At 35.7% G+C, this 72,089-nt stretch overlaps 5 protein-coding genes across 6 annotated transcripts; all 5 read left to right on the forward strand.

Annotated features, from left to right (window-relative positions):
* Positions 1–22,948: 22,948 nt before the first annotated feature.
* On the forward strand, positions 22,949–23,386 carry LOC111887380 (uncharacterized). Its single transcript, XM_023883548.1, has one exon. The coding sequence runs from the start codon at positions 22,949–22,951 to the stop codon at positions 23,384–23,386; it is 438 nt and encodes a 145-aa protein (XP_023739316.1).
* Positions 23,387–23,568: 182 nt separating this feature from the next.
* Positions 23,569–24,252, forward strand: LOC111887382 (uncharacterized). Its single transcript, XM_023883549.1, has 2 exons — positions 23,569–23,905; positions 24,017–24,252. Exons 1-2 carry the CDS (start codon positions 23,569–23,571, stop codon positions 24,250–24,252), a joined length of 573 nt encoding a protein of 190 aa, XP_023739317.1.
* A 5,958-nt stretch (positions 24,253–30,210) lies between these two features.
* LOC111887393 (nudix hydrolase 19, chloroplastic) lies at positions 30,211–32,388 on the forward strand. Of its 2 annotated transcripts, XM_023883562.3 has the most exons (7): positions 30,213–30,860; positions 30,966–31,106; positions 31,213–31,317; positions 31,401–31,500; positions 31,671–31,763; positions 31,850–32,082; positions 32,197–32,388. In XM_023883562.3, exons 1-7 carry the CDS (start codon positions 30,291–30,293, stop codon positions 32,200–32,202), a joined length of 1,248 nt encoding a protein of 415 aa, XP_023739330.1. In that variant the 5' UTR covers positions 30,213–30,290; the 3' UTR covers positions 32,203–32,388. The 2 variants fall into 2 exon arrangements, with proteins under 2 accessions (XP_023739329.1, XP_023739330.1); XM_023883561.3 differs by having other exon boundaries at positions 30,211–30,860; positions 31,850–32,254.
* A 1,130-nt stretch (positions 32,389–33,518) lies between these two features.
* On the forward strand, positions 33,519–36,255 carry LOC111887383 (NADH-cytochrome b5 reductase-like protein). The gene is made up of 13 exons (XM_042897554.2): positions 33,519–33,767; positions 34,005–34,047; positions 34,130–34,205; positions 34,286–34,345; positions 34,424–34,474; positions 34,685–34,739; positions 34,822–34,892; positions 34,989–35,040; positions 35,116–35,193; positions 35,282–35,371; positions 35,590–35,703; positions 35,779–35,847; positions 35,939–36,255. Exons 1-13 carry the CDS (start codon positions 33,600–33,602, stop codon positions 35,993–35,995), a joined length of 984 nt encoding a protein of 327 aa, XP_042753488.1. The 5' UTR covers positions 33,519–33,599; the 3' UTR covers positions 35,996–36,255.
* Positions 36,256–51,157: 14,902 nt separating this feature from the next.
* LOC111887396 (uncharacterized protein At1g15400-like) lies at positions 51,158–52,029 on the forward strand. The gene has a single exon (XM_023883565.3). It carries the CDS (start codon positions 51,287–51,289, stop codon positions 51,596–51,598), a length of 312 nt encoding a protein of 103 aa, XP_023739333.1. The 5' UTR covers positions 51,158–51,286; the 3' UTR covers positions 51,599–52,029.
* The last annotated feature ends 20,060 nt before the right edge of the window (positions 52,030–72,089 follow it).

Consider the following 72,089-nt stretch of genomic DNA (forward strand, 5'->3'; position numbering starts at 1 on the left):
TAGAAGAAATAACTACACACTCACTTGATCAGAAGATGATCGGACAGCACTACAGCTTATAGAAGTAGTAATCCACAGCAGATCTGGAAGATCTTCTCGAAAATCGAACTTCTCGCGGGCAGAGCTTCGACTCGGGAACCGCACTTTTCGGGATCTTCAGGATCTCGGGACTTGCCTCGGGGCTAGAGTATGATACCGGGACTTCGGGGTAGCTTCGGGGGTTTTTGCACAGAGCTTCGACACGAAAACGAGAGGGAATTGGCAAAAATACCCGGAACCCTCGCATCCTATTTATAGGGGGCTGGAGCCTCGGAGTACGCGGGGCGTACTGCGTTACGCGGGGCGTACTGCCCAAAACGTCATTGCTTACGTATCCGAAGTGCTCGAGTGCGAGTGTCGACATCCCTCGGAGTACGCGGGGCGTACTCGAGTACGCGGGGCGTACCTCGGATCAGATCGGTGACTCCTTCGGATAATGCTTCCGAATTTTGAATTAAAAATAAATACAAAATGATTAATAAACTTCGGAAATTCATAACTTCATCATACGAACTCCGTTTTCGACGTTCTTTATATCCACGCGAAGGTGAGACCATGCTCTACGACTTTCGTTTAGACTCCGTCGGCTAATTTTGACTTTATTTTTATTAATTATTTTTAATAGGCCGGGACAGAAACTTTCGTTATAAATTCATAACTTCTTCGTTTGACGTCCGTTCTCGCCTAACTTTTTATCGTTTCAATACCAACAATGAGATCTTCGATTCTCATTTAGATTGCTTCGGCTAACAACCGCTCGATCTCAAATCGAGTAAAACAGGCTGTATATCGCTAAGCCGGAACTTCGATAAATCATAACTTCCTCATACGAAGTCAGATTTGGGCGTTCTATATATATTCGGAAACCTCGTTTCAACTACTACAACATTAACCAAATATATTAAGTTTATTTTACACTTAAATTTTGACGCTTATTTTTATTCTTAATTAATCAAACCACATAATTAAGCAATTAAGCACAAAACACATAATACTCAAATAATACAATCTTATTATTTCAAAACGGGTTACAGAGGTTAACCTAGACTATTACATTGCTACAAATGGCAAGCCCGAAACACAGGCGTTACAACAAGTCAGTCTTACCGTTAGTAGGCCTCATTCACGAAGTCGGTCTATAAGGATGTATAAGGTTACTGTCTATAAAATGGCAGTTTAATGAGAGTCCACTCTCACCAACGCTTCCTTGACTGTTGGATGGTCGTTAGCTGAACGGGTGGGATAAGACATTAATTTTCATTAAAATTATAATGATAATTATAAAGTAACTAAACTTTTATTAAATTCCTAATCTTAGTTACTTTAGAGAAAATGTGAATTTGGTGCTAACCCATGAAATTGCACTTTGCACCTTGTTAAGTCGTTAGTGGAGCATGTGTGGTTAACCGGCACACTAATCTAGGACTGACAGTGCGTGGAAAAAGGGTAGCTTGATGTTAATCATAGATCAATGGAACGTGTGTGGTTAACCGGAACATGGATTAGGTGGTTGTAACATTAAGTATACCAAGCTAATTTGCATGGTTATTCACACCTTCTTTGTGATCCTCGGCATCCCACTCACAGACTTGAAGGGCACAACCGAGATTTAAACATGCCGTTGAAAAATTCAATAAATCTCAAAGGGTCTAGAAATTTCAATCCATTTAAAACTTAATAATCGATTTCGTTTTTCATGGTGGAAATTGGTAAATCGTCATTTACCTACCTTCAAATATTTTGCAATTGGATTACGACATCTAGGGGTGTTCATTTGGATAGATCCGTTCGATCCGATTCAATTAAGTAAATCCAAATTAATTTCGGTTTTCAAAATATGGATCCGAATTGTCCAAACTAAATTCAAATCCGATCCAATCCAATCCAATTACAATTCGGTTGGATCGGTTTTTATAATTTGGTTTTTAAAAGGCATAACATTTTAAAACGATGTATAATTATAATATTATCTAATTTTTACAGAAGAAACAAAAATAAGTTATTTAGTTATAATTTAAAATTTATAAACAACTACAAAGGTATATTATAATTTAATATTTAATAGATAAAATACTTTTGAGAGAAGATGAACTTTTTTGAAAAAAAATAAATTATAAAATTAATAGATAATTATAGATTTATTAAAAATAAATAAATGATAAATTGTTATTCGGTTTTTTGGACTATTCGGTTATTATTTTATAAACTAAAACCAATCCAAAATACTAATTCGATATTTGATGAAATCTAATCCAAAAATCTGAATATCCGAACCAAATAGTCCAATCCAAATTGTCCAATTGGACAATTCGCTTTTATCCAAATAGTGAACAGCCTTAACGGCATCCCTCTTCCGAATTGTAAAATGTTATGTTGGGTCCTAGCCTTAATATTTCTTTTGGGTGTTATATTAAGGACTTTAAATCAACTAACTTGAAATTCTCCCTTGTAGATGTCTAGTTCAGACAACTATGGTCTTCCTAAATCTTTTGGAATAAGCTTTCCTCTTGAAGATGATGTTCCACGGTTAGATCGTGGAAGTGGAAAACATACTTCATTTCCTCCACCTCCTCCAATTATTCTCCCTAACCCACAAGCTCGAGGACTTGAAAAATTCAAGGTCACTCAAGCCCTACTTGTAATGAAACATCAAGATGGATGACCTGTGTGTACTCATGTCTTGGAGATGAAGTCACATATTGACAGGCTGAGAGTATTGGGTGTCGTTGTCTCAAGGAAATTGGCTGTTGAATGGGTTCTTCAATCACTTCCCGAGTCATATAGTGAGTTCATTAAGGACTATTATGTGACAGACCACAACATGACCCTTATTCATCTTACCTTTTTTCTTGTTGCTGCTGAATCAGCAATGATTTGGCACACTGGAAAAGCAAATTTGATTGGAATATCTACTTCTCAAACTTCCATAGACATTGAAAATGGTAACATTGGAAGTCCAAAAAAGATTTCTCTTCCTAATGGAAAGGATCGTCCATAGTCAACCCGGTTAACCAAATGGTAAAGAGAAAGGCTAAGTCTGTGATTCTCTTGTGCCAATGCAAAAGAAGCCATTTGTTTCTACTGCCATTTGAAGGGACATTGGAAGCGAAGCTGTCCTGACTACCTGAAAGATCTGAAAGAATATAGAATCAAAAAGTTTGACTCTGCTTCAGGTAAATCTACTGTCTAACTCTATTAAGTTCCTAATTATTGACTCATAATACATGATGTGATAAGGTTTCATTTTGATGTTTTGTAGGATCATGATAAGGAAGGAATCTTAAAGGAAGAGTATGTTAAATCTGGTCGCGAAGATGGATTTCAATCGCATGGTTCGATGATCGGATTTTTGAGCTGCTGCTTAAAGAGTTATGATGGAAATATGTAGTAACATAGTTTTCATTTGTAATTGCATTGTAAGGAAAAGTTTTTTTTCATTTATATATAAATAAAATTTTGTATTTATTTTATTATATCACCTTGCAATGGAATTTATGAAAATTGATGTTTCTATGTTAGCAATATGAATTTGATTCCTTCATTTGTGGTCGTGTCGAGAATTGGTTAAATTACGAAAGATTCTTGTCATCCAAGTTTCAATTGGATAGAAACTTGGAATCATGCAGCTTGTATTGTGTGATGAATGAGAACCTTCATCTTTGGGAAATTAAGACTAATTCCTTGTTCACATGAATATGTGATTCAAGTGAAGGACTAGGAGATCGGGTACACTGGATGTGCGCTGGCCAAGTCCACCACAAAGAACGATAAGACTTTTCATCATGATTTACTAAAGTTTAGTAAATATGGTTATGCTTACAAGCTTAAGTATAATTCTAAATCATTCGAAAGTTCAATGTATGGCAGAACGAATGAGAAGAATCATATTAGGTAGAAAGATAGAAGTTTCTCCAATCTGAAAAGATGGGAGAGTACTTGAGTACCGTGTTTTATGATCATCTTGATGATTATAAAAACCATGTCACGATTGATCCTCTAAGGATATCTTAGTGCATTTGTATTGCTAAGAAGGGGAATCGTGAATTTTTTAAATGGTTAAATCTAGAAGATGAGTCATACTTCGTTCCAAAAACAAGTCTTTGATTCATACTCCAAGTTTGTGCCTTGAGTGAAACTAAATTAAGAAGGTTTATAACACTTATCAAATGTAGAGTAAAATGTTATCTACTCTTGTACATTTGAAATTGGTAAGTTATGATGTTTTAGATAAAATAAAGATCAACTAAGACCAATTTTGTGAAGTGTTTTTCTTGATAAGAAACCGCACTAACTCTTGAATATTTGTTTGTCAAGTGATGTTCATTGACAAAGTGAATTCTATATGTCCGGAGGTCAGTGGGAGTCCTAAAGATCTTAAAAAGGTTCAACAACTAATCAAGAGTAAACTTATTGTTAATCACTAGCACACTAATTGAGGTTGTAACCTATCATACTGACATATTCTTATTTTTGTGCTCATTCCAGTTAAAATTTGACTATGCATATGAGTTCTATGATTTCTCAATTGTTTGCATAAGGCAAAGCACCTAGATCAATTAAAGTTTCATTGATCAGTATGGGTGAGCTACTTAACAACTTGGAAGACATGGTAGGACCTTGTGCTACCAGGTGGCAAGAAATTAAGATTGAACAAGTTCAGTCCATATGAGTTTGGATTTGTCACTAACCTTATCTTGTGATTATGCTTATGACAAATTCACATGGATAGGAACACATACACCATAAAATCTAAGTGTCATAAGGTTTCTCTCCAATTCATGAAAATGATCATGAGGAAACGCTTTCACTAAGTAGATTTTAATAGCTAGCAATTGTGATATTTTCATTTTCAAATCCGATTATGATTACGGAATCCCTCTTCATAGTTCGAATTGTGAGAAATGGCAAAGGTCTAAACATTTGAGACTTATTTTTGTAAGTTCTAAAATTGTTTAGACACACATGTGAGCCATCTAAGGAAAGGTGTATAAGTTTGAGAAGCCTAGATAAAGTCTTTTCGAAGCATCTCATATCAGAAATCTGAACTTTGGAAAGGAAGTCAATAAGTATTAATTTCTAGAAGTCCATCTGATTTCTGAGTACATGTCAAAGCTATTGGGAGTATAAGTGTTATGCTAATAAAGATAATAATTATTATGCTAGTTGGAGCATAATTATTATGGTAAGTGTTGCAAGTTTGCAATGTTAATTATAGAAAACAAAAGTTTCAATTTGCAAAGTTGTGGATTGAAAAGTTGTTTTGCTATAATTAAGGGAGATGAATTTATACTTCATTTTAATTCTAAAAGCTTAGATTGAGTTTTAATCAAATTTAGTCAAGGACATATATGAATGTTGTGTTGAAAAGATTTGACATAAGGAAATTCTATATGGAAATGTTGATTGCATCCTTAAAATTCGATTATGATTATGGAATCCCTCTTCATAATTCGAATTGTGAGAACATGACAAATAGAAATATTATAGCAAAAGGCTGATCAAGTATCATGTCTTTATGTTAGACATTATGAATTGCATCCCATATGTTTCGCGTATAAGATCGATTGCATATGATATAATATTCCCATGTTCTAATTTTCCAAATGCCTAGGGCATTTAGAGGGAAAAGGAATAGAACTGTATATGACTAAATTGGTTTAACAACTGTTAAAGACAATCTAAGGTTCGCCAAAGATTGGTCGCTTAAGGACAAATGGAAGTATAGTAATGGATGGACCATACTGACTTTTTTATGAATAGACATGATTTTATTGATAATGAGTTGTCGTGTGGCAAATATGGAATGTTTCCATATTGGGAGTTGGATGTTAAGAATAGATGAGAAAGTTATAAACTTTTATGCAAGAAGGATATTGAAAGAAATGTACTTTGAATCTGAGACTTCATTTCCATGTAATTATCTTGTAACAATCTCCAAAGGAATATTTTGTAATATTGTTGGTCAAGTCTCTGTGAGTTTTGGTACCTAGACATTATAGAAGAATCATTACATAATAGTTTTGAATCTAACACTTCTTAATAGTGACAAGAATTTGAAATTCTTACACTTGCAATAAAGATTTGGAATTGTGAAATGAGCATCATTGAAATGTTTTCCAAATGATCTATTTCACAAAGTCAAGACCATAGACAAACATAGTGTGAATGCTTGGATCATGGCATAACTATTGTTTTAATTCAAGTATTAAGTTGATTATACGAAACATTATAGAATGAATAATGAGTAATCAAATATGGCACTCAAAAGTTTTGGGGCCATATAGGATTAGTATTATTCTTGTGTTTCACTTTGAATGTTTTGAATTCCCGAATAACTAGGTTATTCAAATCATCCATGGTCGATCATACTTTGGAAGTAGGTATTAAGGCAAGACTGTCATGAATGGGTCTGTAGTTTGTTTAGGTGTTTTAGACATAGTTGAAGTGTTCATGAGTACTCCTGGAATAAGATTCGAGTATTGGATTCAACCTACGCTCATATGAATCACTTCATGGATTTTATCATGAGTAATTATGAGACGATAATATCTTATATTCTTGAAACCAAGACGTGTGAGTTGTAATTTATAAGTTGGTTGCACATTGACATATGTAAACGCACCAATAACTTGGTGATATAAAACATATTGTTGTGTGTAATTTGATGAGTAAGTGCAAGCAAGCATTTGAGTCGAAGTTTATCCGTTCCTTTTACCCCATGTGCATAAAATCAACATCTATGGCCCCCTCGATGATTTAGTGATGACAAACCCTAAGTTCTTGCCCAAGCTTGGACTAATTTGATTTGTTCAATTAGTCAGTCATCATAAATCGGAAATCAGGAAACAACAGATGGACAGAGAGAATGATTATAATCCATGTATCAGTCCATATGATATCTAGAATAGAGGAATATATGATCCCTTATCTAATGGACGCGTCATTGACTATATCAGAGTTCAACAACGGCTTTTAAGAGCTACGATTGCTAGTCGGGTTGTGGAGTCGTACTTGCAATAATAGATATTAGACTTATCCAAGTGGGAGACTGTTGTATTAGGTGTCTAAGCCCATAACTATAATTGGTATGTACTTTGTTGGATAAGTTGTCTAAGTCCATAACTATATTTGGTATGTACTTGACCCGATTTAGCATGGTCCATTTGGGTTGCATAGCATTGGAACAATTTGGATAGACTTTTGTGAGAAGAGGATACTATGATTTATTAATATATTATAAGCTCTAATATATTAATATGAAATCATATTATTTAATTAGTATTGATCAAGAATTAGTTTGGAATTAATTTTGTGATTAGAAGAGACTAATTAAATAAATGAGGATTGATTTGGTAAATCATTCATTCTTATATAGTGGGCTTATGATCCATAGTTCTTCATGTTGGGCTAAACACATGTGGTGACCCATGGATGCATGGAGGTTAAAACACATGGATCATGAGGAATGTAGAAAGTCATGAGTTACATGGTGTAACTCTAATGTACACACAATATAAAGAGGCCTCATACTAGAAAAAATGGCACTTAAGGATACACAAGTGAGGGCTAGCCGATTTTAGTGTAATATAATCTTCTCTCAAGTTATTCCAATTGTTGGTGGTGTTGTGTGAAGCATTTGAGACATCACATTGGGGGTGCTAGGCTCACAAAGTCTTAAGGAATCAAAGCTTCAAGAAAGGTATTTCATTCTACTAGAATTTTGTATTACATATACCCCATGATATGCTAGTTAGGATGAAACCTTGAAAAAAAATGAAAGTTTGCATGTATAATTGAGAAAACATAGATACAATGTTTCTAGGGTTGCATGTACACCATAGGAGTGTTATAATGCTCAAAACCCAACATACTTGACCCAAGAGAAGCATGGTCCATTTGGGTTGCATATCACCAGGACAATTTGATAGGATGGACTTTTGAGAAGAGGTTATTTATGATTTGTCAATATATTATAAGTTCTAATATATTAATATGAAATCATATGATTTAATTAGTATTGATCAAGAATTAATTTGGAATTAATTTTGTGATCAAAATAGACTAATTAAATATATGGGGATTGATTTGGTAAATCAATGATTTTTATAGTGTGGGCCAATTGTTATTTAGGATGGGCTAAACCAATATGGTAGTCTATGGATAGTCCATGGAGGTTTAACCCATGGATCATAGGTAATATGAAAGGTCATGGGCATTAGGGTTTACATGGATGTAACCCTAATCTTGCCACACTATATAAGAAGTCCCTTAGCATCCAAAATGGCACACTAGTGATCCTTGGAGTCCCATGAGCCGATTTTAAGTACAAGAATATTCTCTCAAAAGTCATCCTTTGTCCAAAGGTGTGTTGTGATTCCATTTGAGGTGCAAAACTTGGGGCACTAAGTTCTTAAAGGCCAAACACAACAAGTTCTACAAGCCACAACCAAGAGGTAACTCTATAACTCAATTTTATGTTGTTTATATCATTTTGTATGCTAGTTGTAGGCTTAATGCTTTGGAAACAATATTGCATGTATAATTAGAGAAAACATAGATCCAAAGCATTTAAGGTTGTATGTGCACCATAGGATGTTGTAGTATACTAAAACCCATCAGAATCTTGGTATTGTTACAGGGCACTAAGTTTAATTTGAACCAACCTCAGAAGGACCTATCTCATAGTCTTAAACTAGCTGAAATGATTAATATTCAATTTACTTGGAAAATGAATCCATCATTTACGCCATATTATGCATAAGACTTGATATATGATCATGCTATGAGCATATCATAATATACCAACTAAATACATGGTTAAGTCACCGGATGCCTATAAAAACATTCTAAGACTACTTTGGAATAACTAAGAGAATGTATATGAGACATATAGTTTAGAATAAAATCTTCATGTAAAGAGCTACATAAAATTATGTTTCTAAACAAATGTATATAATTATGAATTATAATTAGATGATGCCTTCATTGAGGGATAAAGAGTAAGTTTAGTTGGAATGAGGTCCAAGCAAAACAAAATGACACCATATACTACAAAATAAGAATAAATTACTTTAGAAGTTGAAATCTAATATGATTGGATGAATGAGTTCATTGTAAAACTATGTTGATCTCTACCATTCAAGGATCACATAGAAATCTTTGTGGCTTCGAGAGTATACTTAATCAAGCTAAGAGACTCTATATCACGAAAGAACACCAATCATATACTCCAAGATATTTAACTATACCTAGAGTAAAGTCAAATATAGAGATGAGAGTATTCGCAGAATTCACACAAATTATGTTTAGTTGTACCCATTAATAAAGTGCTTCTTTTAAGTTATGCATGAATTTTCACACTTCAGCTATAAGACTTTATTATTCTAGAAATGGGATTTTGATTTGGATTTAGTATTTGGATATTGGAACATTGTAACAACAACTATTCTATAATGTTTTGATATATTGGGTGTAATGACCAAAAATTTCAACCAATTTAAAACATTCTAATTCATTAAAAAATCGTTACGATCATATACGTTGTTCTCAAAATAGTTTAAACATCAAAGTATTTTCCCCATAATCATATTACATAAAGCATAATCATGAGGAGCGGTACAATCACGCCTTCTCCTTGCCACGATCTCCTGAAGCACCTGAAACAATAAACCACAACTGTAAGCCCGAAAGCTTAGTGAGTTCCCCCAAAGTACTCATACACACATAAACATACATGTAACAACTCAAATTTTCAAATAAAATTTTCATTTAAAACAAAACATCATTATTCGACAAAAGAGTTTATTCCAAGTTTATTGCAAAAGTATAAATAATAAATCTCCAAGATCTTCAACAATGGCAGTGTGTACGTGTCACGCCGGCGCCTTTCCACGGTCATCACTAGTACCTGAAAAACATAAACACAACTAGTAAGCATAAATGCTTAGTGAGTTCCCCAGTATACGACTTACCCACATACGCCTTCCGGCCCGGACCTTTCGGTCCACATACATTGCCTTCCGGCCCGTAACATAATCGCCTTCCGGCCCATAACATATCGCCTTCCGGCCCGTATTAAATTGCCTTCCGGCCCATAGTATTTTGCCTTCCGGCCCATAATAGTATAAAACATAACACATGTAACATAACACACATAACACATAAGTCATACATCATACCGTTCTTTCTATCACATAAAGTCTCGCCTTCCGGCCCGTATAAGCATACATCACATATAAGCATACATCACATATAAAGCATCTACCTCTCTAGACATAGCATAAATATAACACATACGACCTTCCGGTCTCACAGTCAAACCCTTCCGGTAAAGTATAGTGAGAAGACTCACCTCGTAGTATGCAAGCTATAAACCCTTTGAGCTACTCGCACTCGATCCGCTAATCCGCAGGTTCCCTATAATACCACATACCTTTATTAATGATCTTATCAAACAAGACAATTGACCCTACTAAGTTACATCCAGGTCAACGGTCAATCTTGATCAGACTCGTCGAGTGAAAAGGGCAACTCGGCGAGTATAGACACCCCGACTCCACTCGCCGAGTCTAAAGGACGACTCGACGAGTTCTAGTAGATCTTCAAGCTACTCGCCGAGTCTGAAGAACAACTCGGCGAGTCCTAGTGAATCTTCAAGCTACTCGCCGAGTCTGAAGAACAACTCGGCGAGTCCTCGCCATGTAGTCAATCCGCTGCCTCCTGTATTTCGCATGATTTCGAAGTATATAGATATGGGGCTTCCTGGACTTTCACATATACTATTACAGGGGTTTTTAAACACTTGTAACAACACTATAATCTAACAATTCCTTAAATGGGTTTCCTAAACCCTAAATTCGCATACAACGTAAAAGCTACAGATTATGATCCGAAGATTACCTGGAAACGTGTTCCCTGTGTCCCCAACCTCCAGTACTCGACTCCTTGGACTTCCTTTGATCACCACCTTGCCTCTCCTTGTCTAACAATCTCTTCAACCTTCCTCTAGCCCTCACTCTTGCTCCAGATGCCCACAAACTCCCAAGGTATCTTCAATCGGCCAAAAGACGCGACATGACGGCCATAAGATCATTATATACGATTCAGAATCGAAACGGCTAGGGTTCAGCTGAACAACGTCGACTCGCCGAGTCCCTTATTGGACTCGTCGAGTCCAGTCGCGTATCTGCGACCAAGACCATGGCCCTACTCGGCGAGTCGTGCACCAACTCGCCGAGTCCCCTCCTAAATGTGCCCCAAAAATAATTTAAAGAAATACCTGAAATTTCGGGCTGTTACAACTCTCCCCCACTAGAACTAGACTTCGCCCTCGAAGTCTCATTCTGCGAATAACTCCGGATGTTGCTCCCGCATTTCTCTTTCCGGCTCCCACGTCATCTCCGATCCCTTCCGATGTTGCCACTGAACCAACACCAGAGGTATCTCCTTGTTCCGTAGAACCTTGATCTTCCGATCCCTGATAGCTACTGGTCTCTCGGCGTAATTCAGACTCGCATCTACCTGAATATCTTCTAACGGAACCACTGCTGCCTCATCGGCTATACACTTCCTCAGCTGTGATACGTGGAAGGTATTGTGAATCTGACTCAGCTCCGCTGGCAACTCCAACCGATAAGCTACCTGACCTACCCTTGCAATTACCCGAAATGGGCCTATGAACCGGGGCCCCAATTTGCCCCTCTTCCTGAACCGGATCACCCCTTTCCAAGGAGAAACCTTTAGGAGAACGAAGTCGCCGACCTGGAATTCGAGCTCGGACCGGCGTCTGTCCGCATAACTCTTCTGTCGGCTCTGGGCGGTCAATAACCTCTGCCTCACTCGTTGGATCTGTTCGGTCGTTTGAAGTACGATCTCTGTACTGCCCATCACTCTCTGTCCCACTTCTCCCCAGCAAATGGGAGTCCGACACCTCCTACCATACAACAACTCAAAAGGTGGCATACCAATGCTCGAATGATGGCTGTTGTTGTAGGAAAACTCAGCCAGCGGCAGATGCGCATCCCAGCTACCCCCGAAGTCTAACACACATGCTCTAAGCATATCTTCCAATGTCTGGATCGTCTGCTCGCTCTAACCGTCGGTCTGGGGATGGTATGCGGTACTAAAATGCAGTTTAGTACCCAACTCCTCATGGAATTTCTTCCAGAACCTGGAAGTGAAACGTACATCGCGGTCCGAAACAATCGAGGTCGGCACTCCATGCCGAGATACTATCTCTCTCACGTATAACTCTACCAACTTCTCTGCTGATGAACTTTCGCTAATGGCAAGGAAGTGTGCACTCTTTGTTAGCCTATCCACAATCACCCAAATTGCATCGACTCCCCTGGCGGTTTTCGGCAATTTGGTGATGAAATCCATCGTGATCTGATCCCACTTCCACTCAGGAACCTCCAAGGGTTGCAACTTACCGTGCGGTCTCTGGTGCTCGGCCTTAACCCTACGGCAGGTCAAACACCTCTCAACGAACCAGGCAACGTCCCTCTTCATGCAAGGCCACCAGTACTCCTTTTTCAAATCCAAATACATTTTCGTAGCACCGGGATGGATCGAGAATTTCGATCTGTGTGCCTCCTCCATCAAAGTAACACGCGTACCGCCCACGAATGGTACCCAGATCCGACCCCGAAATGTCAGAAGTCCCCGCCCAACCATAACGAACTCTGAAATCAACCCGACGACCCGCTCCTGTTTCTGCATCCCAGACTTCACGACCTCGGCCTGTGCCCCACGAATAGCATCTAATACCGGAGTCATCACCGTCAATCTCAAACACACGTCCCGCAATGGAGTACTCTCCGCCCTACGACTCAATGCATCAGCTACCACATTAGCCTTGCCTGGGTGGTATAGGATCTCACAGTCATAATCCTTAACCACGTCTAACCATCTCCTCTGACGCATGTTTAGGTTGGGTTGATCCATCAAGTACTTCAAACTCTTATGGTCCGTGTATATGGTACAACGAACCCCGTACAGGTAGTGACGCCAAATTTTGAGGGCGAACACTACTGCCCCCAACTCTAAGTCATGCGTGGGATATCTCGCTTCGTGAGGCTTCAGCTGCCTCGATGCATAGGCTATCACATGGCCCCTCTGCATCAACACTGCACCCAGTCCTGAAATCGATGCGTCGCAATATACGACAAAGTCCTCCATCCCCTCTGGGAGAGCTAATACTGGTGCTTCGCACAGTCTCTGACGAAGTGTCTCGAAGGAAGTCTGCTGCTCGGGTCCCCATGAGAATGTAACACCCTTTCGGGTCAATTTGGTAAGTGGCACCGCGATCTTGGAGAAGTCCCTAATGAACCTTCGATAGTACCCCGCCAACCCAAGGAAACTCCTGATCTCCGAAGGTGACTTCGGTGCCTCCCAACTCATCACCGCTTCCACCTTGGCCGGATCGACCAATATCCCTGCCTGATTTACAATGTGCCCCAGAAATTGAACTTCCCGCAACCAGAAGTCACATTTGGAGAATTTTGCATATAGCTTCTCCGACCTCAGTACCTCAAGGACCTCCCTCAAATGTCCCTCATGCTGCTCCCTAGACCGCGAATACACCAGAATGTCGTCGATGAATACAATCACAGACCGATCCAGCATCGGCCTGCATACCCTGTTCATGAGATCCATAAACACTGCTGGGGCATTGGTGAGCCCAAAAGGCATCACCACGAACTCGTAATGCCCATACCGCGTCCTAAAGGCTGTCTTCTGGACGTCCTCATCCCGCACTCTTACCTGATGGTACCCTGATCTCAAATCAATCTTGGAAAACCAAGATGCCCCTTGCAACTAATCGAATAGATCATCGATCCTCGGTAACGGATAGCGGTTCTTGACTGTCACCTTGTTCAGCTCCCGGTAATCGATACACATCCGGTGTGAACCATCCTTCTTCTTGACGAACAGAATCGGTGCTCCCCACGGCGAGCTACTCGGCCGAATAAATCCCTTCCCCAACAACTCTTGAAGTTGCGAGGACAATTCTTGCATCTCTGGAGGTGCAAGACGATAAGGCACCTTCGCAATAGGCGCAGCCCCTGGAACTAGATCGATACCAAACTCCACTTGCCTCACAGGAGGTATTCCTGGCAAATCCTCGGGAAAAACATCTGGAAACTCGCGCACCACTGGAACCTCCTTCAATGTCTTCGGTCTCTCGGAACTCTCCCGCGTATCCATCACATACGCCACAAAACCGTTACATCCCCGCTGTAGGCATTGCCTCGCCCTAGCGGCCGAACAAAAAGCTGATCCCGAACGGGTACCCTCGCCGTATACCGTAAGAACTCCCCCACTAGGGTCTCGTATAGTCACCAGCTGACGCTCGCAGTCGATAACAGCGCTGAATCGGCTCAACCAGTCCATGCCTACAATGACACAGACATCCCCCATCGCAATAGGAATGAGGTCAATCGGAAACGCAACCCCGAAGATCTCTAGCACACATCCCCGAAGAACCTCCGTAGCACAAATCACCCTCTCAGCCGCAATAGAAACGCTCAAAGGTCGACTTAACGGCTCACGACTAATGCTGATGTGCTGACTAAAAGCTAACGATACAAACGATCTACTCGCACCCGAATCAAATAACACTAGAGCAGGCATAGAGTTCACAAGGAAAGTACCTACACATTCATTAACATAAGCATAACATTTCGACCTTTAATTAAATACGCGAATGATAACATACCTGCCACAACATCGGGCGCAGCGCGGACCTCCTCCGCAGTCAGCTGAAAGGCTCTCCCGCGAGCCCTCGGGGCCTCGACCTTCGCCGGTCGGGTCTCAGTAGTCCGGGTAGTAGGTGTAGCTCCCTGACGAAGTTGCGGACACTCGGCCTTCCGATGGCCTATCTGGTTGCAGTGAAAGCAAACCATAAACCCCTTAGGGCAATCCCTGGCAATATGTCCCTCCTTGCCACACTTGTAGCAACCACCAGCTCGACACGCCCCCTCGTGACTCTTGCCGCACTTCGCGCAAGTGCGACCCTTCGAACCTCCCATCCTCGAATCAGCGAACTTAGTCCGCTTGGCTGCCGGCTGAGACTGGGCCGGCCGTCGATCCACCTGCCGAGACTCAGCCTCCTCCCTCGCTTGAGTCTCCAACCCGATCTCGCGCTTCCTGGCGTTCGCCTGAAGCTCAGTGAAAGTACGATAGGTGGAGTTTGACACAAACTCCCGGATCTCCCTCTTCAAAACACCCAAATAGCGGCTCATCCGCGACTGCTCCGTAGATACCAACTCGGGGCAGAACATTGCCCTCTCATGAAACTTCCGTGTGATCACTGCCACGGAATCAGTACCCTGCTTAAGGGTCAAGAACTCCTGAATCAATCGCTCCCTCTCTACCGGGGGAACGTACTCGTCCCTGAACATCTCCGTAAACCTCTCCCATGTCACCGCCGAAATCTCTGCCTGAGCGAAGTTCGCCGTCACGAACTTCCACCAATCCTTCGCTCCCAGACGGAGCTTGTTCAAGGCGAACCGTACCCTCAAGTGCTCCGGGCATGAGCAAGTATAGAAGCACCCCTCGATGTCGGCGATCCACCTCATAGCTGCAATCGGATCCTGCGTCCCATCAAATTCAGGGGGTTTCGTGTTGCTGAATTCCCTGAATAGTAATGAATCACCCCCTTGCGGCCTGGCAGCAGCCACAGCTGCGGTAGCGGCAGCAACTGCAGCTTCAGTAAGTGCGGCGTACCGCTCCTCAAACTCCTCCATCAGCGTGGTCTTAATAGACCCAAACATCTCCGGGATCTTAGCCCGAACCGCCGCAGCTACCTCTTCCTAAATAATCTGACGAATCTCCTCGTCACTCGCACCGCTCGAACTCGCCCCATTGCGTGTGATAACCATGATGTCTCTGAAATACAACATAAAATCATCAGAGACTCCACCAAGTACTATTGTACTCGATACGCGCCCTACCCAGTCTCCGATTTCCAGGGATTCTTACTTGAGTCTTCCACTGATCCGGTGCCTTCGGTAGTACGGGCCCAATACTACCGACCACACCGTATCAGTATTCGTCCCAAATCTTCCTCCCCAAATCCCGAATAATGAGTACTCTACCTCTAGTATGCACTACCTACTTGCATGCTACAAAATATCTCATATAAGCAATCTCTCTAGACTAAGGCATCACAAACAGGCAATTCTGGTCCTATCATGTATACCTAGTCTTCTAGCATGCATAACAATTCATAATTCAGTGCATCACATAACATCGTAAAGTATTCTGGGGATCTTTACCGTTCGGACGCTGGCTGCTCGTACACACTGTTCCATCCTTGTTTTACCGCCTTACCGTTTATAAAATGTTGTGTCCTTATTATTTAAAAAGGTTTTTCCTCAAATCCCCGGTCTGAGTTCAGTTGCACCCAAAAGTACACCCGAATCCCTCAAACCTGGCTCTGATACCAATTGTAACAACTCAAATTTTCAAATAAAATTTTCATTTAAAACAAAACATCATTATTCGACAAAAGAGTTTATTCCAAGTTTATTGCAAAAGTATAAATAATAAATCTCCAAGATCTTCAACAATGGCAGTGTGTACGTGTCACGCCGGCGCCTTTCCACGGTCATCACTAGTACCTGAAAAACATAAACACAACTAGTAAGCATAAATGCTTAGTGAGTTCCCCAGTATACGACTTACCCACATACGCCTTCCGGCCCGGACCTTTCGGTCCACATACATTGCCTTCCGGCCCGTAACATAATCGCCTTCCGGCCCATAACATATCGCCTTCCGGCCCGTATTAAATTGCCTTCCAGCCCATAGTATTTTTCCTTCCGGCCCATAATAGTATAAAACATAACACATGTAACATAACACACATAACACATAAGTCATACATCATACCGTTCTTTCTATCACATAAAGTCTCGCCTTCCGGCCCGTATAAGCATACATCACATATAAGCATACATCACATATAAAGCATCTACCTCTCTAGACATAGCATAAATATAACACATACGACCTTCCGGTCTCACAGTCAAACCCTTCCGGTAAAGTATAGTGAGAAGACTCACCTCGTAGTATGCAAGCTATAAACCCTTTGAGCTACTCGCACTCGATCCGCTAATCCGCAGGTTCCCTATAATACCACATACCTTTATTAATGATCTTATCAAACAAGACAATTGACCCTACTAAGTTACATCCAGGTCAACGGTCAATCTTGATCGGACTCGTCGAGTGAAAAGGGCAACTCGGCGAGTATAGACACCCCGACTCCACTCGCCGAGTCTAAAGGACGACTCGACGAGTTCTAGTAGATCTTCAAGCTACTCGCCGAGTCTGAAGAACAACTCGGCGAGTCCTAGTGAATCTTCAAGCTACTCGCCGAGTCTGAAGAACAACTCGGCGAGTCCTCGCCATGTAGTCAATCCGCTGCCTCCTGTATTTCGCATGATTTCGAAGTATATAGATATGGGGCTTCCTGGACTTTCACATATACTATTATAGGGGTTTTTAAACACTTGTAACAACACTATAATCTAACAATTCCTTAAATGGGTTTCCTAAACCCTAAATTCGCATACAACGTAAAAGCTACAGATTATGATCCGAAGATTACCTGGAAACGTGTTCCCTGTGTCCCCAACCTCCAGTACTCGACTCCTTGGACTTCCTTTGATCACCACCTTGCCTCTCCTTGTCTAACAATCTCTTCAACCTTCCTCTAGCCCTCACTCTTGCTCCAGATGCCCACAAACTCCCAAGGTATCTTCAATCGGCCAAAAGACGCGACATGACGGCCATAAGATCATTATATACGATTCAGAATCGAAACGGCTAGGGTTCAGCTGAACAGCGTCGACTCGCCGAGTCCCTTATTGGACTCGTCGAGTCCAGTCGCGTATCTGCGACCAAGACCATGGCCCTACTCGGCGAGTCGTGCACCAACTCGCCGAGTCCCCTCCTAAATGTGCCCCAAAAATAATTTAAAGAAATACCTGAAATTCCGGGCTGTTACAATACACATACAACAAAGAACAACATACTTCGGGTCCAATCAACCTTTCGGTTGGAATACCCCTGACCCTCAACCATCGGGTTGGAATGCCTACATACACGAGCCCAATCATCCTACCGGGATGGAATACCCTCGGCCCACAACCATCGGGTTGGAATGCCCAAACACCTATACGTACAAAAATAGCTACTATGGGTCCAATCATCCCTTGGGATGGAATACCCCAGGCCCCTCAACCATCGGGTTGGAATGCCAACATACTATGAGTCCAATCATCCTACCGGGATGGAATACTCCTGGCCCACAACCATCAGGTTGGAATGCCCCACTTCCTATACATATAGTAACTACTAATACTACTGTTACTATGGGTCCAATCATCCCTCGGGATGGAATACCCCAGGCCCCTCAACCATCGGGTTGGAATGCCAACATACTATGAGTCCAATCATCCTACCGGGATGGAATACTCCTGGCCCACAAACATCGGGTTGGAATGCCAAACTACTATGAGTCCAATCATCCTACCGGGATGGAATACTCCTGGCCCATAACCATCGAGTTGGAATGACAATCTACACTAGCAGACATGCACACATAACAGGCATACATAAAATACTCTACAGAACCAACACACTAGGGCCCTATCATCCTACCGGGATGGAATACCCTCTGCTAATGCTCAACATACATAACCTGCTCGTACCTCCTACCAGTGCACGTACTGCAAGACCAACTATCGGTCTATAAATAATCACTACCCAACTACCAGGTCGCTGATCCAATGGAACTAGCCATTATACAACTATCCATTTCTCAAGGATACTAAGCTAACAAAGCATATTCTCATATCACTATCTCATCTACCAGGATACTAGCAGACATATCATCACATAACATAACAGGCTCTAACAACAATTCAGAGGGCCGGCCTTGGTGCCTTAGACCCTTGAGTATAGTAAGGAAAACTCACCTTGCAACTACTGGAATCCTGCAACTCTCTGACTGCTGACTCACCGGGAATCCCAACTATCATATGAAAACCATCACATAAGAAACCGACACAACTTTCTAGACCAAGGGCCCACAACACTCATTAAGTCCATCATCCTCTTATAGGGCCAAGACACCAAAGTCAAATCCTCATGCAAAGCCCAATATTGGCCCAATTTATTAAATTGGGCCCACCTCACCAAATGGGCCTAGATCCAAGGTCCATAATAATTATTGTGTCCAGAATATTCCATCCATAATGTTCAGTCACGGCTTAAGCCCCACTAGCCCAATAACAGCCCAATCACTTAAGGCACAAATTCAAAAACCCATAAGAGGGATTACGCTAGGCGTACCCCTCTTGGTACATTGGGCGTACATCGATGCTCGCGGATTGGAATCGGGACACAGACTCACTACGCTGGGCGTACCTCAATTTACGCGGGGCGTAATCTCGCTGAACTAAAATCCCACATAAGTTCTTAATGGCTTAAGCTCTTAAGCCCAAACTTCAGATCCATCGGCCAAATATGCCTAGGATTCATAAAGTCTCAAACTTTATTACTTGGTATGTCCACAAAGCTCTTAATCCAAGGTCTTAATCCATTAAGACCTACCTATGGCACACATGAGACAACCCAAGCCATTGGGACCTCATTTTTCTCACTCAAGACCTCTCCTAAGGTCTGAAAGGACAGCTAATCTCAACCAACTCGCATTATTCATCTCTTTGGGGTTTTTGGGACAAGAATGGTGTCAAAACTTCATAACACATAGATCTACACAATCTAATTGTCAAGCAAGAGACTTTATACCTCAAAAGGGTTCCAGAAGATGATGCCTTTCCAGATCTACGAGCTCCAGCCACCCCACTCCTTCTTAGACAACTTCTTCTTTCCTTTTATAGGCTCTCCTTTGCCAAACCAAGCTCTCCAAGGTCAAATATCCAAAACAATGGAAGAAGAATGGCTACTTAGGGTTTTTGAGGGTAAGAGGGCAGATATGGAGGCTGGGGTTGGAACCATAATGTTCCCTATATAATGGTTGGCCCTAAAATTAGGGTTTCTGGACACTAAACGTACGTTGGGCGTACGTCGAGGGACCTCGCGTTTCATTAGCTCCATTACGTTGGGCGTACCCACGCGTGTCCCATGCATGTATGGCCTTAATTTGTCAACTTTTTCCATCAAGTTCCATAAGTGACAATATCTTCAAAGTATCATAGCTCCTTTATTCTAAGTCCGTTTCCGACGAACTTTATATCCACAAAAAGGTGGCGAGAAGCCCTACGCTTCTAGCACCACATCCCGACCCGAAACCTTCTCGAATAAAACCCATTACCCATAAAAGACCGAAACGTCCTTACTCTTTGATCTTGGGGAACCATAAATAACTACTCTTAGAACGGGGCGTTACATTGGGATATGATCATAACATCAATACTTGTTGTGTTCTATATTAACATGTTTAATCCATGAATAATCTTATTATTCTAAAAGTTAATAGTTAATTATAATTGTGGGAGCAATTATGAAGTAATACTAATATGAATTGGATTGGTTGACTTTCACTGGATGAAGGTAGACAATGGGTTGTAACCAAGGTTCATAGGTACTTGTTAGAGAACTAGTATTGAACTGACCCGCATCAAGATCATCTCATGGATCGCTATCATGAATGATACTTGATTAAAAGGTACTATATTTGTATCCTTAACACCTGAGATACATAGTGGGACTTAAGTGTAGGGAGTATTATGCTTAGTTATGGCCAAACGATGGTCCTTAAGGCGCCTTACCAAAAGTTGAACACCATATGAGATTGATTGTGATCTGTATCTCATGTTTAACATGATGTCTGTGAAAAAGGGATAACTGATAAACTCACCTTATACAACAATTGTAGCTTGGAGCTTTTGGGGAAATGAGCGTTGATAAAATGGCACAAAGTCGTATGTTGATGGGGGGTAGTGAAATGTTGCTAGATGTTCACCATTGTCTATATCAATGTAATATGAATCTTGCACAAGTGAGAGATTGAAATATCTTGAATGCTCAAGAATCATATTAAAGTGATATTACTAATTAACATATGATACTAATGGTTCACACTAACAACAACTTGATATATATGATTAGCAAGTAACATTATATATAATTCATATGATATGAATTAATAAGTTATGCACAATAATTTGGACTAGATAAATTCTTTTGTCGTCTTTTACTAAAAAGTTAAAGTTTATATTTTATAAACTTGGTTTATAAAATATAAAAGGATTTTGTCTTATTTTGCATTTATAATAATCAAAATTTGGCTAGACAAAAGAGAGTATGGGTTTTTCATTTGTTTAATGAAAAGAACACGCATCTAAAAGGAAAAGCATTGACAATATGATTAAAATAAGGAGTTATGGTCTTTTTTATTAATTCATTCAAAAGAAATGAATGACTTGAAGCATGGGGAACACATAGGCTTTACGGGCATAGGTTCTTAAAGTGTTAAGAACTTATGGACCAAAGATTTTTTTATATAAAGTGGGGCTTTCATTCTCTTGTCTTAACCCATACAAATATTCTAAATTTTTTCTCTTCATCTCACTCTCTCTAGTTTTGTTAAGAACACATGAAGATTACTTGCTTCTTGATGTTCTCTTTGTGTTCTTATTTTGATAATAACATAAAGCTTAAGAGTCTTAAGAGTTTTATACAAAAGAACTAGCATTCTACATCAAGTTGAGTCATTGTTAGTTTTTCTTAAGTTTATCGTTCTTCATCAACTTCCAAGCCTCCTAAGAGGACCCAAAGAACTACAAAGGTTGTCTTTTCTTCATCCCTTCTTTGGTGGATCTTGTTTTCTTTCCAAACTTTGCAAGAAGATCCTTAGTGGGTATAAACTTGTTTTAAGTTATTCAAAATATAAAAGTCTTCCGCTATTAAATCTTATGTTTTTGAAACTAATTTTTGAATAAAAACCCAACACTAATACATATGTATGCATAACATTATGCTTTGAATGTCAAAAAAAAATTATTTATATAAAAATGTGTTTTTTAAACGAAAAAAAATTATTTATACAGTTTAAAATGTAATAAAAATATAAATTTATATGGTTTAAAATGGAAAATGGTTAAACTGAACAAAATTAGAAAAATGATGTTCGACTTTAAACAAAAATACAGAGTGTCAAAATTGAAAGAAAAAATCAAATTTAGTGTCAAAATAAAAAAAAATGTGAAAACTTGGCGTCTTTTATGAAAAAAAAATCAATTTTGACACGTTAACATGTCATGTCAGCATGTCACGTCATTAAAACTAACACGTCATCATGCCACGTCAGCAGATAACCGGGTTGACCGATAAAGTTGTCATAATTATAAAAAAAAATTAGAAAAAACAGTGTCAAATTTGAGACAAAAAAAAAGACAGTGTCAAATTAGAATTTTTATGTAAACTTAATGTCTTTTGTGTTATTTACCCATACTTATTCATTTAGTAACATCATTTTAAATCCATCCATTGGAATTGATATATCTCCATTACAATTATTTGAAGTGACATCTACCAATATATGTATAACCAAAAAGGAACCGTAAATGGTTTGCTACTTCGCTTTAATATTTTCTAAGAATCAACTTAGGCCATACAGTGCACAACCTACCGCACACCACGGTAGAGTGTGGTATGCAGGAAACACAACATCGACCCCAAAGAAAAGTGTGGCAGACTTGCTGCACACCACAATTTTTTTGCATTCCAATCTCCTTTTTGTCCGTTGAAATGTAGCCGTTGGCAATTTTTTTTTTTTTAGTTTTCCTATAAATAAACATTCATTTCTCATTTCAATATCATCAACCAACACAAAACTCTCTCTACACTTTATAAAATTTGTTATTTCAAAATGTCTTCTTCTTCGTCCAATACGTTGGCGTTGCGGGAAGCGGGGTTTATTGGAGACGTCATGCGCACATCACTTGATTATTTGCAAGAAAATGAAGGCGAAAGTTCACACCCAAAAACAAGAAATCCTCATTTACGAAGAAATCATGAAGTCGAACACAATCAACTTGTCAACGTTTACATTGTTGATGATGCAGTGTATGCAGAAAAATCCAGGCGTCGGTTCCGGATGAGTAAGGTATTACTTTTACGCATTGTCGACGACATCAACAATCGCTTTCCATATTTTCAGCAGCAGGTTAATGGAAGAGGTCAAACTGGTTTCTCCAGAATTCAAAATTCTACAGCTGCAATTCATCAACTAGCATCCAACATGAGACCGGACTCATGGGATGAGTATTTGAGGATGTCAGAGCAAACAACATGGGATTGTGTTTAGAAGCTTGCTAAAGTTGTCATTATCCTCTATTACGGTCGCTATTTACACAAGTGTACGATTAATGACATCCAACAACTATATACAACACATGAAAACAAGCATTGGTTCCCTGAAATGCTTGGTATTATTAATTGTATGCATTGGGGTGGTTAACGTGTCCTAATACATGGCGCGGTCAGTTTATGCGAGGTGATCAAAAGCAGCCGACCATAATTTTAGAAGCAGTGGCCTCGAATGACCTTTGGATATGGCGTACATTTTTTGGTCTATCGGGTGGCAACAACGACATCAATGTTCTAGACCAATCGTCGATATTCAACGAAATCTACCTTGGGGAATCGTATAATGTGTCGTTTCAAGTAAATGAGACATCATACAAGCGTGGGTATTATCTTACTGATGACATATATCCTGAGTTAGCAGTATCTGTGAAATCATTCACATGTCCAAATGATGAGAAGCAATTAAAGTTTAAGGTGGCACAAGAATCTGTTAGGAAGGATATTGAGTGCACATTTGGTGTCCTAAAGAGACATTGACAGATACTCGTGGTACCGACACAATCTATGGAGCGCATACGAATAAGTAATTTGTTGTACGCATGTATCATATTGCATAATATGATTTTAGAAGACGAGGGGAAAATGATTTTCTGCTACAATGAGAATGAGAATTTACCAAATGTCGAAGGAGTTGGTATTGGTTCTAAGACATACATGGTGAACAGAGGGGAAGTATACGACCGAGTTGTACACCATAACCTTCACGCTGATTTGGTGGAACGCATCTTCAATGCTCAAACGAATCACATTGTCGACAATTTTGTTGAAGACGACTTGTTCGAAGATATAGATGACGAATCATAAATGTTTGAAGGAAATTCAGATGAAGATTTTGATGACGTACCAAGCGACAATGACTAGACGTCACATATTATTCAACTATTTTTCGATTATGTTTTTTTTTTAAATTAGTATGTATTTTGTTTAATTAATGAAGTATTTTCATTTTATTGTTTTTAATTAATTACATTTTATTCAATTAAAAATGGAAAGAAAAAGTATGGTACAATGTGTTATGATAACCACCAGTTTTGTGGGATGAGGGAAAAAAAATGATATGGCATTGCAAAAATATAGTATTTGTGGTATGACACATAAATGAATGATCTATCGGGTTGGGATTGATCTTTGTGATCAGATCACGCTAATGTCAATCCGTTTTCTTTCATTTATTCCAATTCCAAGCCAACGATTCAAGAATCCCTTAATACAAAACAAGGAACTATCTGTACGTTGTTGAATCAAAATAAGGAATCTCAATCTTTATAATTTGTCATCATCCAATTATTTTCAAATAAACTCACTCAAAGATGTAAAATTAACATGGGTAATTGTTGATAGTCGAAGAAATTGTGAACATGAAAGAGGAGAAACCACATATAGTTCTATCACCCCCATTTAAACTCTTCTGAATGTAAGTCGTATTGCTACAATTGGAAAATAACATGGAGATTCCAAATATAATGAACTACTAATTAGTTATTCAAGATTATCAACATTGTTGGGTTCTTCGATTATCAAGAATTCCTCATGTTAGATTTAAATTTTTTTAACAGAAATATATTTTAGTGGCCTTTTATTTGAAGCTTGCCTTTTGTCCATACATAATATAATCTTGAATTTTAAAATTTATTTTAACCATAATCGTTATTACAAGGTTAACTAACTTCTATAAACCTACTCTTGAAGCCTTTCAAAAAGAATTTAATCTTGAATTTATAACGTTCCACTTCACAGCCTCTTTTGATACTACTTTGAGATCACCATTCATATCAGGTTAGCTTTTATTTCTTTCATAAAATTTTTTTGATGGGTTTTTAGATTTAATCCTCAAATAGTAAACGTTAAGTAAATTCATCTTGAATTTGAAAATGTGGATGATTCATAAAACCTGCGTAAGCTTTTTCTTAACATTACTCTGTTTCTTGATTTTTGATTATTCGCATGTTGATCTTACTCCAATTCTTTTTCTTGATCAAAATTCCCAAAAAAAGAAATAGTTTGTATATTTCAAAATCAAATTATTAATCCAATTAACCCAAATTATCTTTGCTTCTTTCTTAATACCACAGTCGTATTGAATTTCAACCAAATTGCTCACAATGAATCAATACCCTGTTTTTGGTATCAACAATGGTGAAAGCAAAACCTTTCTTCAACAAAACGATTCAAACTCCCAATCTGAAAACTCAATCAAGAACTCAAGAAACCCTGAATCAGTCAACGCAAACCTTCCAAGAATCAACCCCTCAACCATCAACAGATTCTACAGAACTGAAATGTGTCGAATATTTCTTCAAGGGAAATGCTTTAATGGGGATCGTTGCACATACGCTCATGACTATAAAGATTTACTACCAAAACCTCAAGAACTTGTAAAGACTCCTTCGGATTTCCGTCAAATCTGCTACCAATGGAAATATAAGGGTCGATGCAATTACACAATAAATGTCGCTTTCTTCATGGGCTTTCAGGTTCTTCTCTCTCTCTTCCTCTCTCTCTCTCTCTCTACAGCTATGGAAACTTATTAACTGTTCATTTGTGGTTCTTGGATCAAATTGCAGCGGTAAAAACGTTGAACGCATGGAAAGAGGGAGGAAAGAACAAGAACAACCTGGTAAATCAGTGATTACTGTTCCTCAACAAGAAGGTGAAGCAAAAGGGTTTGCAAAATTGGCAAATAAGAAGCTGAAAGGCATCTATGGAGATTGGATTGATGAGAAATAAGATGAATTATTATTATTATTCTTTTATCTTTTTGTGGAAAGTGTCCAAATGACAATGAATGATCAATTTCTATCAGATACATGAGAGTTGATAGTTCTTTTTTTGAGATTTTTGGCGGTAATTCAACCATATGCGAATTTTGACGTTTTGTTTTTCTTGAATGTAATGGAACATGTTGTCATGTTTTTTAATGATGTTATGCATTTGTGGGTGTAATCGGATAAAAGATAAGAAGGTTGAACATTTGCTCTACCTTTTGTTGATTTGTATTTTGGAAAGGTAACTTTTTATTCTTGTAAAATCCCTTTTCAAACTAATTATTTTCCTTAAATAAAGTTATCAAGATTCATTAATTGAAAATGACTTAGGAGGGTAACTACCTTTTATTCGTGTTCACATATTGGCAACTTCATCTTTTTTGTACATAATAAAACAACTAACTTGTTTTAACTGTTTAAATTACGCTAATATTATCGACTAATACATTTTTTAACTGGTAACTCAAAGGGGAAAATGACTTAGGAGGGTAAGTACCTCTTATCCGTGTTCACATATTGACAACTTCTTATTTTTTGTACATAAGAAAGCAACTAACTTGTTTTAACTGTGTAACATCCCAAAAATAATGACCAAAAATTTCGTTTTTAATTTAATAATAAAACCATAATTGTCAAACTATTAATTTAATACTCTGACATCGAGCCCCGCTCGGTATACAAATTTGTCTCTCTTAGGCCCCGCCTGTCTCCGGGCCCAGTCCGCTAAGCACATACAATCATATAACATGCTAACACATAAAGAAACATACTCTACTGTATCCATGTCCTAAGAAACATATTCTGCTAATAATAAGATACGGAACTTCGTCCATACTCAGCTAGTTCCAGCCAGGGCTTCAGCAGTGCAAGGTGAGTCTCCTCATTATGTGAATGAGTCTAAGGCCACAATGCCAGCCCATGTAGTCTATGAGTAGGAAGACCCGAGGGTTAGCCCTAGGCATTGTATGCTAGTATGTTATTCCAGACTAAGGTCCGATGTCGGGTGGGTGCCCGAGGAATGTTTGCATGTTAGATTATATTTGTTGTCTGTGTGATACTTTTATGTGCCTAGTAGGGAAGTGAATGTGGGTGAGGTCCCGTATCTCATCACTAGCTGAGACGGACGATGTTTCGTATCTCATTATTAGCAGAGTATGTTTTTTAGGACAGAGATACAGTAGAGTATGTTTCTTTATGTGTTAGCATGTTATATGATTGTATGTGTTTAGCGGGCGGGGCCCGGAGACAGACAGAGCCTAAGAGAGACAGATCTGTATACCGAGTGGGGCTCGATGCCAGGAGGGGCCTGATGTCGGGCGAGGCCCGATGTCGGAGTATTAAATTAATGATTTGACAATTATGGTTTTAGTATTAAATTAAAAACGAAATTTTTGGTCATGATTTTTGGGATGTTACACAATTAAAACAAGTTAGTTGCTTTCTTATGTACAAAAAATAAGAAGTTGTCAATATGTGAACACGAATAAGAGGTAGTTACCCTCTTAAGTCATTTTCCTTTTGAGTTACCGGTTAAAACATGTATTAGCCGATAATATTGATGTAATTTAAACAGTTAAAACAAGTTAGTTGCTTTATTATGTAAAAAAAAAAGTTGTCAATATGTGAACATGTAACACCCAAGATTTTGAAAGCCAAGAAAGTAAAGGAAACCCTAAATTTAGGAGGGACTCGGCGAGTCGGAGCGGGATCCGGGTCGAGGAGTAAGTGACCAACTTGGCGAGTCGGCCAAGTGGACTCGGCGAGTCTGGTCTGTGCGAGGGAAAACCCTAAATCCGGGGCTTGGAGCCTATTTAAACGTCTCAATCTTCTTCCTAGGGCTCCTTTACAGCCTCTCACACCCAGAACGCCGCACCTTAAGCCCCATTGTGTTCATTCAAGCTTTTAGCCATTTTTGAGTGGTTTTAAGGAGGAAGAAGGAGTGGGAATCTTTGAAGCATCAAGGAGTGGTCTTGGATCCGAAGTTTGGGGAGCATTTCAGAGCATTTGAAGGTATTAAGTCGTTCCTCTCCTCCAGATTTTCCTTGGTTATGAGTTTTGGGGCTTTTAAGCCATGTTTAAGATCAATCTTGAGCTTGAGGTCCAGATCTGAGGTTGCTACCTCAGATCCATGTTTGTTTTGGCTTAGAATCCCATAAAGTAACAGCCATTGGGTGGAATTTGGAGCCTCTTGGTCTTAAACCCTAGTTATTAGTGCATTTTGCCTAGATCTCCCTCTCTACACGTAAAGTTTGCAACTTTACGTAGGGAATAGGCTTAGGAAGGGTAGATCTACAGTTTGGAGTTCATGCATGACTCGAAAGTCCTCTGCATGTAAGCAGATCCGAATGGACTTGGCGAGTCCTTCGAGTGGACTCGGCGAGTAGCATGAAGATAGGGAGGAACTTGACGAGTGGGATGAACAGCTCGTCGAGTCGGATGAAGATAGGCATGAACTCGGCGAGTTGGATGAAGATTGCCGTGTGCTCGGCGAGTCTGTTCTTAGACTCGGCGAGTCAGGTCGCGTGGTCCCAAACCCTTCGAGTTAAGTCTCGAGTCAGCGAGTCGAGCCAGGACTCAGTGAGTTGGACAGGACAGGAATCGGAAATCAGTAGACTCAGCGAGTCAGGGGCTGACTCGGCGAGTAGAGTCGCGAGTGGAAGGACTCTGGAATTATGAACTCGGCGAGTCAGTAGGGTGACTCGACGAGTAGGGTTGACCTGGAAGGTTGACTTTGACCAGAGTTGACTTGGTTGACCTTTGAAGGTCAGTTAGACTAAGTGTTATGTTGATATTGGTAGCTCGGGGAGCTAGCGGAGCAGCAGTTCGGAGTCAGTGGTCAGGTAGTGATCAAAGGGGTTAGCAGCAGCAGTTCAGCAGCATCAGGTGAGTTTCCCTTTGTATGAATGGGTCTACGGCCACAATGCCGACCCATGTAGTTATGAGTAGAAGACCCGGGGGTTAGCCCTAGGCACAGTATGCTAGTATGATATCCGGACGAGGTCCAATGATAGAGGGCGGGTGCCCAAGGAGCAGTTTATGTGATAGTTTATACTTGTTGTTTGTATGATACTTGTATGTGCCTGGTAGGGAGGTGAGTGTGGGCGAGGTCCCGTATCTCACCAATAGCAGAGTGTGGATGGTGTTCCACATCTTAGTAGCAGCAGAGCAGGGGCGAGGCCCAAGTTAGGAAAGGAGTGAGGGTGGGTTGGGCCCGTATCTCACTATCAGTAGGAGTATGGACGAGGTTCCATGACTCATCAGTAGCAGGACACAGGCGGGGCCCAGAGATAGGCGAGGCCTTAGAGCAAGAGTTGTTAGTATATGTTTAGTTTATGTAATGTTATGTGATATGTTTATGTGCTATTATATGTTAGTGGGCGAGGCCCTGTGACAGGCGAGGCCTAAGTGAAACAGATCTGTATCCGAGCGGGGCTCGAAGCCAGGCGGGGCCTGGAGCGGCGGGGCCGTTGTATCGGGCGAGGCCCGGGGTAGGGGCGAGGCCCAGGATAGCGGGCGTGGCCCAGTATGTGCAGTATGTGGTTTTGCATGGTATGTGGTAAGGTGGGGAACTCACTAAGCTTCGTGCTTACGGTTTTCAGTTTTGTTTTCAGGTACTTCCGATAGCGGAGGGAGGAGCTCGGGGTGATCGTATGACACACACCATAGATTAGTCAGCCTGAGAATGTTTACTCTGATAATCAAGATGTGTTTTGAAAACTTATACTCAGATTATGTTTTGGAATGATGTCTTTGTTTAAAGTAATGTTTTATTAAAAAGAAATTTTTGGTCTTGAATTTTGGGATGTTACAGAACACCGATAAGAGGCAGTTACCCTCCTAAATCATTTTTTCTATTTATTAAAAATTGATGTTATTTTGCATAAAGATATATGGGTATTTCAGCATAAATAAAAAATTTATGTAACAGCTTTTTTTTATCATCAAGATGAGTCAATTATTTCGTTGATTTAAGTCAACTGTAGTGGCATAAACATTAAACGGACACAATTACTTCAAACACCCTTCAAGATTTTTCGCAAAGAAAAAAGCTTATGGAAAGAGACATATGATAGAAGCATGCGTTATCTCTCTAAATCTATCTTCTCTGTAAAATCTCTGATTTCAAGAAAACCCTACTTCTCCACCATGTCAATAAACCTCAAAGCTCCAGTCTTTGCTGGAAACCCGATAAGATCCAAAACCCCCAAACCAACCGACCCATTTTCACCCACATCAGCCTTTCAAACCCTAAAGACTCTTCTTTCAGGACAAACCCATATCCAAGAACCATCTTCCCCTAAATTCAAAGTCCTCCCTTTCAGAAAGGGTCGACCTTTAGCCGGATCAACCGGCGATTCGATCAAAAAATGGCATCTGGGGTGGTTAAATTTTGTCGATTTCAAGTTTGTTTTAGAAGATAGCGGCCTGAAATTGAGCGATGATTTGTTGGTGTATTTAGGTTACGATAGTAAAGAAGAAAAAGAACACGATAGTGTCGTCTATTGGGCGATTGATGTTTCCGAATCGATTAGTTTGGTGGAGAAATTGGGGAATCGACAGTTTTGCTTCGTGGAATTGAGAACATTAATGGTGGCTACCGATTGGGCAGATGATTCCGCCATGGGCGAGCTTGCTATAGCTGGTCACGTAAGTGTTCTTCATCAAAAACCTAATTTGATTCAAATTCATACACAACTACACACTTTAAACTTACAAATCATTAAATAAATCGAACTACGAACATCTATGTAGGCAAGAGCATTACTGGAATGGCATAATACATCTCGTTTTTGTGGATCTTGTGGAGAAACATTGGTTCCCGCTGAAGCTGGAAGAAGACGACAATGTAAAAAAGATTCTTGCAATAAAAAAATTTACCCTCGAGTTGATCCGGTATACTAATTCACATCAATGTACTTCGGTTTTTACTTTTTACCCATAATAGAAATTACATATATGTAATTTGTGCAATTTACACAATTTTTAACTACAATTTTAGGTTGTAATTATGTTGGTGATCGATAAAGAGAATGATCGAGCATTGCTTAGTAAACAATCAAGATTTGTGCCTAGAATGTGGAGTTGCCTTGCTGGCTTTCTAGAGGTATTACATATTTACATTTTGACCCCAAAAGTCAAAACTTTATTTTTTATTTTTTATTTTTCTTTTTGTTAATTTTTTTTTAGCCAGGAGAAAGCTTGGAAGAAGCTGTGAGAAGAGAAACATGGGAGGAATCGGGTATTAAAGTTGGTGAAGTAATCTATCATAGTTCTCAACCATGGCCAGGTAATCCTAAATGCAAGAAATAACAATATAATTTTATATTTATTTTTCTTATTATGACATTTTTGAAAAAATCAATCAAATTATAGCATTTAAAATTGCGTTTTTTATGTGGTACAATTTTGGTAATTAAAAGATTTATATTCAATCGTTTTATATTTATTTGGTTGTAGTTGGACCTAGTAGCATGCCATGCCAATTAATGATTGGTTTTTTTGCATACGCGACATCACTTGAAATAAACGTGGACAAGAGTGAATTAGAAGGTAACTTTTGATAATGTCAAAAGACAAAAATACCCTTTTCTTCCTATCGCAACAATAATATTGTACGTTGAAAACTTTATATGTAGATGCGAAATGGCATAGTAGAGAAGAAGTGAAGAAAGCTTTAACATTCACTGAATATAAAAAGGCACAAAAAACATCAGCATATAAAGTGGATCAAATGTGTAAAGGGGTTGTAAAAGGTCAAAATGTTGCGTCTGATTTTAATGTAGAAAGTGGTGAACTTGCATCCATGTTTGTTCCTGGACCTTTTGCAATTGCGCATCATTTAATTTCTTCGTGGGCCCACCAGGAACAGGTCAGCATAAATGGAATTGAAACAGAAAAGAAAGGTGTTGTTTCGAGATTGTAAGATGTTTTAAAAAGAATCATTTTGTTTTTGTTTTTGTTTTTGTTTTTTTATTATTTCCAGGTTTGATCTTTGAATTCTTCCAAGTGATGATGCTGAAATGGAGTTTGTTTCAGAAAAAGATCATTACTTTATGTTGATTTCTGTTGTATATTTATGTAAGAATTGGATTCTTGATAAATTATAGAGATGTCTTGATAATCTTGAATTTTTGTCTTGAAAACAAGAAAAGGGGAAATATTTATCATGGGTTAATGAGGTGTAATATGTTTTTAACACATGCATCATTTAAGGATTGTGATATAGTTTAGGTTACATACAACAAATTGTATTGTACTTTTTATCTTTTCTTAATTGTATTTTATTTATTTATTTTTATTTTTTATATACAACATTGTACTTTTAGAATGGTCTTTTATTAGGATAATTGTACTTAGAAAATATATCCATTATAGCAATGAATAATCGCAATGCATAATCTTCAAAATTTGTCCACGTATAATAATGATATGAAGGGGAAAACATTAGAAAATCATGTCATATATTTTTTGTAAATAAGCCAGATTTTTTTTATTACAGTATTGAGTATTTTAAGTTTTAACTAAATGAAATATTTAGAAAAAATGAACGATCACATACTTTTTTATAAGAATTTTGAAAAAAGAATATTTCAGTAAGTTTAAGATTTAATGCTACAAAAAGTTTGTTTTTATACGCGAATTGTGTAGGGGTTTCTTAGAACTTCTCCGATGTAAGTTTTTTGAAAAGAATTTTATCTTTTGAATAAGTCATTTAATAAAATTATGACCTAACAAAAATATTTTTATTCTATAAATCATTTTGTGATATAAGATTTTTAATAATCCTTATTCTAATAAAAGAATAGTTTTAATTTCCTTTTGACATGTGTCATCATATTAAGCCTTATAATTAATGTAAATTTTATTCTTCTTATGCCATATGTCATCCTATTATACCTCCTAATTAATGTATGTCACTTGTCAACTTATTAATTCTTAATTTTAAATTTTAAAATTTAAATTTCCTACTCTAATTACATTAAATTAATAACATTAGAATAAAAATTAAAATAAAATTAATATAAATTATAAGGTGATAGAATTTCATATATTTATTTAAATTAACGATTAAATTTTATATAACTAAAAAAATATCAGTTAATTAATAATTTATTTAAAATAATTGATTAATAATTTTGAGTTTTTCCATGAATTATAAACTAGTAATAAAAATATAGGACAGTAATATAAATATAAATTTACATGCATTAGAAACTGACACGTGTAAGATCCACGAAACTTAAGGTGGACCACACTACCAACAGAAATTGCTGATGTATGCTTCTTCTGCCATGAAAGTTGAAACTCTGAGAAGGAGCTTCACTAAAACGATAAAACCCTGAAAAGAAAATCCCACTTCATATCTCTCGATCGCCATTTTTGAAGATGTCGGTGTTCTTCAAGCGACTAGCAAAAGCTTTTCCAATCTCATTTTCCAATACATTTCAAGGCAAATCGCAATCAAATTCAAACAATTTCCCAATTCCATTTGGAGCAATCGCTGCTATATCTGGTGGAATGTCGTATTTTTATTACTTTTCAGAACCAAATTTGGTAATTTATCTTGCATTCTCTTCCACTTTTCGAATCAGAAATATACCAAATGCGATCCTATTACGTGTTTATATCGTGGTTTGACTGATTAAATAAGGTTATTCAAATAATTAGTGAATTTAGTGAACTGATGATCATCACAATTTGACTTCCGACGTCAAATTAAATGATCAAACTAACTTCAAATCTCAATAACGATTCCAATCTATGATTCTGAAAAGATTACTCGTTTCATAGGTCCATTTAGATCCAATCAACAAGGAAACAGGTCCAAAATCTGGTAAAATTTCTTGTTTTATTTCTCTCATCCCATCATGCTATATCTTTATATTGAATATCCTGATGTATTCTTGTATTCTCAGCTCTTGATCCTAAAAAATGGCAAGCGTTTAAGCTGCAAGATAAGGCAACAGTCAGCCACAATACCCATATATACAGGTCATCCAGAAATTCCCATTTCATTTTATACTGAATTCTAATTCATGCCTTCTTCTCTTTCATGGATTAAATCACTGCAGATTCTCTTTTGATCCTAATCTGAAATTGGGACTCGATGTTGCATCATGCCTCATTACAAGGCAAGTTCACAAACATCAAACGATTCTAATTAGCATATGCTTTCCACCTTAACAATGTGTCATTATCTTGGCTTTTAGGGCTCCATTGGGACAACATGAAGATGGGAAAACAAAATATGTTATTCGCCCGTAAGTTTTATATTAAAACCAGTCAGTCTCAACAGACACAGTGTGAGAGTTCCAGTTCCAATGTAGATTGAGCTCTTTATGGGCCACTGTGTACCTGATTTACATCTCACATGATGCTTTTGGGATACAGCTATGTGGAGCTGTGGGCCCAATCAGGGGTTGCTAGAAGAATAATTTTTTTTGTAGAAATTATATAATAATTATTTTCAGGTATACACCTATATCCGATCCGGATTCTAAAGGTTACTTTGATTTGATGATCAAGGTACGCTTACTACAATTGTTCTTCATTCTTGATGTTAAATATTATAAACTTGTTTGATTATTTATGTCACAATCTTATCTAGGTTTATCCCGAAGGAAAAATGAGCCAATATTTCGCAAAATTAAAGCCGGGGGATATAGTTGAAGTAAAAGGGTAAGCTATTTACTCGATTTTGAATTGTTATATATTTATATCCATTATTAAATCATTTAATCTACTTAAAACTAACAAAAAGTGAATCTTATCCAGACCCGTTGAGAAAGTTAGATACACTCCCAATATGAAGAAACACATTGGCATGGTAAGTGAAAACACACACACACACACATATACTATGTGTTTTGGAGAGATAGTGTAAAATAATATGTTCATCTAGATTGCAGGTGGATCAGGAATCACTCCAATGCTTCAAGTGATTGAGGCTATTCTTAAGAATCCTAATGACAACACCAAAGTAAGCATGTTCATTTTCTTATTTTCTTTTTTAATAATTTGTGACTTCCATATTGAATTTATACACAGGATTTTGTTTTTTTTTAAAGGTATCTTTGGTTTATGCAAATGTATCCCCGGATGATATTCTTCTCAAAAAGAGACTCGACATGCTTGCAGCTACCCACCCCAACTTAAAGGTGTCATCTTTTCTATATTACAAAATTATGTTTGTATGCATGAGGACATTCTTGTCTTTTTCACATTCGATGTCCCACCTTTTTTGGTAGGACAAAAGTTTTCAACATTTTGTCCTATTGACATCACTTGAGTCCCAGTCTAATGCATACCAAACACAATATAAAGTTCATATGTCATGTCATCTCAAGTTCTGAAGCAGTTGTTTTGAAAATTACAGGTGTTTTATACTGTTGATAATCCATCAAAGTATTGGGTCGGAGGTACAGGTTTTATATCAAAGGATATGGCTTTGAAAGGCTTGCCTACCCCGAGTGATGATACCCTTATACTTGTAAGCTCATTAGTACGTTGTAATTTCTTGTAGTTAACCTTAAAATATTCAAATTAATTTTGGTTGCTTTTTTAGGTGTGTGGTCCACCGGGAATGATGCAACATATATCGGGTGACAAGGCAAAAGATCGGTCACAAGGCGAGGTATGGATTTAAACATGTAATATGAAAAAAAAAAAAAAGATAGAATATTAGAACAAATGATGCCCCTAATATGTTTATCGCGTTCTTGCAGATAACCGGATTACTCAAAGAACTTGGATACACAGAAGAAATGGTTTACAAATTTTAATGCATTTCATGAATTCATTAAGCATTTTAATAAGAACAAATTCATTTAAGTTATTTGAAAAACCTAATCATATTGATTTCTCATTAAGAGTTGAAGGGAACTAGACTACAAAAAATGATTACAAAGAGTATATTTTGGTTTGTGTGTAGGAATTAAGTGAACATATTTGTGACATATTTGCTTGTCACAGGCTCTAGCATTTGTGACACATTTGTGACACATAGAAGGTCACCCTTGGAATACAATAAATTCTCCGTCACATAAAAGGCATTCTATGCCTTTTTACATATAGCTTTTCGATAAAGTTGTTATCATAAATTCATATATAGTTTTTCATAAGCTTTTTGATGCATACAAACACACTTGTAGCTTTTAACACAAATAAGCATTTTACACCATTTATTACAAATGGCTTTCAATAAACTCTTAATATAAATACAACATATAAGATTTCTACCACGCAACTTTCCTTTTAAGCTGATAACATTTATACACATATAGGCTATTTTCCCAAACACATCCAATAATCAAATGATGGTTGTAGAGCTTAACCGAAGCTCTCACTGTCCAATCATACATTATACTAGTTATCAAATCCACCAACTATTATCAATGCCCTTATTAAAATCATTTAAACAATTGACATGCTTATTCTTTCCAGAATATTTTTTTTTTAAATCATGGAAACTAAGGATTTATATTTTAAAAATATTTTAACGTCAACACATTATTATATAACCAATCATAATTACACCTAGTGACTTATTCACACATTTTCATATTATTTTGCTATGTACCTAAATGCACACGTACTCACTTGGTTACTTAGTGAAGATTAACTTCTACTATGATCTTTGAATCTATGATGCTTCTTAACCCACTCACTTATCCAAACCTATTTGGATAATAAGCCAAGTTTCTTAGAACTTATACAACTCACTTTTATAATTATAATTACCACAATGATCCATTATTGGTCCACTAACTGAACCGGTAACCATATATTACCAGATTCATCGGGTCCCATACTATAATTACTAAACGGTTTATGCACGTAAACCGTCAGTACTCACTTTAAATCACCCCGCAACTTAAGGTTTATAATTCTCATTAACCAACTAATAATTCCATCGGGGAATTCATGCATCCAATTTTATCCTTAAGTCTATGATAGCATGTTGATGTGTCAGTCTTGGTGACGTGGCGCTGACTTAACATGATGACATGACACTTTTTGGTGACATCACATTTTAGGTGTCAAAACTGAAACAAAAAATAAAATGTAGTGACTTAATTGAAAAAAAAAACATAGTGTCAATACGGAATTTTGGTGAAAACTTAGTGACTTTTACGAAAAAAATGTCAAAGCATTTTCAGTTATTTACAAAAAGAAAAAAAATAATTAATTATTTCCCATAAAATCCATTGACTTTTTTTCACAAGGTTGAAGCATCCTCGTTGAAAACTTCAATGATACCTTGTTTGCAAGTATCTATATAATGGTAGAGTAGATTTTCAATTTGGTTTGATAACTATGTTTCTTTCATGTTTGTGGGTTTTGCAAATTAGGCATGGAAGACAAATCCCTTTTGCAACAATGCTCTAATGTTGATATGTCACTGACTATAATTGTTATTATGAACTTCTCAAATATTGAGTAGCCATTACTTATATGCATTGTAATAAATAATATTATATTAATTCCAAAAACTACAACTTCATGCGAATCCGTAAACCTAAATGCATGGCCATGACCTTACCAAACAACCAACTCTTGAGTATTAACTACATAAACCTCAAATGCATGGTCATGACCTTACTACACAACAAATCTTGATATTTTAGTTTCTTGAAATCACGAGGCTACATAACCAACTATACACAATGGTGTCGCATCTTGGGCTACAAAACTAAGATATCGATGATCCACTAAGATTGATCCTTAGATTGCAATCGACAATGAGATAACCTTTGATGCATTGAAATCCTCTCCATGTTGAAGCTCTCATGCATTTTTTAGGTGGACTTATGGAATTACTATTGGAAAAGTGTCCAATGTCATAACTATTAGTAATATTTATAATAATAAGGTCTTTTTGGGTTGCCATTAAGACTCAATTGAGCAATTAAAACGAAAAAGAATTTAGGAGAAATTAGTTTATTAATTTGTCATGGTTTTGATAAATTAATTAGAAACATCTTTGCAATTAATTGGTAATTAATTAATTAAAGGGGTTGAATGTTAATTAATTAAAATTTAATTATTTGGAATATTGCAAAACCTTAAGGATATGGTTTTAAAGTTGTTTTGGGACTATGCAACTAAATCCTATAAATAGGGAGCTAAGGAGCAAACCCTAAATGCTCATTCATCCCTTGTGAATTTCGTTCTTACCTCTTCCTTTAAGGGGGATCGGAATTTTTAACCCTTCTAAATTTTGTAGAATTTTTTATCTTGCTCATCTCTCTTAATTTTCTTTTGAATTTGCTCTTTTGGTGATCTTGTGTGTGATACCACTAGAGGTATGTACATTCTTTCATTTTCTTTTAGTAGCAACCGTAATATCATGAAACTTATATCACTTAGGTTACATGAACACTAAATTTTATTTTATTTTGTTTCAATTTTAACACCTAGAATGTGATGTCACCAAAAGTGTCACATCATCATAACATGTAAGTGTCATATCTTCAAGACTAACACATTACCATGCTACATCAACGGTGTGGTGGGTTTTGAACCTAATCAGATTTGAACCCATAATACAGGTTTGGATTGTAGTTTGTGATTTATTTGCTTGTTAATGATCGTATACGCTAACCCGTTTATTAAAAGGGTTGGGTATAGATCAACCCCAACTAATCCGTTTATAACCTGTTCTGTATAAATTTTAAAATTATACATTTATATATTTTATTTTTTAACTTCATGCTTACTTTTAATTCTAATCGAAAGTTCAAAGGGTAAAGGCCGAATTGTGACCGGTCAGATTCTTGAATTTTTTGAAGATGTATTTGGATGGCTACATTTTCTTATGCTTGTTTACATTGTAGAAATTTGTTTATATAAGAAATATTATTTTAAATATCAAGCTATAGTATATATTTATATTATTTAAGAAACTGTTTTAAGTATTAAGTAAAATATGATTTGTGTTATATTTTATGGATAGTACTTTGTTAAATACATAGTAAATGTCTAATCTTAATATTATAAATGTGTCAGGGAAAAGGGTTGGATATCGACTAATTGGTGGATAAGGGTATGAATTTTATTATTCAAAACCGTACAGGTTGTGGAACGGGTTTGGATTACATTTTGAAATTTGTTAAAAGGGTTTGGATCAAGTCTAATTCATTCTAAACCCACTCCATTACCATGTCTATGATGGGTTTTACATGTAATAATGTGGAAAAAAAATTATACTCTTAAGGGTACATGTAACCTACTAAATCTATAGCATAACACTATTGAAGCAACATACAATTGAACAACAAAACTTTTAAAACTTAGTAGAAATCGAAATGCATAAAGAGTCACATACCTCTGATTTGTTATTGTAAACAAACCCTTTGATTCCAATAAGATCAATCTAAAAGTCTCTTCGAAAACAAGCTCTAACTGTGTGTCGAGCCTCTAATGGTTCACACCCATAACACAAGAACACTAGAAAGATTAGAAGAGAAGGGAGAGAGGAGAAAATTTTCGGATTTGGTATGATCAAAAGAGTGGCCGAAAATTCCAAGGCATAAGACCTTATTTATAGCTGATTAGGAAATACCCAGAAACCCTAATTTGAACATAAAATAATATTATTTCAAATAAGGCATTTATCTAGTTCCTTCATAATCTAAATGGAGGCTTCCATAAACTATAATAAGTCTCTTATAACGTCCACGAGAAGAAGGTTCTGGAACCTCTCATCTGCTCAACTTTTGAACAATTACAACCTTAGTCCTTCAAATTTTAATAAGCTCTTATTAACCTGGAATTAATTCCAAATTAATTCTAAATTAATTATAACTATTTCTAATTAATATATTAATCATATAATATATTAATAAATCATTTATCTCTCCCTTATAATCAATTTAAGCAATTTCTTGGTTATGAGGGCAACCCAAAAATTACTTTACTTTTATTTATAAACATTATTTCCAATTTAGTTAGGACCTTAGAAACCTTAATCCAACAGTCTCCCACTTGTATAAGTCGATAGTACAACTCCAAATAATTAGTGAAGAGTGTTTTCAAAGAAACTACCAGACTATGTTGGGCATAAGATAAGCGATTAATTATTTCTTCGTTCTTCCCGATATCGTATGAAAATGAGACATGGATTAGAATCAATCTCATTGTCCAAGATTTAGTTTCTCTATAATCTTGTTTTGTGATGATGTCATTAGACTACCAATTGAACACATCAATTTAGTCCTGGATGGGCCCAACATTACAATGTCAACATCAAGACATTGAGGGCCTCAAAGATATCACTTTTCATATTAAGGAAAAAAGTACGAATAAACTTTAACCATGTAATCATACAATTTTTCTTATCGAGTCATACATGGAATTACACTTTATTGTACCTAGTTACGAGATGTGTTGGAGTAAACCAATGCACAACAGACTCATAAAACATAACTTATATATATATATATATATATATATATATATATATATATATATATATATATATGTGTGTGTGTTTTAATAATAGAGGATATTATCGTCCTAGAATTACTTGTGAGTGAATCCATGAAATAATCTTTAAGCGTGGGTTTAACCAATACTCAAAATCTCTATTTGTAAGTACTCATGAATTTTGAAGCAATCACAATGCAATGTCCAGTCTCTATGGACAATTTACAAACAAATCATGATAGTCTTAAAACAATACTTACTCCCAAAGCATGACCGACTGTGGTGTTTCGAATAACTTAATATTCAGGAAGTAAAACGTGCAAAATGAAACATAATGATAGATTAACTGACAAATTGTATCATACATATTGAATATAAATAAATCCCCATTTAATTAATCACCATCCAATTACAATTTATAATTGTTACAATGTTTCAAAAATAATCAACTTCTAAAATCTAAAATCTAAAATCTAAAATCTAATATTGTCTCTCAGCCCAATCCTCTTAGCATGCTTCAAGTGTTCGACCTTGCTCAAACCATTTGCGAAAGGATCAATATGATTCTCCTTTGATGATACATAATTCACCAAGAGTGCACCTTCATCAACTTTATGTCTCATGTAGTGATACTTCCTCTCAATGTGCCTAGATCTACCATGATCTTTAGGTTCTTTTGTCAAAGCCACTACACCCTCGTTGTAGCAGAGAATTTCAATTAGTTCTTAGATTGATGGAAGAAATCCAAGGTCTCCAGTAAAATTCTTTAACCACATATCCTTCTTTTCCGCCTTGCTTGTTGTGGTGTACTTTGATTCACAAGTAGAATCAACCACCGTTTGCTGCTTGGAACTTTTCCAAGTCACCGCTCAACCATTCAAGTAGAAAACCCATCTTGATTGAGAATACCTATTATCTCAATCCATTTGAAAACTAGTTTCACTATACACACTCATCCTAAGTTCACTTTTGCTGCCAAAAACCAAGATTATATCTTTTGTTTTTTGCAAATACTTAAGAATGTTCTTCACTACAGTCCATGAGCTAAACTAGGATTTCTCTAACATTTGCTAACCATGCTTAAAGTATAAGCCACATCAGTTTGAGTACATGTCATAGCATACATGATCGATCCTATAGCAGAAGCATATAGGAGTCAACTCATAGTATCTATTTCCTTATCACTACTGGGGCGTTGAGACTTGCTCAATTTAACATTATGATGCATGGGTAAGTCTCCTTTCTTGGAAATTTCCATCTTGAATAGTTTCAATATTTTATCCAAGTACATACTCTGACTAAGTCCTAGTAAACGTTTCTGCATATCCTAATAAATTCGTATTTCAAGAATATATGTAGCATCTCCTAGATCCTTCATAGCGAAGCATTTCCCCAAGCCAATACTTAACTTCCTTGAAACATTGTTTCCTATTAGGAGTATGTCTTCCACATACAAAACTAGAAAGGTTACTATGCTCCCACTAGCTTGGACATACACGCAAGACTCATCCTCATTTCTAGAACATCCAAAACTCTTTGACCTTTACAAGGAAGCAAAGATTCCAGCTTCGAGATGCTTGTTTTAGTCCATAGATGGACTTCTTAAGATTGAACACCTTATTAGGGAATCTGGCGTGTATAAAACCTTCTGGTTGAGCCATGTAAACATCCTCAACCAGTTTCCTGTTGAGGAGAGTAGTTTTTATAGCCATTTGTCGTACTTCATAGGCATAGTGAAAAGCTATGGAAAGCATTACCCTAATTCACTTAATTTTAGCAACTGATGAAAAGATCTCATCATAGTCAATCCATTAGGTTTGAGTAAAGCCCTTTGCAACCAGCCTAGATTTGTAAGTCTTTACATTACCATCCATGCCAGTCTTCTTCTTGAAGATCCATTTACAACATATTGTCTTTCGACTAGGTGTTTGATCAACCAATATCCATATGTGGTTATCATACATGGATTGGATCTCACTATTCGTTACATCTTTCGACTTAGCAGCCCCAGGGCTTGCCACCGCTTCGTTGTAGTTGGCAGGCTCATCCAAAATTACCAATGTTTAATCACTAATAAATGTATCCCTTTCTGCAATTATATGGGAACATGTTAACCCAACTGGACCGACGAAGGGGCACCAAATTGTTAACAGGATGAACAGTTTCATTCTCAGGTTGAGAGCTAGTGTCTTAAGAAGTTGCTTCATAGGACGACTCTTGAATTTCTTCAAGATCAACCGTACTCCCACTGCCTCTTTGGAAATTATCTCTCTCTCGCTAAAGGCTACTCTTCAAGCTACAAACACCATGTTTTCACTGGGTCTGTAAAACAAGTATTTAAAGAACTTTTATGGATAACCAATGAAAATACACTTCTTGGCTCTCGGTTCAAGTTTGTCTGAGGTTTCTCACCTAATGAGATCCTCACAACCCCAAACCATGATATGTGCGGGCGAGGGAGGTTTCCCTATCCACATTTCATGAGGTTTCCTAGCAACCTTATTAGTGGGAACAAGATTGAGGATGGGCGGTTGTTGCTAAGGCATACCCCAAGAATGATATTGGAAGTGAAGCTCGACTTATCATGGAACGAAACGTATCAAGTAAGGTCTGGTTACGCCTCTAAGATACTCACCACCTCTATCAGATCGTAGCATCTTTATCTTCGTTCCCAATTGGTTCTCTACTTCTTTATTACACTCCTTGAACTTTTCAAAAGTTTCCGATTTATGTTTGATCAAGTAAATATAACCGTATCTACTGTAATCATTAGTAAATGTAACGTAGTAGTGATTTGCAACCTTTGTGGCAGATCTAAATGCACCACATACATCTGTATGCATGAGGGCCAACAAATCTTCACCTTTTTTTACATGTACTAGTGAAAGGTGATTTAGTCATCTTGACCATCAAACAAGACTCGTATTCACCATCTAGTTTTATATCAGAAGACTCCAAGACTCCATCATTTTGGAGTAGGGCGATGAGTTTCTTATTAATGTGCCCAATATGACAATGCCATAGGCATGACTTGTCTAAACTATTAGAAGAACCAATGTTATACACATTGTTGCCTAATTCATTCACACAAACAATAGTCTCATACACATCATCACAAGGATAAGCTTTAAAAATAAATACGCCATTAAAATAAACTGAAATAGTACCATCATCAAAGGAAATAATGTTTCGAGCCATTTCTAGCGAATAGAAACAATTATCCAAATCAACCCTAATACTATAAAACATAAGCTTATAAGTCTCGATCCTGGTAATAACTAATCCTTGCTTGTTCGCCATGATCAGGTTCAGCTTCCCATGCTCGACCTCTTCACTTTCCTTTAGTCTCTGCATATCAGAAGTTCAAAACAAATTTGGAAACCACATCACATATCAAGAACCCAAGAATTTGAAATACAGGTATTATTGACTTGAATAGAATACATACCAGAAGAAGAGTTTGGCATCTTTCACTTTCTGCAAGTACTCGGGGAAGCTTTTTTTTCTAATGACCCTTTTAGCCAAAACGAAAGCACACAACTTCTTTTGGATCAACAATAGGAGGAGTATTAAAGTTGGGCTTCCATTTGGATCCATTAGACTCTTCATGTTGGGTGTAACATCCTGTTTTGAGAAGTTTCTAATTCCATGTGGACAATAAATGGATAAAGTAAAGGCCTTGGGCTTCAAGGAATAGGTTTTAGACCTTATAGGATGCTGATAATATTGGGTATGGGATCTAAGCCCTTGGTTTATGTTTTTGAGCTAAAGGGTAAAATGGGAAAAGTTATATGTTAGTCTTCTTTCAAGAAGGTTCTTTTTGTTGCAAGGAATGATGCTTCAAGTTTAGATCCATCAAAGACACTAAATTTCTTGATTATTGTAAGTATAAAGTTCCAATCTTTCTATCTAGTTCTTTAGATCTTATCATTTGGAGTTTTTGGCACTTTTGGTCTGTTTTGTGGGGGATCTTGGAATTGAGTGGACTCCAACAACTTTTGATCAGTTTACAAAGCTTCATGGACCTCATGGACTAGGAAAGTTGTGATATTTTGTCTTAGCTTATAACCATCAGGGCTGGTCCTAAGGATTCAAATGCCCAGGATGAGTTTGAAAAAAATGCCCTTTGTCATTAACGTATGTCAATCCGACTTAAAACGAATGAAATATGTTTGTTTCTAGAATTTCACTTAATACTATAATATAAATCTAATTATCTTATATAGTGAACTAGTGATAAACTATAAAACTGATAATAATTCATATTATTCCAGTGATTCAACATGAAAATTAACAACATTTAAGATTTAAAGTATTCAAGAAAATCAAGATTTTAAGTAAAACTGATAATGATAAAACATTAAAACTGATGAAACTGAATCTGCAAAATTGAGAATGATAATTGATAAACTCATAAACTGTAAAACTAATTATGTAATTCATAAATTAGAAATCATAATAGGTTATTGATTTGTTTACCTGATTCAAGGCCGATACTAACATGAGTTATTGATTTGTTTACCTAATTCTCGAATTCTTCTTCTGCAAGGTTCATGCTGCCGCCTTATGCCTCTCTTGTATGTGACCCACTATTTTTCATTGACTTTGGTCCAAAACTATTAAAATAAATATAGTATATTAAAAAAATGGGGCCTTAAAAAGAAAAGTCCTTGTGCATGTGAGCAGCTTGCACACCTCCGTCACCGACCTTGATAACCATGTAAGTTATCTTGGTCCTTTAGGTCATTTTTGTGTATTAAAGTTTAGATCTTGAAATATTGTGACATTATTATGGATAAAGTTTGAAACTTTATCCATCTAGACATCTTGTTGATTCAAGACAATGATGGAATAACGACAAGATTGACATAGTACCGCGAGCTTATCTTTTTAGTGGTTAGAAGGTGTCACAATGTATCATGAACCAGTGGTTGTATAATTCACATGGATGGGACTCAGTATTTATTTGATTGGGACTCTTAGGTCTTAGATCGTTAGTCTTGTTAGCATGTTTGGGTGTTAGTGAATCATTGGGAGTTGGGAGACTCAGTGACTAGCCGGTTTGGATCATGTTGACAGTAAAAGTTTGTTAGGACTATTAATTGTGCATTAGAAGTCTCTTGTTAAATGTTGACATTATTAACCCCTGTTTGCTAGCAGACTGTTTATTAGGAGTTTGGTTACCAATGTTGGGTATCGGTTCTGAATTCTCGAGTTATGTAGTTCGTTCTAAATGTCTCGAGTGATTTTTCAGGTAGATGTACACCTAAGCTGATAAGCGATTTAAATGCAACGTGAAATTCTTGGATGAATAATCATTATGCTCGCGGGAGGAATGGGTTGGTGATGACTTGTCAGGAAGTTAAGTGTATATTTAAGGTTTTTGGGCACAATTTCTGGATTTGGGGATTTGTTGGAAATTCATGATCGGTGTCTTTTAAGTATTCTTTCTGCATCATCTGGTGGTGTTCCTAGTCAGGGACTAGGGATAGGTACGACATATGTGATGGGTTTTGAGCATAACAACAATCCTATGGTGTACATGCAAACCCTAAAGCTTTGGATCTAGTTTTTCTAATTGTACATGCAATAATCATCCAAAGCTTGTAAACCCTAATCTAGCATACATAAAATCAAAAAAACATAACTAAAACAAAGTTAGGATGTTACCTTTCAATTGTAGCTTGATCTTTAACCTTTAAGAGCTTTAGTATCACAAGCGTAATACCTCTAATCGATCACAAACACCAAGAAGAAAGTTGGAGAATATGAGAGAGAGAGGAGGAGGAGGCTTAAACGGCTCTAAGATCCTTCTAGGGTTTCTTGTAGCCAAAAATATGATGCCAAGGGGTACCTTATATAACTGAATAATTAGGGTTTCAGTCAAAGACGTAATCTGGTTGCTTAGGCTCTAAGCAGCCCATAAGATCCTTCCATAATCCTTCTCATGGACGAAATCCTTATGGGTTATCCATAAGATTTCGTCCACCCCTATCCATAGGGATCTTCAGCCCATTTTGCAATTATCTTATAATTATAATATCAGTCCCCTTGATTTAATTAACCTCTTTTGACCACAAAATTAATTCTAAATTAATTCTTGACCAATATCAATTAAACAATATGATTTCTATTTTAATATATTATTCACATAATATATTAATAAATCATAATTAACCTCTTTCTCCATAATTCATCCAGTCAAGTTGCCGTGGTGAAGGCAACCCAAAAGGACCATGCTACTATCGGGTCAAGTACATACCAATTATAGTTATGGGCTTAAATACCTAATCCAACAATATGGATGATCATCAGTCTTAGGGTATGGTTTCTGAAGTTTAAACTGATAGGTTCCTGGTTCTGGGAAGTATATTGATGGACTTGATTTGTGGTTGTAGTTTAGAGAGTTCCCGGTATGAGTGGTTATCTTCTCTCTGGAAGTTGGGTCTTATAGTTCTGGTTACGACTGAGTATTTTCAAGTTATTAGGTTATTTGTTGGGAACTGTGGGTTTCCGAGTGATCTCTCGACTTCTCTGTATAGATGTCTTGATTTTGAAAGGGTTAGAGAGAGCTTGTGTAATATGTTGAAATTAACTTCTGAGATTCTAAGCAAGACAGATTCTGAGGACGAAATCTAGTTTAAGTGGGGCAGAGTTGTAACATCTTGTTTCGGGAAGTTTCTTATTTCGGGATTGTGGATAATAAATAGATCAAATAAAGGTCTTGGGCTTCAAGGGAATGGGGTTTAGACCTTACTAGATGATGACAATGTTGGATAAGTGATTAAAGCCTTGGTTTGTGTCTTGGAGTCAAATGGTAATATGGAAAAAGTGATGTTTTAGACTTCTTTCATGAATTATAGTTTTTAGTTCGACATGTGTTAAGCTAAAATTAACTAGATAGAAGTATGGGGCTCGTCAATACCTTTCCGTGGATATAAAGATCGCCGAAAACGGAGTTGAAACGAAGAAGTTATGATTTTTTGAAGTTGGAGTGAAATCGGGTAGAAACTCATTCTCACAAGGTGAGTAGTAATTCTCACGACATGAGTGTGCTCACGAGGTGAGAATATATTCTCACGACATGAGAACTGTGCAGCCCAAATCCCATGAAAAGTAAGGATTCATGTTTTAGGGTATTTTCTTAGCCTTCATCATATCTGGAACTTCTTGGGAGAAACCCTAGCCTCCATTTTCAAGATTTAAGCCTCCCCTCTCCTCTATCATCCATTTTTAGAGTTTTTGGTGGTTTTAGAGCAATGTTTTCATGCAAGATTGATCCTTGAATCTTGGCAATTAGAGATCTCAACTTTAATCTACCTTTTAGACCTCTGTAAGTTATAAAGCTCCAAGCTTTATTGCATATTCATCTTGGATCTAGTTGTATTTGGTGTTTTGGTCCATTTTAATGAGTTTTTAGTGAGAGTTGGGAATAAAGTTTGCAACTTTATTACTCTCCAAGGTCCCAAGATCATTGTATGTTTCAGATCCGGACTCCAACACCCTTTTGATCAGTTTAGAATGTTTTCTTGGACCTCTTGGACTAGGAAAGTTTTGATCCTTTTCCTTCCCTTTCAGCCAAGCAAGTTATCTTGGTCATTTAGGTTATTTTGGGGTATTAGAGTTTAGATCTTGAAAGCTTGAGACATTATTATGGATAAAGTTGGCAACTTTATCCATCTATACATCATGTTGATTCATATCTGAAGGTTGGAGACTTGGACTTAATGGATTAAGTTGAGAAAAATGCCTTTTTTGGTCCCTTCGAGACTTAAATTCTAGATCTTGGTGGTTTGGATATTCCTATTGGATAAATTTAGAAACTTCATCTATTAAGACCTTGGAAAGGATCATATCTGAGCTTTGGATCTCTTGAAATCGGAAGAAAATGGATTAAGCTCATTTGAGTTATTCAGACTAGTCCCCACGACATAGCTAAAGAAGGCCACAACATGGAAGACTGCCGATTGGCAATTTTGACTTTGACTTTGACTGTTGACTTTTGACCAGTTTGACTCTTGGTCACACTTGAGTGCAATTAAGCATTTGGCTAAGGATTGGTTTCAGTTTGGATTTAGGAAGCTTGGGTTAGATCTTATGTTGCTGAGGTAGTTGTTGGGCTTCTGTTGAATAGTTCAAGTGAGTTTTCCTCACTGTACGTGTGGGTTGAAAGCACCAATGCCGGCCCAGTGGATTATGTATCCTGGTATATTGGATGATGTTACAATGGTTATATGATAGACTAGTAGATCTATATGATTACTTTTGTTTACTAGATATGTGATAGATTGGTAGATTTGTATGATTATCTATAATTGTTGGAAATTGATTGTTACTATATATGTTGACATGTTATTGTTATTGTTGAGTTAAGGTCGTCCTGCTTTGTGCTGAAGATCAAGATACCTTGGGCGATACATATAGATTGTAGGCCTTATGAGGCGGTCCAGTCAGGCCGAAGGCCCGGAGAGCGGTCCAGATAGGCTATAGACTCTGCGAGGCAGTCTATTCAGGCCGAAGGCTCGAAGAGCGGTCTAGATAGGCTGTAGGACCGATGAGGCGGTCCAGTCATGCTGAAGGCTCATGTATGCAAGATGTTATATGTATGATTATGTGTAGTACTTGAGGGGAAACTCACTAAACTTTGACTTGCAGTTTGGTTTCATGGTTTCAAGTACATTAGATGATCGGGGCAAGGCGAAGGCATGATAGTGCACGTCCTTCAGATTTTATGAGATTTGTTCTTAGGAAAACTCTAATTTATGATTTCAATAATCGAGAATTATGTTATGTAAACATTTATGGTTTTTGGGTTGGTTTTAAAATTGAAAATTTTACCTTGATTTTTAGGATGTTACAAGAAGCATCTAAACCCCCTCTCCTAGAATCCATTCGAGGGTCCAAATGGATTGTATCCAAGACCGTTAACATATGCTCCAACTGTTTGATCTCCATGCCACACAATGTCTCCTACACTGGAACCTCCACCCACCCTCTGACCCGTGATCACTCACCATGCAATATGGTTGTTGATCAAGGTTGTACACTCTCTAAAATCGGTTCTTAAAAGCTTCACCATCACATGAGACCCCAGACCAAAATCTAGTAAACGCTCCATCACCAACCCCCTTCTTAATATATTGTTAAGTAATGATACCCTTATCTTTTAAACTCACTGCCATCTTAGTGATGCTTGGCCAAACACCACATTAAATACGTCGGTTTACCCCAATACCAAGTGCACCATCCTCATCATTACGAATCTTAATAAGTCTAAACCACATGTTAGACCCATTAAGAAATCTACACCTCCACTTGTACAAGGCTTTATTAAGCACAAAGAGACTTCTTACCGACAACCCACTTTGATCTTTATTGTTGAACACATGGTCTCATTTAACCCAATGCAACTTCTTCTCATTTTCTTCCCGCATCGAGATAAAAAACCAAAATGATGTTAATGGAAAAACTTGCCATTCTTCCCTTCCATAAGCCTTGTTTTTCCATTTATTCTCGACTTCCATATGACACGAGATGCGGAAAACAATATCAAATGCACCGTTTGACAAAAATAAAGTAGCTTGTTGTAATTTAAAGTTTGTTAAAACCGTAACCGTAAAAATAACTTATGAACCAAGTTATTGATAAGTTAATTTGACATAGCGTGTGATAAGATCGGTGATAAGCTAAAAAGTAACTTTTCAATTAGTTTGTAAAACCTAAAGTATCAAAAATAATTCATATCACTTCGCCTCATCACATTAGTGAAACAAAGCGGTAGTTCTTTTATGTAAACTCAAGGAAACCTTTTTGGAATATACTAAAAAAATAATATTTTTTTTGGTTTCTTCCAACTTCCTCCTGTCATGAGGTTATATCAATATTTGTGGATATGTATCTATATGAATAAGGAATGGATATTATAGATCTAATTTGATTCTTAGTACCTATTTATAAGGGATTGTACACTATTATATTTATCCAAAAATAAAATTGATATCTTATAATTAATGGTCACCAGTTGTCTTCTCTCTACTATCAAAATATATTCCTTTAACAAATAAAAATCATTCAAACAAGTCTACTAAAAACACTTTTTTTTTTGTAATCTCATAAATAACAAAACATATAACATTTACCAACTATATGGTCCTTAGAAATTCGACATGAGATAATTCTAGTCATCCTGGTCCCACATATTGATGCATAGAGATCGGTGTCAATAAACAACAGATGGTCCAAATTACCCTTCCCAAGAAGGACCCACATATGAATATGCTAAAAACAGTGTTGAATTTCTTGGCCTATCTCCTTTGACTTCATCTCTTTTTACACCATAGAAGAACATTCAACCGACCTCTTTCGTTAAACAAAGCTCCAAACTTAACACGAAAACCATTAAATACAGCCATTCAAATTGAAAATGACCTCAATAAGTAGGACAATCTTGTAATTTCACAAACACCCCAGTGGATTCCATCTTATAACCTTACCTTCTATATGCTTCATTTCTCATTCCCTCCCCCACCCCACCCCACCCCAATTACTTATACCCATAAAACACCCTCTTATATCACTACCATATATCCCCTAGCCTTAAATCTCTCTCCCAAACCACCATCACAAACATCGAGATACAGAAAGAGATGGAGGCATTACCAAGGTCAGAAGTGTCATTTAGAAGATCAGGATCATCAGGGCTTGTTTGGGATGATAAACTGTTATCAGGGGAGCTTAAGCCAGTGAAGACAAAAGAAGAAGAAGAAAGGGAGAAAACAGAGCAACAACAAAGAGCAGAACCGAAGCCATATAAATCTGTAGAAGTTGAACCTACCATCGACCCTCCATCTCCAAAGGTCTCCGGTTGTTGTGCCATCTTCAGCAAGCCTGCTAAATCCACCGGCGCCGGCGCCGGCGCCGCCCACAAGCACAAAGCTAAAGCCACGCATAAATCATAATCTTGAAATTTTTTCTTGATTTGGTTTTTGGTTGCCTGATAGAGCCTTAATTGCATCTTATTGGTACTTTGATGTTTGTGGGTCAATTTTCTTTTTCCCTTTTCATACTTTTGGAGTTAGTTTATTGGATACATCTCTATATATCTATATTTATATGTCTATATTCTATATATATACATACACTTATATATATATAGAAATTAGGCATATCAAAGTCTTGTTTTGTGTTCATGGGATGGTTTCATATGTGGGTTTATAGTTTCTTGTGTTTTTCTTGATGTAATTGTTTGTGTATACGATTCTTTCTTCTCTCCAATTTCTGGGTGTGTCAAAGATTTCTTGTATAAAGAAACCCTAATTTAAATCTTCATGTATTATGGGTTTGTACCTTGGAATGAATCACAAACATTGATAATATCAATTTGTTTAAAGGTTTTGTATATGAAAGAATCCCTTATTCCTATTCTTTATGCATTCAAGATTGTACCTTAAATGAACCATCAAGATCTTTGCTTTTTTTTTTTTAACTTTTATTTATAGGTATGTTGAAGATTTGATGTACAAAGAATCCTTCATTCCTACCTTTATGCATTAAAAGTTGTACCTTGGATTGAATCATAAGCATCCGCGATATCAATTTCATTGCTTTGTTGTCTTTAGTTTATGGGTGTGTCAAGATTTGATGTTTAAAGAATCTTTAGTTTTTATCTTTATGAGTTAAAGATTGTACCTTGGAATGGAATGAATTATGAAAAATGACAATATCATTATCTTTGCTTTGTTATCTTCAAGTGTTGAGTATGTCCACGATGTAATGCAAGGAGCATCTTCAACTTCTGTCAGCATTGCAAGGTTGTACTTTGATGCATTTGAGTGTTGTACCTTGCAATACAATCTCAAAGCAACGACAAAGTAAAGCATCTTTGCTTCTATTTGTGTTTTTTCAACAAACCAAAGCCAAAGTGCAAACTTTGGTAAACATGGTATAAGTCTTAAATCAAGGTACAACTTTTAATGCTTAGAGTACAAATTGATGCATATAGTACAACTCTTGTTGCATAAGGTGCAAGTAGGTTTTTTTATGTGGCTGTTTCGGCTAAGGGTGGATGATGTGTTGTAATTTGACAAGAAAACAATGAAGGTTTCAAAAAAGATGGCTACTTTCTAAATTTAATTATTATTTTGATAACAAATGCATGTGATGTGATGTGGTGGTGGGGTGTGGGAGTGTTATAGGTGCCACATTTTGCTTTTTTATCATGCCACAATTATATGTGTCTTGATTGCACCAAGTTCATGAGGCTATGATGGCTTCCAAACACTCCTAATGTGTTTTGTGGAAAAAAAATTGAAAGCTAAAAGATAAATTTATATATTTTTTTAGAAATGTTTAAAAAAATATAAAAGTTTTTAAAAGTTGTTTAAATTTTTAATTTTTGTTTAAATAAAAAGTTCAAATTTGTATTTTTGGATTTAGTTTTTGTTCCTTTAATTTGATATTTGTATTAAAAGATAAAAATTGCATCCATAATATACAACTAATGGAAGCACATGGTGCAACACATCATTCTATCTAGTTGGTCATCAGAAATCAATTGGAATGACTATAAAATAGCTAAGTGCTTTCTTGTTACTTGAGTAATATAATGAAATTTGTATATATCTCTTTATATATGTAAGTTGATTTCATACTTTTACCCTCTCAAAAAGGAGAGTAAACGATGAAAAACGATACTATAGAATATTTGTAAAATTATTTTAATGTCTATCTTTTATGCCAATCATTTGATTATTTATTTATTTATTTTATTTTTGGTCACTTTCAATGTTACCTAACGCTTTGACAACTTGTACATTAAAAGAAATATAATAAGAAACAAAGTACAAAATAATGGTAAAAGAGTACAAGAAGACAATGCATGATGGCTTCACGAATAAATTAATCTAAATTGACGTAAATTAGTCGTATATGTTTAACTTGTATGGGTTTAATTTGATCACCTAACACAAGAAGACAAATTTCCCACATCATTTTCTCCTCAAAATAATATTTAATACAAATCAGCAATGTTTATGCATTCCCACATAAATTATAACAAATTGGATAATATGTACATGTAATTGTTAGTTGAAATCGATAGGTTCACATAGTTAATAGTTTAGAGAATATAAAAAGGTAAAGTCGACATAGAATTTTAAATTGTTTGATCTATTTAATTATATTTATATTTTTACTCACAGAGTCATAACATTGTCTATATTGATCACAATAAATTAAAATATGGGCCAATATAAACATGTAATTATTACGTGGTTTTTGACTAATGTTCTAAAAGTCTCTTTAAGACCTTTAGAAGTCTAAAGATATATTTTTATATCAACATCTAATTAAAAGGTAAACGCGATCATAAAATATAGAAATTTTTAGTTATATATTTTTTATTTTTTTATTTATTTTTCTTTTATTCTAATAAATAAAGATCATTTCTATCATTTGTTATTCTTTCATTATTACGAGACATGTCATTTTATGGTAATTTTATACTAAATTATATCTATATGTTATTTTGTGTTTTTATTTTATTTTATTAAATTTCATATAATATTTAAATATAATAAATCTACGTATCTTATACTATATTATAAAACATATTAGTTATATATTGAATTTTAAGAGGTATAAATTACAAAGCTTTTTGTACAAATATATTATGCATAAATAATTTATTAATACTTGCCAAAAGTTTGAATACTTGAATTAATTAAAGTAATTAAGTTTAATTTGGAGCAAAATGAAAATTTTAAAATAGTAAATTCATGTATATAATTCTTTTTTATATTTCTTAAATTAGAAATCAATAATAATTAATTTACATCAATAGTATAAACAAACAATATAAATATAACGTATAAACATAGATATTTTATTTAAAAGTGATAATTTTTTATTACATAATAATTAATAATAAATTCTAATAATTATTTACCCGTAAGAAACTATTCGTCAAAAAATTATTTATCACTGCGGGTAGACATCTATTAAATATATATCAATTTTATTAATACAACTTTTTTTATAATTGAAATCAATTATTTTAATTGTTTATTTATTTAAATTATTTATTTAAAAAAATTAACATTTCAGTTTTAATAGTTAAATATTATTTTTTTCCTCATAAATTCAAACATTCTAGATTTTTATAATTTTTTTAAATAAACATTTCACAACTAAGATTATACTTTCAAAATAAATATATTCTTTCCGATATAAATATGCCACGTATTTACCACAAAAAGCGCCGCATGGAAAATAAAATAAAATGACAAAAGTTATAATATTAAATAGAAACGGGTAACGGTTAACTCGGTTTTTATTTTTTTAACAAAGAAACAATATGAGTCATCTTCATGACGGCTGGCAAAATTAAATTTATTATTAATCAGGTAATTGTCCGATAAACAACTTTTTAGGATAACTTCTTTTTTGCTTTTTTTTTTTTTTTTTTTTTTGGTAAATTACACTAATGGTCCCTGTAGTTTGGGGTAATTTACGTGGTTGGTCCCTAAAAAGTTTTTTAACTCAGAAGGTCTCTATTGTTTGTTTTTGTTGCGTCTTTAATCCCCATTTGATCTAAAATGACTTTTTTACCCTTAGTTCCCTTTTTATTTACTTATCATTTATTTTATAATTAAAAGAAAAAAGGAAAAAAAAACACACCATCATCGTACCCTCCTACCCGTACCCAACCTATCTTTTTCTTCTGAACTCTTTGTTTCTCAGGTCAATCAAGATAGAAAGAACCCACAAATAGATGTCGTTGCCTTGGATAGTTCCGGCGAACCAATCGTTTCTCAACTTCACATCATCAAGCTTCTCTCATCTCATCTCTGGCTCACCTGCTGTAGCGTATCTCTATTTCTCAACTTCGATGTATCTTCGAACTGCAATCGAACGATGGAGTGGTGGTGGTTAGAAACATACACTTACCCCATCTTCTTCCTAATCATCTAAACCTCAAATCTGATGAAATCTTGTTTTCAAATCCTATGCCAATAATCAAATCGAGACTACTACACATCAAACCAGAGCATCAAACGAAAGCAGAGCACCAAATCAAAACCCACAAATGTTTTTCGAAAACAAAAAACTCGAAAGCCACCTGCTTCGAATCCCAAAAACAAACCAAATGTTGCAGATCGATGAGTTCAGAGTGCATATGGTGGTTATTTCGGCATCTCAATATCGATAGGTTCCGGCAACAATCCATATTTTTTATGTCGACGAAGAACCTTCCCTTACTTGCAATATACCATCGTCATCACCAAGGGTAAAATCAATTTCGATTGTGTGTTACTTCTAATTTGGCGTGGGTTGGAGAAATGTTTTTTCTGTTCTTTGGGTATAATATTTAATCAACAGTGGAGTTGCAGGTGGGTAGAGAATAAAGGGGAAGGGAGGAAGGGTATGAGAGAAGAGAGGGAATAACATTTCTTTTGATTATTGAAAAGTTGCTCACTGAAATTTGTTACTCTGTATATCAATTTATATTTGTCAGTTGACTATATTTGAGATTTTTTTGAGCAACACATGAATCTAGTTTTTTGGGGGCAGGACATGTCAGTGATCTTGCCGAAGAAAATAAAGGAGGTGGTAGTGGGTTGCCGGAGGTGAAGGACTCAACGAAAAGGGAAAAGGGCGATGGGGGGGAGGGGGGAGGGGGGAGGAATGGATTAGGTGGAAGGGGTTTCAGGTGGGTGGGACCCAATGGTTGTATTTTTTTAAATTATAAAATAGTAAATGATAAGCAAACAAAAAAAGAAATTAATAAGGGTAAAAAAGTCATTTTAGGTCAAACAGGGACTAAAAACACAAAAAAAAAAAAATAATAGAGACATTCCGAGTTAAAAAAACTTATTAAGGACCAACCACGCAGATTACTCCAAACCACAGGGACTATTCGTGTAATTTACCCCAATATTTTTTTTCTAACTTTAGAGCTATCAAAATATAAGTTTTACGTTTACACCTAAAAGGTTGAGAACGTGAGAACAGTTGTGAACCAATCATTATATAAGGGCATAAAAGGAATTTTACAATATAATTAATTATGGATAATTTATGAGTAATTAATTAATTCCTAAAATCATGGGATTTAATATAATTAATAGATATTTTACCTAAATATTAGGAACTTATATAATCTATTTTTAATTAACAAGATCAATAAAATGATTTTAAAAACGTTTTTAGCATAATTTAAAAAAAAAGCGTTTTTTTTTTTTTTTTTTTTGCTTTAAGTTTTTTTTTACCAACCACCTCAAAAATACTGACACATTAATCATTTTATCCGAATATTAGTAATCATGCATGAATAAATATATATTTGTAGTCATATATGAAGCTGGTAATAATCTTGAATGAATAGATGAATTAATTTATATTCATTAATGAATAAAACACAATTAAAAAAACATCACCTGAAAACATCTAAATATGAATTGCTTCAATCATTAATGAATATACATTTAATCTTATGAATACATTTAAATACACATTTAATCACTGATGAATACACATTTAGTCATAAATGAAAAGAAAACCATGTTAAGAGACAAAGAATTTCTAATATGGTATCGACGTTGGCTTCCTTGGTTAAAGAGATTGATTCGTTGTGGATCTCCGATGGGTCACAAATGCATGGTAGTCTGGCGATGATTTTTCTCAGACTGCCTTAATCTTTTGTGTCACCCGACTTCCCTTTTCCATAACATTCTTTCTATGTGTATATTTTTGTCTGATCAAGCTATTGTATCTGTATCAACATAAAAACCCAATATTTATAAATGAATAAGACATAAGTGAAAAAAAATAATGTAATATAACAAGCTAGACTATGATATTCACTGTTCATAAATGAATAAGGTGTTAGTTAAAAAAAGAGCTTAACATCTTAAGCCAATTTTACTTATTCATTGATGAATAGATCAATGAACAAATTCATATGTCTTGTCTTTTGACCCAATAAACAAATCTGGTGTTCGTAATCTGGTTTGATAGCAGCAAATGGTGTTTGTAATCTGATTGAAGGAAACTATAAAAAAAAAAACTGAACTTTAAAGGGGACAATGAATCCAAAATCAAAAGCCTAAAAATTCTAGGTTTACCTTCAATTTCGGAATAAGAAAACAACGGGAATTAATCTGGCTATCCAACCAGATTACGAACACCATTTGCTGCTATCGGCACATTAGATTGCGTCGTCGACGACTCCATGGCCTCCACGTCTTTTGATGTCGCAATCGGTCTCTGTATATTTCTCTTTGTCGCAATCGGTCTCTGTATATCATCTCCATTGAAGATCTGGCAGAGAAACATCAAAGAGATTGTTCGGCTTCATCACATCTTTGATAGTCGCTTTCAGTCGGCGTTGCATACGATGATTAAGGCTGTGGTGCAAAATGATGAGGATGATGAACACGTTTTAATGGTGCTCAAAGTTTGTGGCGTGAGATGATGAGCAAGAGGATTCGATTTTATTGATACAACCCTAGGTAGAAGATGGTGCTCAAAGATGTAGTTGTGCTATGGTCGAAGATGGAGGATGGAGGAAGACGATGAACGCAAACAATGGTGAAGAAGGTGGGGTGTGCGGCCGAGTTTTTCAAAATAATTAGATTAGGGTTTTCTAGTTAAGTAGAGAGAGAGAGAGAGAGAGAGAGAGAGAGAGAAATTATAGGAATTTCTATTTAATTAAATTATATGGATTTCCTATTGTACCCTTCTTGCCATTTCAAAGTTACATATTTAGCACATCAGTTTTATAAATGTTCATAAATGGTCCAATTAATAATAGCCATAGATCTAATTATTTACAAGGTTGTGATCTGTTTTCGCGTTCTCAACATTTTAGGTGTTCTTATTTGATTCTACTCATATATATATATATATATATATATATATATATATATATATATATATATATATATATATATATATATATATAAGGTAAGGTTCAATAGAGAACCATAATTAACCAAGAAACCACTTTTTTTCAACTGTTAGAACTTATCTTTTATAAAAAAACTAAAAATGCAAAAATTCATAACTTTTTATCTCTTTTCCAATGATAACAAATTCGATTTTTTTTGTCAAATTCACAATGTGAATCTACATTCATATGGTGAATCCGAAAAATATATTTAACATTCACAATGTTATGTTACGAATTTAGATATTTTAAGTTTTATTTTTCGATAAAGAATAAGCTTTAGAACTTGAAAAAAAAACCGGTTCCTTGGAGAACCAATAATTACGGTTCTCTATTGACTTTTCCACACACACACACACACACACACACACACACATATATATATATATATATATATATATACTAATTGTGATACCCATGTATTAAATGAGTTAATTTAAAAAAAAAAGTTAATATAAAGGTTGAAATATTTGAAAACTTTGAATTTATAAGAAAATTAGTGATTTATTATAATGGAAATGTCATTTTCTTTATCTTTTTAAATTTAAACAGTTAACTTAAATAAAGAAAAAGAAACAATTGTGTTCTAATTTTGGGAATTTTGAAATTAAAATGTAAATTTATTAATGAAATTAATATCCATTTATTGCTACATTTATTGCAATTATTACATTAAAATATTATATGAATTAATAAAATAGAAAAACTTATAAAATGACATATGAAAAAAATTAATTCAAAATAACCAAAAAATGACATTTGGCAAAGTGAATGAGATTGTGACAAGTGACAAAAAAAATATTCTTTTGTCAGAGAGGATATATATATATATATATATATATATATATATATATATATATATATATATATATATAATGTTAATAAATTTTAACATATTGATTTAAAAGTATAAACTAAGAAATATATATATATATATATATATATATATATATATATATATATATATATATATATATATATATATATATATATATAGAGAGAGAGAGAGAGAGAGAGAGAGAAAGAGAGCGAGCGTTAGGTTCAAATGTTTTCTCACATCTATTGTGTGTTAGAATGCACCAATAAAAATTTAGTAAAAATTAAATTATTATTTAATTAAATAAAGATAGACATTAAATGATATCCATAATTATAATTCTTTTTTATGTAAACTAATTAAAATTATCATTAATATCAACAATAATATTCTTTCAGAATGGATTCACATCTAGTTTTTAATGTATGGGTTTGTATTATGATTCATGACCCGCTCACTCAAAATACAACAAAGTAGCTTAGAACATGGAGGATGAGAGTGTATTCTAGTAGAATAGTAGTCTATTCTAGAATATTAAGAATATATTCTAACAGAATGAGAGTGTATTATAGTAGAATACAATTTTTTCTTCATATTCCATGCAACTTTGTTGTATTTTAAGTGAGTGGGCCCATAAACAAAACACAAACTCATAGTTGTATAATGCTTATTTTATCTCATATTTTAGAAACAACCACAAAATTCATAAAAAAATCGCATCTTAATATAGTTAATTTACATGCTAATACAATTAATTCACAGCTAATACAGTCAATTTACAGTTTAATACGACAATATTCACATCTTTATATAATAAATGTATAGTAAAGTACATAAAAATTATAATTTCACAAACATATTCTCAACTTAATAAACTAATTCACAACTTAAAACTTATAAAAATTTGTGAATTCACTACTTACAACTTACACTTTCATATTAATAACAGTTAAAACTAACATTAACATAATTAAACAATAAATGAAACATTATAACATCACAATTCACCGCTTAAAGACTTAAATTCATATTATTTGAGAAAACATTAACATAATAATACACATTCTAAATTCAATTCACAACATAACAACCATAAAACAAATTTCATAAAAAAAATCACAATTTAATACAACCAATTGACAATTTAATATACAAAATTCATAGTTTAATACAATACATTCACAGTTTAATACACATAAATTATGAATTCGTGTTCATATGTTGAACTTAAATTTTATATTTATACCATTAAATATAGAGGCTGGTGTTTCTTTTAAAATTTAATTTACACAAGATTCACAATTTAAATTTTACATAATTTAATTAAAATTAAAGAAGATCAGATATTTGCATAATGCGTTTTTTTATCTCATATTTAAGAAGCAAATACAAAAAAAAAACATCTTCACAAATCATAAAGATTACAACTAATCTAAATGCTTAGTAATAAAAATGCATTAGAACATAAAAACTTCTAGCATAAAATCAGATATGAAGTTATACTACCTTGATTTGATTGAAACTCCATTCACTTTTTACAAAATGCTTATCAAGAAGGATAAAACTTAAGATCAAAAGAGAGTGAGAGGGTTAGAGAACATACATCGAAGAAGACAATGAAGGAGTATATCTGAACATAGGAAATGATGGAGACAATGAGGAATGTGTCACACTCCCGAACTGAAAACGGCGTAAACGTCCGAGGGCGAATGACTTCATCTTGTAATATCATAACAAATGTATATAATTGAAACATAGACATTGTCATCACCATACATACAATAATACAACATAATCATTGTGTTTATTCATAAAATTACATCACAAAAATATCAGGTGTATGGTGAAAAACAAAATACAACAACATCCAAATTTCTTTAGCTACCAACCCGTTTAACGAGTTCCTAAGAATACAAGCCGTTTGAAAAGTGTCAACATATAATATGTTGGTGAGTTCATAAGCACTTTTTATATGAAAACCTTGTGATAGTTAAAACCCCAGAAAATCCAATATTTTCTGTAAAAATAGTTTATGAGTCTTGTTTTTAGATCATGTATAGTTGCGTGTGTGTGTTCTTGTTTATCCGTGTTGAGATCTTGTAAGAAAATGTTTTCCTAGAAAATTCTATATTTTCTGTTATACAAAAGTTGTGATCTTAAAACCCTAAGACCTGCGTGGTGAAATTGTGTTTAAAGTATTCAACCCGTAGTTGGTTACAATTTAAATGTGTGTCCCGCGTAAATTTTAAATAATATAGTTATATTCTAAGTGAGTCGTTATAACCATACTAATATGACGGAGTGTCTGTCTTGACGTTCTTCGGGCGTCGGTTTCAAAGAAGACATTTTTCATCCTAGACTGGCATGTCTAACTGTAGCGAATAGCTCAGGTGTTGGGTGTCAACCCTGTATAGATCTATATACAAATTCCCGCTCTCCCTCTAGGAGACTCTGGTTATAACTACTACTGGGCTTTCGGTGTATGCTAAAATAGGTATGGTGAAGGTGTGTCTAACTAGAATCCTAACAGAAATTTATGCTAATAGTTGATCCCGTTGTTTAATATTATAACGTTAACTATGTATGTGGCCATGATATTTCATTTTTATAACGTATGCCGAGGATAACCCATTTTTAAATCATATTGTCAAAGATGGTCCCGTATTACTAAAAATGACAAAAATGACCCAACTTTATATAAAATATAAATTAAGGCCCATAGTTATCCAAAATATCATAAGCGGCCCGAAAGGTCAATAATGGCCCATAATTACCATAAATGGTTGAAAATGGCCCAATATTGTCATAAATGTTGAAATCGGTCCATTTCTACTAAAATACTCATTTAAGGCCCATTTTTATAAAAGTGTTCAAAATTGGCCCATGTTTTCTAAATAGTTCGTTTTCGGACCATTTTAAATAAAAATGTCATATTTGGCACAGACTTGTTATATGTTTCATTTTCGGCCATTTTAATTTACAAATATCATAAATGGTTCATTTTTACTAAAAATTCAATTTTAGTCCAAAAATATCGAAAATGACATGAAAGGCCCATTTATATCAAAAATGACCATTTTGGCCCATTAATGTCGAAAATGTGATTAAAGGCCCATTTTCACTCTATTGTCAATTATGGTCCCTTTTTATATTTTATTTAAATTCATAGCGAGTTCTTAAATGTACTTAACCTTGTTAACCAAACATGAGAAGTTACATAAGGCAATTTATTCCAACAACTTCAAGACTTGTATAATCTCGAATTTATGGAGCTTGTAGTATAATATCACAACATTTTAACATACACATAACATGTAAAACATACCATACAAGCAATTATACAAAGATTTAACAAGACTTTGACTTGTATCCTCCTCCAAAAGAAAGAAAAACTCGAAAATAGGGGGTATAAAGCTCACCTTGGGGTTTGATTGTTTTTGAAGAGAAGAACGAAGTGAGTTTTCGGCCTTAACTAGCTTCTTTGAAGAGATTTGTGGAGTTTTGGTGTTCTAGGATCATAAACACGAAAATGGAGTGGTTTTGAGGAAAGATCTTAGCATAAGATGGAGTTAAACAACTTGAGTGTGAAGTAAACTTACCAAGTTAGGATCTTTGGTGAGGAACTTCTTGAACACACACTAACACTCACACGATTTTTAGGGAAGAAAGAAGGAAATTTTCTTGAGTTCTAGAGAGAGATGATGAGAGGCTTATAGTATTTGAAGTGAATTATGAGGGAGTGAGAGAGAGAGAGAGAGGTCATCGGCTGATGGGGAAAGAATAGAGAAGAGAGAGAGAGAGAGAGAGAGAGAGAAAGAGAGAGAGACTTGGTTACATGAGGGGTAATCTCCTCTTGCATGGATGTATGCAAGGTATTGCATGGATACATGAGAAATAATATAGAGGTGACACTCCAAAGTCAACTCCTCCTTTCATTTTCTTTTTTTTTTACTTTATGAATGGGCCGATCGGATTTAGGGTGGGGAAAAAGAAAGGAATGTTGGGCTCGGATTTGAAGTGTAACCGAGAACCATAAGCCCAAAAGGGTGTTTTTGGTTTAAAGGTCCAAAAAATAAATGGCTCTCAGCCCAAATAATGATCCATGAAGGGTATTGGCCCAATCAAGAGGCTTTCGGCCCAAATGTGGCCCAAGGAGATTAGTTGAACAAGTTTTCGGCCCAATAGGGGCCCAATAATGATTCTCGGCCTTGGAAGGTCCATTAAAGGTCTTATGGCCCAAAATACTATTGCATAATTAATTTCGGCCCAACTAGGGCCCAAATGTGGGTTTTTGTCCCTAAGAAAACAAGTGGGGAGATTACCGGCCCATTAGGCCCAATAAGAGAGTTTTGGGTGTATAAACTGATATATCATTGAAGTTTGGTTTGCATTTAAACATGGCGTTACATAGTTACCCAAAGAACTATCTTGTTCATGAATAGGAAAACCTAGCCCTAAAATGCTAGTTGTGACATAATGCATCGATCTGAGCATATGTTGCGACAACTAAAGGTCTTCGGTGATCGGAGATGAAAAAGGTGGCTTCAGGTAGTTGTAAATGAAGAAGATTTGAAGGAGGAGGTTGTGGACCTGTGGTGGATCTGCGCCACTCGCCGAATTTGTTGATCCGGATAAAAGAGCTCGTTTTTGTTAAAACTACATATCAGAGAGAAATGTGAAACAATGTTTATGGAGTTTTGGCAAGGTTGACGGTCAGAATTTGGTCGGAGGCGAAGTATAAATAAAAGATTGGAAGATGTATAAAGTCGACGTCAACGGTACAGGTGATAGCCAGAAACGATGCATACGGATCTGGTCGTGGTTTAACGTCATCGACGACATTGATTCATCAGAGCCTCAACAGAGGCGATTGTCGGAGATTTCACGGTCGCCGTTTGCGGCAGCAGTGATGGCGGTGGGAGGATATGATAGGTGAGTTAGGGTTTATATGTTTTTTTGATGGTGGGAAGTTTAAGAGATAAAAAAGGGATAATTTCTACTTACTGGAAATAAACAAGTATGATGTTTATTAACCTTTTTGTAACATAAAAAAACAAAAAGTTGAATAAATTATTCATTTTTATGTAATTACGATTCAAATGCTTAAATATGATTTATTTTATGTTTTTATAATGATTTGAAATTAATTCAGATTGGATGAATGTTTTTTTATTCTAATGTTAATAAAAGGTTTTTATATTTTTTAATATTTTTTTGTTCTCATTTAAGCCTTTATATATATATATATATATATATATATATATATATATATATATATATATATATATATATATATATATATATATATAGAGAGAGAGAGAGAGAGAGAGAGAGAGAGAGAGAGAGAGAAACTATAATAATTGGTTAATCTATTAAAAAAATTAACAAGCATCATTAATATGCCTCAAAATTATTTTAGAACCGTGTTTAATATATCTCGAAAGTATTATTTGTCTTGTGACTTTCAAACCTAAATCGATACATTGTCACATAACTATAGCCATATATTTTTCAGTTTGCGAAAAGCCATATTTATTGTTAGGTAGTGTTTGGTGGTGGGACTAGGTGGGACAGAACTAGATTAGACAGAACTGGACTGGACTGGACAGAACTAGACTGAACTCGTTATATAGTAATTGGCAACATCGGAACAAAAAGAAACACACTAGAAATGGTTTTTTTGTCATTTTGGCTTTTGTCCCATTGTGTTCTATGGTTTTGGATGAGACTAAATTTTAGAGAAATAGTCCCATTGGACTTGGTCAACAACTAACTTTTTCCCAGTCCCGTCCGTGCCAAACGCTCAGTGATAAGACCTTGTTCTGTTCTGTCCCGTCTTGTTCCGCGTACCAAACGGGGCCTAAAGAACAACTTTTATCCCAAATTATATAATTTCTTTTATAATATCAATCCTTAAAATATTGCATATCACTTACGAAAATCTTGAAAATTGGGATGTTATAAAAATGTCACATAACTATAGGCGTATCATTATTAATTATAAACGAGTATTTAATTAGTAGACCGGGTGCATGTGAAATAACAAGATATTAAGATATGTTAGATTTTCAGAGTACATGTTGTATGATACTTGAATCCTTATTTGTTATAAAGGATAGAAATTTGTAAGATATGATAATTAGAACTTTTATGAAAATGCAATTGTGATTCATTAAAATTGGATATTATTTAACTGTAAAGTTAAATAATTGGAATTGGATATTATTTAACGGTAAAGATAAATAATTGGAAAATTTGAAGGGTGAATGGGTATAAAACTCATGAAATATCATTAGGGTTTATTCTTGTGTTCTTGAGGCTTGGGAGAGAAAAGAAAAAAAAAGGAAAAATGGTGAAATTATGTGAAGGATTAGAAAGGGGGGAAGGGGGTATGAATGTCGGATTTGGCATTATCAAGGGTTGCTCAATCCATTGTTGAACTCATAATGTAATGAATATCTACACTATTATTGTGATTATAATTGCAAAAGGTTAGAAAATGGATATTAGGGATGATTGATGTTGATTGGTTATTAATAAGATGTTAAAACACCTTTTCATATACATTGATCCTAATGATATAAATTGTTCTCCATGAGCTGAACATCGAACTTGGAATCTTTGATGAAATCGGTGGCTAAATACGGATTCTTTTTGTTTTTTTACTGGAAAAGTTCCATTAGCAAAACGCATCCCAATTATAACCAAGACAAAAATAGCATGTCGGGTTTTATGTTGAGTTCCAAAACATGATTTTTTTTCATTAAGGTTCGATTTCTCTTTTAATGAGTTTTGGTCCTTAAGTCCCGTGTGAAATGGATAAAATGGTTCTTTGGACATTAGAAAGTTATGCATGACTTAATTCAATAAATTGAGTTAGATTTGTAATTATTAATTCATATGTGGGTGTTGTAGCCTTGTAGGCATTTTTTAATTTGTCACTACTAATCAAATGGTGGTGGCAGCTGATGAATAAAAATGGAAGGGTGTTGTAGCCTTGTAGGCATTCTTTAATTTGGCACTACTAATCAAATGGCGGTAGCATCTGATGAATAAAAATGGAAGCTTATGGAAAAAAAATTGTTATCGGTCTATACAATTTGTACACTATATTGCTAGGAAGACTTCCATCGGAGTTTGGTATAGTATACATAAAGTAGTCAAGGCTCCGGGAGGAATTGGTATTGATACTCATCTGATATTCGGACTAATTCATGGATCTGATATACAAATTATGTTCTGGTAAGACGTTTGGTGTGGAACAACAATATTTCAGGAAAAAATTCCTCATCTTTACAAAATCGAATCTGTTAAAAATTGTTCATTGATTGATTGTTTGTCCGCAAATGGCTTCTTTTGGTGTTGGAAGCACGAGCCATCCAATCTGGTGGAATTATACGAGATGCTCCAATTATACACTGATATAGGTAACTTGAACTTCAATGGGGTATCATCCCCACATGGTTTCCGGTTAAATATAATAGTTGATCAAGATTACAAGGTAAATGACATGAGACGACTCATCGATTCGACATTGATCATCTCCACAGGTCCTAAGATTTGATGGTAAAAAATAATCTCGTTAAAAGTTAGGTGTTTTGTCTGGAGGACGTCGATGGGAAGGGTTCTAGTGGCATATACTTTATTAGCGAGGGGTATAAATGTTACTAATCAGATGTATCCATTTTGCAACAATGACTTAGAATCGGCGAACCACCTTGTTGGATCAAAAATATGGTTTATACTTTGTTTTTATGAGAAATCGTATTTTTATGTATTGTTTAGTTGTTTACGGTCGGTGAGTGAGTTTACGGCTGTAAACCTTGCTTACGGCCCATGTATTCTCATGCATATATATAGGGGTGAGGGGTGTGAGGAAAAGATTGATGAACACTAAAGGAGCTTAAGTGTGTGCATTTGAAGGTGTTCTAGAGAGAGAGAGAGAGAATAGAGAGTGTGTGTTAGTGTGTGTGAATCTTGTATCTGGATCTTCATTCATATCAATACATACATAGATTCATCATCATCTTCTTCTTCTCCTTCTCTTCTATTTAATCTGATATCATCCGTTTGATTGGGATTCTACACCATCAAACGGATCTGATTGATACACAGACATATTTGGGGACTTACAATTGGTATCAGAGCTTGGTTGTATCAATCAATTTTTTCAGATCTGGAGCTTATTTGATCTTATTTTGAAGAGATTTTTGCGTTTTTGGATAGATCTCGCAAAAATAAGGGGGGTTTGTTCTTTGCGTTTTTTCTAAAAACGAGTTTTTGATCGAGTTTTAGAGCAAAAAAGGTGAAAAAACGCTGTTTTTCGTCAAGAACAGCGATTTCCGAAGTGTTTACGGTCTTTGAAGGGTTTACGGTCCGGAGTTTACGGCCGGAAACGTGTTCACGGTCGCCGGAGTTTACGGCCGGAAACGAGTTCACGGTGTCGTCGCTTCGTAGCTTTCCTCGCAAACAGCAGCTTCGCAATAAAAAGGAAAATGAAATTAGGGGGGTGCCGGGGATCGAACCCAGGACCTCTGGCTGAACAACCAAGTGCCTTACCATCTGAACTAAGCTGCAAGGTGTTAAACATTTCGCTCCTATTAAACATATAGCTTCGCACCAGCAGCGCACATCTTTAAAAAAAGGAACGAAGAGGAATTTGGAGTTCCTTGGAATCGAACTCGTGACTAGGGGTGAGCATTTGGACCGGCCCGGACCGAACCGGACCGGACCGACTCTAGGACCGGACCGGTTATGGAGAATTTTGTGGACTATAGACCGGACCGGATGAGTCGTGTCCGTGTCCGGGTCCAGGTCCGGGTTTTCCGGTTTTTGGACCCGTTTGGACCGGTACAACTTTAATTGCTTAGAGTATAATAAGTAATCTACATTGATGTATAATATTATAACTTGCAAAATTAATATGTTTCCGTTTCACGCCTAACTAATCTACATTGATGTATAATATTATAACTTGCAATTTGCAAAAATTAATTTTCCAAATAAAAGCAACTAACATATAAATCAAGTTCACCAACAAAAGTTAAACAATTTTAAGACAAACATACAAAAGTATTACCGTAACAACAAAAATCATAGTTTAAACTTTAAAATCAATCAAACTAACAAATTTCATAAACTCATAATCTAATCTTCCATTGGCCTCTTCCCCATATCATTGTCATCCATATGTAACATATTTAAAGCTTGTGCAATCTCTACATAAACACAAATGAAAATGTTGTTAGTATTTAATAAAAAGTAATAATTGTATAAAAAAAAGAATAAAGATTGTAATTTTTTTACCCAAAGCTATATCATCATCGTTCAAGATGTCATCAACGTTGTCAACTATCGGATTTGTAAACTTTATCACCCAATCTTGGGTGCATAACAAAGCTTCAACTATCAATGTCGATAAACTAGTTTGATACTCACTTACAACTCTACCACAAGTGCTAAACGCGGACTTGGAATTATAGTATAAAATAATACTAAAAAGCTGAAATATTTTAGCTTTGATAGCTCTACATTGAAGGATTGTAACTCAATGAATATAATACCAAAATAAACAAAATTATAGTCTAAATTCATCTACAAATTGTAAACTAAATGTTGGAAAAAACCGTAGGTCAATCCGACTTAAAACGAATGAGTTATGGGTGTTTAAAAAACGTCAGATTATAAAATCTTGCTAAAAAGTTGAATTTTTTCAACTTTGATAACTCTACTTTGAAGGATTGTAACTCAGTGACTATAATACCAAAATAAACAAAATTATAGTCTAAACTCATCTACAAACTTTAAACTAAATGTTGGAAAAAAATCGGAGGTCAATCCGACTTAAAACGAATGAGTTATGGGTAAAAAACATCACAGCTTACAAAATGTTGCTGAAAAGCTGAATTTTTTCAGCTTTGATAGCTCTACTTTGAAGGATTGAAACACGGTAAATATAATACCAAAATAAACAAAATTATAGTAAATTCATCTACAAACTGTAAACTAAATGTTGGAAAAAACCGCATGTCAATCCGACTTAAAACGAATGAGTTATGTGTGTTTAAAAAACGTCACAAAAATCTTAATCATGTCCAACCGGTTCTAAACCCGGTAAAAACTGGACCGGACCGGGAAAAAAACCGGACCGGACCGGCGAGAAATCTTAGAACCGAGAACCGGCCCGGAGGTCCAAAAAAACGGTCCGGTCCGGTCCGGTTCATCGGTCCAAATGCTCACCCCTACTCGTGACCCTCAACTCATTAGCCAACGCCTCTTCGATCTGATATATCTTGTTGGATGTTCTTTAACTCCAAGATTTATTTCAAAACGACTCTCTTTCGCACCCAATTTCGCATTTTTGACAATTTCAACCCAAAAAAATCAATATCTTTTTATTTTAAAATCCATTTTCTTCCAAAAAAATTTATTTATTTTTATTTTTATTTTTATCTTTTGACTTTAACTTTTCAAGTTTGACCTTTGACTTTAAATTTTGACTTTTTCATTTAACTTTCAAATTTAGTTTTTCGGTTTGACTTTTAAGTTTGACTTTTCAAGTTTGACTTTTGAGTTTGATTTTTAAGGTTGACTTTTGAGGTTTATAGTCAAAGGACATTTTTTTTAAATTTAAAGTTTGACTTTTAAGTTTGATTTTGGCTTCTAGTTGTGTTTTTAAATGGTTTTTAAGGTCTACAAGGGAATTGAAAACATGAAAGAGAGTCTTCAAGAGATGTTAAGACAAAATTTCAACATGTTCGATTATATCCCTGGAGAAACCCTGGAAGCTCAGCTGCAGCGATTTACCACACTGACTACTGAGATGAATATAGCTGGGATCTTCTTAACCAAATCTGAGATAAACAAAAAGCTGCTGAATGCACTTCCGAAATCGTGGGATATGGACATGGCTGACATCAAGAAGACAAAAGATCTCAATCGTCTTAGTCTTGCTGATATAATTGAAGAACTTGACGCTTTGAATTGTCGAAAAACAATGAGTTCCGCAAACCTTGCGGTCAATGAAGTGTCATGTTCTCATTCATGTGAAGTTTCATGTTCTCAATCATGTGAAGATACGATTAAATTTCTTCGGGAACAAATTGATTTATTAAAAAGGGAAGTTGAGGACCTGAGATATGAAGGATATTAACTCAGGAAAGGACAGAAACCCCTGAAGGCTGAATTGGAAGCAAAAACCAAAGACTTTAGGAAACTTCAGGAAGAGTATAGCAACAAGTGTGAAAATTATAACTATATTAAGAGACAACTTGCTGCTGTAACTGAAGAACTTGACGTTTTAAAAATTAAGTGTGGAAAAACAGACGTTAGTTTAAAAATTATACTGCGTCAAGTCAGACAGTCGATTCCTTATTTGAAAACCAATTAAAATTCAAAGATAATCAAAACAAGGGTCTAGGGTATGATAATGTTCCTCCACCTTTCAATCATAACTACACATCCATCCCAATGACACAGGAAAAAATTGACAGGGAGGCACATCTTCGATATGGCAAACCAGCTGGATTTGTGTCAGGAGGTATTCAGGTTGAAAATACTAATGTTTCTGCTTCATGTGTAGGTAAAGTAGCAGAATATGAGAACAAAGAGAAAACCATTGAACAAACCAACATCTCCTTGAACTCTGAATCTGTTGCTTCGAACTCAACTGCTTCTGATCAACCTGCCGTTGAGAAATACATGCCACCAATTCCAGCGAAACAGAATGCCTCCTGCAATTGTGCATGTGGGAAAAATCAGAGACAAGGCAAGAATATGCCACCAGGGGCAGGAAGAAACAACTTCACAGTGAAGAAAAAGACATGTTTTCACTGTGGAACACCTGGACACATTGCCAAAAATTGTCCAAATCGCGCATACGTTCCCTACTATGCACAAGGTTGGCAGAACGCGCCAAGAGGGAGATACTTCAAATGAAACCCCTCGAGATCACGATCAGACATTGACGACTGGAATGCCAAGAAGGCCAAAAATTCAACTCCCAAGGCCAAGAATCAAACTCCAAAGGATAAGAATCAAAATCCCAAAGTCAAGAAGGGAATGTCGGCCAAGAAGCCAAATCAAAGAGATGATCCCGTAAAGTCAAAATCAAAGTCATCTCAACGGCCGACATCAAGATCAAAAGCAAGTACTGAGCCACCCATCAGATCAAAAAAGAAATGGGTTAAACCCAACTACAAATGGGTTCCGAAGGCTCAATCTCCCAAATCTTCTAACGATTCTAATATTTCTATATCTTCTGTTTCTGATAAACAAGATATGTCATGGGAGAAAGTACCGTGCAAGGATGACAAAGGTCGACCCAGTTTCAAAATGGACTGGGTTCCAAAGACCAACTGATCCCGCTCTATGTCGAAGCAACTATGGAGGCATATCATCAGACTTTGGTTTGTTGGTAGTGGCTGTTCCAGGCACTTGATAAGGGACATCTCTCAACTGTACAACACTCAAAACCTTGTTTGAGAGTATGTGCCCTTTGCGGGAAAGGAAGAAAAGAAGTGATCACTCACGGGGTTTGTGCTTAATGACATGAAGAATTTTCGGATCTGTTCTGAGTTTACGCGTGCTGTTCTCAGACCTTCTGGACGCAAATTCAATCTGTGACTTACGGTTTGAGTTGTCTTCTCTATACTCCTGAGTTTTTCTTAAGCTGATTCGCTTTAAA

The sequence above is a fragment of the Lactuca sativa genome, chromosome 8, assembly GCF_002870075.4.
Source record: "Lactuca sativa cultivar Salinas chromosome 8, Lsat_Salinas_v11, whole genome shotgun sequence".
NCBI classification, from domain to species: domain Eukaryota; kingdom Viridiplantae; phylum Streptophyta; class Magnoliopsida; order Asterales; family Asteraceae; genus Lactuca; species Lactuca sativa.

Excerpts from the sequence above, each read along its gene's own strand:
- LOC111887380 (XM_023883548.1), top strand. The coding sequence starts at position 22,949 with ATGTCTTCTTCTTCGTCCAATACGTTGGCGTTGCGGGAAGCGGGGTTT.
- LOC111887382 (XM_023883549.1), top strand. The coding sequence starts at position 23,569 with ATGCGAGGTGATCAAAAGCAGCCGACCATAATTTTAGAAGCAGTGGCC. Across the intron at positions 23,906-24,016 it reads GGATATTGAGTGCACATTTG|AAGACGAGGGGAAAATGATT; the intron begins GTGTCCTAAAGA and ends ATATGATTTTAG.
- LOC111887393 (XM_023883561.3), top strand. The coding sequence starts at position 30,291 with ATGCGTTATCTCTCTAAATCTATCTTCTCTGTAAAATCTCTGATTTCA. Across the intron at positions 31,107-31,212 it reads TTTACCCTCGAGTTGATCCG|GTTGTAATTATGTTGGTGAT; the intron begins GTATACTAATTC and ends CTACAATTTTAG. Across the intron at positions 31,318-31,400 it reads GCCTTGCTGGCTTTCTAGAG|CCAGGAGAAAGCTTGGAAGA; the intron begins GTATTACATATT and ends ATTTTTTTTTAG.
- LOC111887383 (XM_042897554.2), top strand. The coding sequence starts at position 33,600 with ATGTCGGTGTTCTTCAAGCGACTAGCAAAAGCTTTTCCAATCTCATTT. Across the intron at positions 33,768-34,004 it reads ACTTTTCAGAACCAAATTTG|GTCCATTTAGATCCAATCAA; the intron begins GTAATTTATCTT and ends CTCGTTTCATAG. Across the intron at positions 35,194-35,281 it reads ATCCTAATGACAACACCAAA|GTATCTTTGGTTTATGCAAA; the intron begins GTAAGCATGTTC and ends TTTTTTTTAAAG.
- LOC111887396 (XM_023883565.3), top strand. The coding sequence starts at position 51,287 with ATGGAGGCATTACCAAGGTCAGAAGTGTCATTTAGAAGATCAGGATCA.